At 35.2% G+C, this 70,909-nt stretch overlaps 1 protein-coding gene across 2 annotated transcripts; it reads right to left on the bottom strand.

The window, feature by feature from the left end:
- Positions 1-20,399: 20,399 nt before the first annotated feature.
- Positions 20,400-65,776, bottom strand: LOC101959495 (PZP alpha-2-macroglobulin like). Of its 2 annotated transcripts, none has more exons than XM_021720861.3 (36): positions 65,611-65,776; positions 62,758-62,941; positions 61,475-61,634; positions 61,254-61,306; positions 60,448-60,468; positions 60,091-60,259; positions 59,563-59,647; positions 57,767-57,878; positions 57,338-57,452; positions 57,078-57,187; positions 55,912-56,073; positions 53,793-54,020; positions 53,504-53,567; positions 45,293-45,435; positions 43,958-44,107; positions 40,136-40,300; positions 39,444-39,546; positions 34,764-34,911; positions 33,880-34,108; positions 32,860-32,986; positions 32,394-32,515; positions 31,868-31,919; positions 30,638-30,721; positions 30,224-30,400; positions 29,836-29,923; positions 28,839-28,995; positions 28,105-28,179; positions 27,532-27,712; positions 26,423-26,646; positions 24,797-25,015; positions 24,496-24,623; positions 23,417-23,507; positions 22,722-22,790; positions 21,931-22,033; positions 21,127-21,168; positions 20,400-20,549 (listed from the first exon to the last, which is right to left on the bottom strand). In XM_021720861.3, the coding sequence occupies exons 1-36, from the start codon at positions 65,691-65,693 to the stop codon at positions 20,527-20,529; spliced, it is 4,446 nt and encodes a 1,481-aa protein (XP_021576536.3). In that variant the 5' UTR covers positions 65,694-65,776; the 3' UTR covers positions 20,400-20,526. The 2 variants fall into 2 exon arrangements, with proteins under 2 accessions (XP_021576536.3, XP_077871397.1); XM_078015271.1 differs by having other exon boundaries at positions 34,764-34,908.
- Between the last annotated feature and the right edge of the window lie 5,133 nt (positions 65,777-70,909).

Here is a 70,909-nt window from a genome sequence, read left to right as displayed (position 1 = left end):
TTTGATGCCATCCTACTTACTGATTTTTGATTTTCATTTCTTGTGCTTTAGGAGGCTTGCAAAGGAAATCAACTCCTGAGCCAATGTGTTGGAATGTTGGGCCTACATTTTCTTCTAGCATTTTCAGGTTTCTGGTTTAATTCCTAGGTCTTTGATCCACTTTGAGTTGACTTTTGCGCAAGGTGAGAGGGCTTAAATTTCATTCTACATATGGATTTTCAGTTTTCTCAGCACCATTTGTTAAAAAGGGTATTATTTTCCTCCTCAAATGTATGTTTTTTGGTAGCTTTGTCTAGTGTCAGATAACTGTACTTATGTGGGTTTATCTTTGTGCTTCTATTCCATTGGTTTTCATGCAGTTTGGTGCAAGTACCATGCTGTTTTGTTACTATAGCTGTGTAGTATAATTTGAGGTCTAGTATTGTGATGCTTTCTGCTTCATGTTTCTCACTAAGGATTGCTTTGGCCATTCTGGGCCTCTTTTTTTTTTACAAACAAATTTGATACCTACTTTTTCTAGTTATGTGAAGAATGTCATTGGAATTTGGATGGGAACTGCATTCAATCTATATAGCACTTTTGGTAGTATGGCCATTTTGGCCATATTAATTCTGCCTATTTAAGAACATGGGGAGTCTTTCCATCTTCTAAGGTCTTCTTCAATTTCTTTCTTTATTGTTCTATAATTTTCATTGTAGAGGTCTTTCACCTCTTTTGTTAGAGTGATTCCCAAATATTTTCTGGGGCTATTGTGAATGGGATAATTTTCCTAATTTCTTGTTCAGCAGATTCATCATCGGAGTAAAGGAACACTATTGATTTATAAGTGTTGATCTTGTATCCTGCTTCTTTGCTGAATTCATTTGAGAGCTCTTCTGGTGGAGTTTTTTTGGGTCTCTGTATATAGAATCATGTCATCAATAAACAAAGATAATTTGAGCTCCTCTTCTTTTCCTATTCATATCTCTTTAATTTTCTTGTCTTGCCAGATTGCTCTTATTCGATTTTCAAGGACTGTGTTGAATAGGAGTGGTGAAAATGAGCAGCATTGTCTTATTCCTGTTTTTAGAGGGAATGCTTTCAGTTTTTCTCCATTCAGAATAATTTTGGCCTTGGATTTGTTACATATAACCTTTTTTACAATATTGAGATAAGTTCTTTCTATCCCTAGTTTTTCTAATATTTTAAATATGAGTGGGTGCTCTGCTTTGTCAAATGCTCTTTCTGCATCTATTGAGTGATTATAATCATGTGATTCTTGACCTTAAGTCTAGTTAAGTGGTGAATTACATTTATGGATTTTTATCATGTTGAACCAACCTTTCATCCTTGGGATTAAAATCTACTTGAACATGATGCACTATCTTTAATATATTTTTTATGCAGTTTGATAATGTTTTATTAAGAATTTTTGCATCTATGTTCATCAAGGATATTGTTCTGAAGTTTCCTTTTCTTGATGTGTCTTTGTCTAGTTTTAGTATCAGGGTAATACTGACTTCATACAGTGAGTTTGGCAGAGTTTGCTCCTTTTGTATTTTATGAAATAATTTGAGGAGGATTGGGATTATTTCTTCTTTAAAAGTCTGGTAGAGCTTGGCTAAAAATCCATCCAGTCCTGGGCTTGTCTTTATTGGAAGGCTTTTGATGCCTGCTTCAATTTCATTATTTGAAATTGATCTGTTGAAGTTTTCTATATCATCATGGTTCAATTTGGGCATATCGTATGTCTCTAGGAATTTGTCAGTATGACACCATTTTATAATGGATTTTAAATGGCCTTATTTAATCTGAGATACTATGTTTTTTTTCTAATGCACATCCTTAATACATTGAATATATTTCTAACTCCAGTTTCTCCCTTGCTTGTGAAGAATTGGAGTGAAGAATCTTCCTGGATTTACACTTTCCCTTAAAATTTATAGTTATTTCCTCTATGCCTAATTCAATGACATTTTAAAATTTTTGCAGAAAATGCAAGATTAGCATCTTATCATACCAAATAGAAAGAACACTATCAAAGACTACTAGAGTAATGTCAAAGGGACTCAGTTGCCAATTTTAAAAGTTTATATTGGCAAAAGATGGGGCACCTTGAGTTTAATAAAGAAATGCATTGTATTTATAAAAATTCCATATGTTTAAATTTATGAGTTCATAATGACATCTTTTTGAAAACTCTAATTGATCACTTTATTTTTAATTGACAAAATTGTATTATTTATTATGTATAACATGCCATTTTGAAATATATATACATTGTAGAATGGTTTCAATGACATTTTTAGGTGATTCTTTTCCATTAAGTCCTTCTATAATCTTTCAACTTAGTTTTTATATAAAAATTAATTTTTTGTTTATATTTTATCAGTTCATGTATCATTGTAATAATATAACTAGCATAATAGATTTGAGAATAAACCACAGTTTTCTGAATAAGCATATAATACAAATGTTAGTAAAAGTATGTAGGGATAGCAGAGATTATAATTAGCTACAAGCATTTGATATTTTACTGACTTTATTTTTTGGAATAGAGAAAATTATTTTATCTGTTGTATCTTTTTTAAATATTTATTTTTTGGTTTTAGATGGACATAATATCCCCATTTTACATTTATGTGGTGCTGAGGATGGAACCCAATGCCTTGTGCACGATAGGCGAGCGCTCTACCACTGAGCCACAACCCCAGCCCTAGGGTATCTTTTAAATGAAGATTAGTTAAGAAAAATTTACTGTAATTCATTTAAATTTTATATAAAATGGTATTCTACTGAAATTGTTTTAGAGAAGTAACAACTTTAGATTTCAAATTTAGGACAAAATGTATTCTGTCAAGCAATTTCTCACATGACACAAGGATTTTTTTGAGGAAAATTCAAGTTTTTCTGCTGTTTTTTCTATGGCTCATTTTTTTTAATAAACCAGGTGAGTCCTGGTGTAGACCCCTTAATTTTTTTTTTTGCAGAAGAATATATAACTTTCCAGCTGCCCATCTGATTTATGATTATGGATCTACCCCACATAGTGATTCAGAATACTGGAACTCCAGATCCTCCAACAGGTTAACTTCCATCAAAAGCTTAGACAAGGATTATGTCTGTGAAAGCATCAGACAGCTCCAAATGTGGAATTTTACCTTCACTATTAGATATGCTGCTTCCCTCTGTTCTTGTCTCTAACTTGGAATACAATGGTCTACAGTTTCTGCTGATCACTGCCTGAAGCTTCTGCCTGAGATTCTGTTTATCCTTTCATAGAAGCAGTCATAATTTCTTTTACTCCTCTCTTCATTTAGTCTGTATGTCATCAACACATAACCTTGTACAAACGCATTAGACTTTGCTAAAAATGTTAGAGTGATTAATTCAAGAGAGCATTATAATATGAAAGGAAAAATACAAAGCTACATAGTTAAGTATACCTTTTCCTACAGTCTATGAGTAGTAAATCTAGGATATCAAATTCTTTATAAAAGGCTTGTCGTGGGTATATTCAGCTGTTAACTTCACTTCCTTGTTCTCACCTTATTTTCTCTTCCTCTACTCTTCTAGAATTCATTTTATTTATTTCCCTGTTTGTATTTTTTTCCATTGGCACATTATAATTAAACATCAAAGTGGGGCTAGTTGCAGTATAACCACATATGCACATACCATAATTGGGTCTATTTTATTCCCCAATTTTCTACATTTCCTCCTTTCTTCCCTCTCCCTTGATCATCTACCTGTCCCCCTGCTTATCTCCCTTCTATTTTTATAAGATTTCCCTCCCTTTTTAAATTCATTTTTTCTCTCTAGCTTCCACCTATGAGGAAAAACTTTCAACCCCTGACTTTCTGAGTTGGGCTTATTTCACATAGCATGTTTTTCAGTTCCATTCATTTACCTACATATGACATCATTGCATTTTTCTTTATATCTGAACAGAACTAAATTGGGTAGATGTACCACATTTTTAAAATCCACTTGTCTATTGACCTATACCCAGGCTGGTTCCATAACTTGGATATTGTGAATTGCATTGCTGTAAACATTGAAATGCATATGTCACTATTGTATGCTGATTTCAGTTTTTTGTATAAATACCAAGGAATAAATAGCTGGGTCAGATGATGGCTCCATTCCTAGTTTTTTGAGGAAACTCTATCTAGATTTCCACAGGGATTACACTAATTTGTAGACCTACCAACAATGCTTAAGTATTCTGTTCTCTCCACATCTTCATCAGCACTTATTTTTATTTATAACTTGATAGTTGCCATTCAGACTGGTGTGAGATGAAATCTCAGTGTAGTTTTCAATTTGTTTTCCTGATTGCTAATGATGTTGAACATTATTTTCATATGTTTGTTGGCCATTTTTATTTTTCTTTGTCTGTTTAGTTGTGCCTGTTTAGTTTATTTGCCCATTTACTGATTGGACATTTTTTTTGTGTGATGAGAGTTTTCAGTTCTTTATATGTATTTTAGATATGAATCCTCTATCAGAAAAATAACTGGTAGATTTTCTCTCATTCTATAGGCCCTCTCTTCATACTCTTGTTTGTTTTGCAGAACCTTTTAATTTGTTGCCATCCCATTTATTGATTCTTTGTCTAACTTCTTGCATTTTAGTTGTCTTATTAAGGAAGTTGTGCCTGGACCTGTATGTTGGAGAATTCCCCTATTTTCTTCTATCAGTTACACAGTTTCCAGTCTAATTCCTAGGTCTTTTGTCCACTTTGAGTTAACTTTTGTGTAGAATGATAGATAGGGGCCTAGTTTCATTCTTCTACAAATGACTATCCATTCATCTGTTAAGAAGACTATCGTTTATCCATCTTATGTTTTCAGCATCTTGGTAAAAAATGAGATGAACATATCTGTATGGGTTTGTCTCTGTGAATTCTATTCTTTTGATTTTCATGCTAGTATCTTGTTGTTTTCATTACTAGAGCTCTGTAGTATACATTGAGGTCTGGTACCACGATGCTTCAACCCTTGTTCTTATTGCTCAGGATTGACTTTTATTCCTCCATATGAATTTACAATTATTTTTTCTAGTTCTATGAAGAAAGTTATTAGAATTTTGATGGATCATCCATTGAATCTGTAGATCAATAGGGTAATCTGGTTATTTTAACCATATTAATTTTGCATGTCCATGAACATGGGAAGTCTTTCTATCTTGTAATATCATATTCAATTCCTTTCATTAATGTTCTATAATTTTCATTGTAGAGGTATTACTCCTTCTTTGTTAGATTTATTCCCAGGTTTAATTTTTTTCTTTTGAGGCTACTGTGAATGTTTTCCTGATTTCTCTTTCATCACATTTGTTATTGTATAGGGAAGTTGTTGATTTTTTGATGTTGATCTTATGTCTTGCTACCATGATGAATTTGTTTATCATCTCTACAAGTCTTTTGGTAGATTTTTTTTGGTGGTCTTCTATTATATAAATTCATCACAAATATTGCTGAAATACAAAGCACTGTTAGAGACTGTTCACTGGAGATGGATGTGAGATGCTTTCCAAAGTAAGGCTACTGTGAAGATTCCAGGCTACTTATCTAAATGCAATATGTGAGGATTTTGAAATTTTTCAGTAGCTAGGATTTCCAGCACTGCATCTTCACTTGTCGCGACCCCTCGCCGGCAAGGGAAACACGACACAGGATTCTTCTTTCAGCAGTTTACTCAGGACCTTTGAATCATGATGAGAAAACAGGAACAAGAGAGCGAGCGGTCGGTCTGCCCTAGCTTAAGTACCCAGCCCCGCCAATGAACTAGCACCACGTGGAAAAGTCTAATAGGTATAGCGCAGCGGAAGCAGGCCAGAGCCCAGCCCCACAGCCTTACAAGGAGTTGTTTACTTCTAACAACTCTAACGGCTAACGAAGCGGAAGCAGAGACCAGCGCCATATTCAGGGTGCGGTCGCTGGCTCCCAACATTCACTGACACTTGTTATTTTAAATTTTAATTTTTATAGTGGCCATCCTGAAGAAAATGTGATATGTCATTGTGGTTTTGATTTTAATTTCTCAAATAAGTAGTAATGATAAATATCTTATCACATGCTTATTAGCTATTTGTACATCATCTTTGAGGAAATGTTTATTGAAGTCCTTTGCCCATTTATGAAATAAGCCTAACTGATTTGTTGTTGAGTTCTTTCATTGTATTATGCACTAGGTTCTATATTAATGTTCATGTAATGATGAGCAGGCTATATATCTATCTGTATCTATATATAGCTGAGTCTCAAGAAATGAGAAGACATTTGCCTAGCAGATTATGGCAAACAGAGATCAAACAGCATCCTTCTACCAAGCCACCTATAAACTAGGGGTGACTCTTTAATATATTATGGTCAATCAGATTCAAGTAGAAAACTGCTGCATGGGGTTCATGGGAAGGGGCTTTATGTTTGCTTAGTTAAAGATGAGAATTTCAGTGGGCATACCCCTGAGTATTCTTTCTTATTCTTCCTGCATGAGAAGTAGATATGCTGCTTGAAATTTCAATCACTGTGTTGCAATGCTGAAGCAACAAGCATGAGAATGAAGGTTTGCTTGCTAAGCAAATTCAAAAGATTGAAACTATCTAGGTCCTGACCATCACTGGGCTATTGCATCAACCTTGGACTATTAACCTATGGACTTTCCTATTTGTTCAAGCAACTCTTGGTTGCTTTTCTGTTATTTATTGCTCCCCGGATTACTAGCTAACTTCCAAACAGATGCAAAACATTCTAGAGGGATATCAGTGAGACTAAAACACATGATTTTAAAATAACATGAGGTGTTAGATAATCTGCAACTAAAGACAGGATTTCAGATACACTGGGGCTTAGGAATAAAACTAGAGAGAGAACTGGAGCCCTTATACCATGATGAAGAATCTGGATTTAGTTATGTAGACAGTTGTTTAGGCAATGTAGTAAATTTAGACATGGGAGAAACATAATCACTCTGGCAGGAATGTGGCACATACATTGGAGAAAGGCAACGCAGGAGGAAGGGAGATAATTCAGGGGACAATTTCAATGTTCATCTGAGAGAAAACAAGGGTCCAAAAGTAGTTAGAACTGTGGATAGAGGCAAGAAAGTATGAATTTGAAGCACATTTTCTATGAACATTGGCATTAGAGCAGATTATGCTAAGTGAAGCTAGCCAATCCCTAAAAAACAAATGCCAAATGTCATCTTTGATATAAGGAGAACAACTAAGAACAGAGGAGGGAGGAAGAGCATGAGAAGAAGATCATCATTAAACAGGGACGAGAGCAGGGAGGGAAAGAGAAAGAGAAGGGAAATTGCATGGTAAAGGAAGGAGACCCTCATTGTTATACAAAATTACATATAAGAGGAAGTGAAGGGAAAGGGGAAAAAACAAGAGAGAGAAATGAATTACAGTAGATGGGGTAGAGAGAGAAGATGGGAGGGGAGGGGGATAGTAGAGGATAGGAAAGGCAGCAGAATACAACATACACTAGTATGGCAGTATGTAAAAAAGTGGATGTGTAACCATTGTGATTCTGCAATATGTATATGGGGTAAAAATGGGAGTTCATAATCCGCTTGAATCAAATGTATGAAATATGATATGTCAAGAGCTTCGTAATGTTTTGAACAACTAATAATAAAAAAAAAGAATTATTTTATGAGCCAGGTATCACACTCCTGGGTATATATTCAAAGGAAATTAAATCAGCATACCAACGTGGTACTTAATAGCCCATATTTATTGTAGTACCTTTAACAATTGCTAAGATATGGAATCAGCCTAAGTGCCCATCAACAGATGATTAGATAAGGAAAAAAATATATATACATATATATTTTATATATATGTATACACACACACACACACACTGGAGTATTTCATAGCCTAAGGAATGAAATCCTTTAATTTGTAGCAAAATGAATGGGATTGGAGTATATCATGTTAAATACAATAACCCAGACAAAGAACTAGTATTGAATGTTCTCTCTCATATGTAGAAACTATGAAGACCAAAACAAAACAAAAAGCAGAATAAAACAAAATAAATACACGCACACGCGCGAGCGTGCACACACAGACACACACACACATTCACACACCCCAAAACAGAAGAAGAGGAGGAGGAAGAAGAAGAAAAAGATGACCTGAAGAGAAGAAAAGGGATTACTAAGGACTGGGAAAGGTTCCAGGGTAGGTGGGCTAAGGTAGAAGAAGGGTGGATGGGTAAGACCAATGCTGCTATATACACATATGAAAATATCACATTGAATCCTATTACATACAATATGTACAATTAATATGTAAACAAAGAAATGCAAGGAATTTTGTGTTTTGATTTATTGAATTTACTTATTCTAATAGTTTAGAAAATGGAGTTGTTGGAGGATATATACATACACATATGTATGTTATATATATAAAATTATATATAATGTATAGATAATTATGCCGTCTGCAAATAGAAAAAAATATACTTCTAACCTTCTGATGTGGATGCCTTTTATTTCTTTTTCTTGACTAATTGCTCTGGTTAGGACTGCCAATACTATGTTGGACAGAAGTGGTAAGAGTGGGCGTCTTTTCCTTGCTCCTGATCTTAGAGGGAAAGTTTTCAACTTTTCACCATTGGGTATGATATTAGTTATGGGTTTTTCATATACGGCCTTTATTATATTGAGGTGTACTTATCTTCTATCTCTACTTTTTAAGAATTTTTATAGCGAAAGAATGTTGAATTTTGTGAAGTGCTTTATCTGCATCTATAGATAAGATCATGTGATTTTCCTCACTTATACTTTTTATGAAGTTTTATCCTTCTTTTAGATTTGTGTTTGCAAAACAATTCATGTATCCCAGGGACAAATATAACCAGGTTATTGTTGTTGGATTCTATTTCCTAGCATTTTGTTACAGACTTTTTCACCTGTATAGATTAGGGATATTGGCCTGTAGTTTTCTTTTCTTGTGATGTCTTTGTTTGGCTTTGATTTCAGGGTGATGCTGGCATTATTAAAAAGTTTGAAGTTTCTTCCTCTTCATTTTTTAAAGGAAATACTTTAGAAAAATTAGCATTTATTCTTCTTTATATGTTTGGAAGAATCTATCTAGGAGACCACCTGATCCTGGACTTTTCTTTTTTTAGGTTGTTTTTGATTATTTACTTAATCTCCATATTACTTATAGGGCTATTCAGATTTTCTATTTCTTTACAATTACTCTTGGTAAGATCCAGGTGTTTTTACTCTGCTAACTTCATCCATCCTCCCAGGTGTTTTTAATTAGTCTCTCATTCTTTTATAGATCCAAGCTTTTTCTAATATGACCCAATTTTCTATCCTTCCATGTGTCTTGAAATTTAATTCTTTTAGACTTCAGAATCTATTAGTAGCAAAATACTCAACATCCTTCTCCACGTTGCCTTTAACTCTACATTTCAAACATGGTTTCCCACTAAGAATTTGACTCCCTTTATATCTCTATTAAGAGGTGATCATTTTAAAAATTAAAACATAGTAATTGTACATATTTATGGGCTATGATGTGATAATTGTATGCACATATAAATGTGTAATGATAGATACAGGCAATTAGTATTTCCCTTTCCTTAAACATTTTATCATTTCTTTGTGTTAGGAAATCAAATTTCCCTTTTGTAGTATTTTGTAAAATATATAATAAATTGTTATGAACTATAGCTTCCCTACTATGCTATGAAACATTGGAACTTATTATTCCTATCTGATTATTCGACTTCCTTGGAATTTTGATAGGGATTGCCCTGAATCTGTAAATTGCTTAGGGTGTGTGCTGAGGGCCATTACCAAGTAGGAATGACGCATCGAAATTTCCTTGCCAAGCGTACCCCATGCTGCTTAGAGGACATTCGATGGGACATTGCATGCATGCTTTAATAAGGTGACCTTGCTCAAGGACCAAGGCAGATCCGGGTTTAGAGCTGATCAGGTTTGAGGAAGTAACCGGCTCCTTGAGTTTAAGGCATTTCCAGTTTAAGACAATGGGTTTTAGGGAAGTTGGAGGTTGAAGATTATTGCTGGGATTAGGGTGTTCCTGCTGCTTGTTCCCATTGAGTTCTCGTGAGATAAAAATGGGATTTGGAGATAGCCTCGTGGAGTAGGTGAATTGTGCGGGCAGACGGCAGAACGCGATTGCCCCTGGACCTGTGTGGAGGCGGTGTGAGAGCGGGAATAAAGAATTGCTGTTTGAACCTACAAAGCTGTGTGGTGGCTCGTGATTCTGGTGCCAAGCCGAGACCTTGGCAGGTGTGAAAGCTTGTGATATTGAACATTTTTCTTATACTTATTGGTAATTTGTATTTTTCTTTTGAAAAATGTCTATTTAGACATATTCAAATATTATGAATTTGCAACTGTTGGTCTGTTCTCTTTTTTTGTCTGTTCTCAGTTTTTCAAATGTGATTCCAATGTCCACAGAGGAGTTGTCTTTTCTAGCATTGTGTTATTTGCAAACTGATAAGCAGTCTTTTTTGTGTGTTTAGTTACTGACAGACAAGTAGAACTAAAAAAAACTACTAAGAAACTGTAGTTTTCTAATGAAGAACATTTGCCATATTTAAATTTATTTATTGACATTATAGGTACAGTAATTCAATTGTGTATTAAACTACAAATTCACTAACAAATATATTATTTGAATTTTTATAATAAGTTTTGCATGATGATGTAATGAGTTCATTAGATTATTTGTCAACCTTGTGTAAGACAATTGCTATATCTTCATCCTAGGTGACTAGGAATTAATTCCTTTCATCTATACATCCACATTATTTATTGAGCACACATAATTATAACAATTATTGTTAACAATAATAACACACTAAGTTCAAGGCAAATAACTTCCTCAAAATGAAATGAGATTTTTTTTCTTTCTGAATTTATGTGGTTGCAAAATACTGGCAATACACAAAGCACTGATATCAACTTGAACAAATATAACATTCAGGGAGGGAGGGAGGGAGCAATGAAGGGAGCAATTTCTCACAGCAAACTAAACAATTTCAATTGCAAGGTATATTGAACTTTTTTTCAAAATATAGAAACTTAACATTTTTTTATGAACTGAGTATAATATTGATGCCCAAACTTGGTAAAGATAATATGAAAAAGACTATTCTTATGAATGTTGATAAATACTTAAAATGAAAAGTTAGTACACATTAAAGAATTAATCATTTTTACAACATGACCAAGATGTTACAAAATAACTAGTAATATAATAATAATCGATGGATATAGTTCTATAATTATATACAGTATTTAATATATATAATTGTACATATGTGTATATTATCTTCTCCTATAAGTAAATAACAATAGTTAATAAGAAAACATTCTTCATAAGTCAGAAGTAATACATATATCTATCTTCATTAGTCTTTAAAATTGTACTGGAAGTTTGAAATAAAGATATAATATTGAAATAAAGATATAATAACTATCATGCTAAGTGAAATAGATAGTAGCTAATATGCTGTCATGAAATAAATAGTAACCATCATGCTAAGTGAAATAAGCCAGTCCCCGCAAAACAAAGGCTGAATGTTCTCTTTGATATGTGGATGCTAACACACAATAAGTGGGGAAAGGAAGAACAGAAGGTCATTGGATTAGACAAAGAGGAATGAAGGGAAGGGAGGCAGGATGGGAATAGGAAAGACAGTACGATGAATTGAACATAACTTTCCTATGTTTATATATGAATACACGACCATTGAAACTCCACATCATATATAATCACAAGAATGGGATCCTAATTAGAATAAGTTATACTCTATGAATATATAATATGTCAAAATACACTCTACTGTCATGTATATCTAAAAATAACAAATAAAAAGAAGAAGAAAAAGGAAAGGCAGAATTATCATATGCAAATTATCATCAGAAAACAAAAATTATAATAATTTGCATATTATTTTATTTAAAAATAAAATACAAGAAAATCAACAAAGAAATGCCTAAGGACAATGGGAGAATTCAGTATGCTATCTGGACATAAAATTAATATGCAACAGTATTTATCAATACATCAAAATATCATTAAGATTACTATTGCAAAAGTCATTTGACTCAGCAATTATATTTCTAGGAAGGCAATCTTTACACATGCTCGCACATTGATGAAATGGTGCAAGCATTCAAGGTTATTCTTTGCAATGTTGTTTATAGTGGTAAAATATTGGAAGCAGCCCAAATTTACATCAATAGGGAACTAGTTAATGAATTATGGAATATCTACAATGTAATGTTGTGAAGCTGTGTCATTAAAAAAATAAAAATTTCTATGTACTAATAAGGAAATATGTATAAGATGTATTATGAAGTACAAATAAGAAGAGTGTATTTATGTTACTTTTTATGCTAAGGGGAGGATAAGAATCAATAACCATGTCTGCATGGGTGTAAATTAAGAAAAATTGAATGATTACCTAAAACACTAAACATAAGTTATGTAAAAGGGAAGGAAATGGGAATTGGGCAAATAAGAAACAAAAATGAGAGGATGACATCAGTATAATTTTTTACATCCTAGTTTTTGAACCATATGGATTCTACATTGGTTGAGTCCTGAAAATTATTGTTAACAATGTATCTGAAAGTTTTCTTTAACTGGAAAAATTATAAATCTGCAATGAAAACAGAACCATCTGTGCAGAAACAATCCAATGCCACTTTATATAAACAATTTGCTCATTTCACAATTTATATATTACCTGCATATGAGGTGCTCTGTGATTTCTGAGAAAAGAAAGCCCTATGAGAACTTAAAATCTGTTAAGAGGCAGATGCGTAAATAAATGCTAGCACCACTCTGTAGTAAGTGCCTTGAAAGAGTTAAATGTGGAGTATTAGGGGAGGGGACAGGGGACACCTAAATCGAACAGGATAGGAAGTTCCTGGGGGATAATATCTGTGGGTCTGAATCAAAAGGAAAAATGTGGTTCAGAGTATGGTATGGGAAGAAGAGAAAACACATGGAAATGTGATAAAGTCTGGTTTTATTGATGCATGACACACAATTAAGAACAGATGTGAGGGGCAAGTAAGCGGAAATAGTAACAGAGAAGGAGACAGTGGCCAGAACACAAGGGCTTGGGGCAAAGCTAAATGCCATCAGTAAAAGATCCTAAAACAGGGAGGTGAGGTGGTCAGTTTTGTGCTTCGGTACTGTTATGTAGGCAGCAATGTGGAATACAGATTAGTGGTTATCCAGAAAAGAGGCAGACATGGTCACTAAAAAGATATTGGCATAATATAAAAACAAAACAAAACAAAGCCTCCATTAATAAGTCTCTATTAATGAGAAGATGAATGAGAGATAGGTTAAAGAATCTGAGTGACAGGATTTGTAAGTATTAGGTGAGGTGTAGAACATTATTATCACTAATTATTTCTGTATATGTTCATGGAGAACACACTATTGAAGACTGAGTGTAGAACAAAACGAGAGAAGGGGTAGCAGGTCACTTGCAGCCTGCATTTTAGTGGAAGGAGACTGATAACAAACGTTCATGTATATAGACAAAAAATATTCATAAATACCATTGAAGATTAGAGTACATGAAAGCAAATGACTGACTTTGTTAGTGATTTCTGAGAGAATTGTATTTAGGATGAGATCTGAATGACAAGAGGAAACTTAAAATAATGGGGAATATGATTCAAGCAAACATAAGAGCTAGTAAATATAGGATGAAGAACTAGCCTGGCATATTCTAAAAATGGTAAGCAGGCTAACATTTTAGAAATCTAAGAACAATACAAGGAGTTACAAAGAATTTGGAATTTCTTTTGACATTCAATATGAAGCTAAGTTTTTTTTTTTTTTAGAGAGAGAGAGAATTTATATATATAGTTTTAGGTGGACACAACATCTTTATTTTATTTTTATGTGGTGCTGAGGATCAAACCCAGCGCCCTGCACATGTCAGGTGAGCGGGCTACCGCTTGAGCCACATCCCCAGCGGGAAGCTAAGATTTTAAGCAGAAGGCTGATATGATCAGATTTGTTTTAAAAATATTATTTTAATTATTGAAAAAATTAATTTCAGGGGGAAATAACAGAAGCATGAAGATTTATTAGATGGCTATTATAATATTACAGGGAATATATCAGTGGTAAAGACAAAAATGGAGGTAAACGAATTTAGACTATGTTTTGTAGGTATAACACACAAAGCATACTGGTAGACTGCATTTTGGTATGAAAGATAGGACTCAAAGATTTGATTTTGAGCAATTTGAATAAAATGTGTATGTATTAGGATGGCCTTAGGACTGAGCCTAAGCAACTCCATTTTAAAAACTTCAGTTTGAAACCTGCAGTTTCACCAGGCATACTCATAGAGCCCTCCAGTATGGCCACAAACAAGTTACTTCCCCTCACCCTGATAAACAGAGTGAAGCCCCTGTCTGGCTGTCCTCACCTGATAAGAAGAAAGATCAGGGTGGAGACCATCAGACCAGATGTTTCTGACCCCAGAGTAAATTATGTCACTGAGAAATCCGGTGGTAGCTGATAAGGATTGAAAGGGGGATCAAAAGCCCCCAAATTTAGTATAAATAATAGAGCAAATGAACAGGGATTCAGCCAGCCGAAACAAGGATGCACTTGGAGAGCCTGATGAGGACCTGACATCCCATCACTTGTCATCATTTCCAGAGCCTCTGCATGATCGTCACGGCTCTTAATCTCTACAGCCTCGTCTAGACCTTGGTGAGAGCCGCACTTCTCCCTATGACCCTCTCCTCAACCGGTCATCCACTCCACACCAGGAAAAGCCTGCCTTGGTTCCGACCTGGTCATCGAAGTCTGAGTGAGTGTGCATCTGCTGGACATAAGGCCTAAGGCTTAAGACTTTTGAACTTAGCCTGCAGAGGGAATGTCTGTCATTAGCCTATCATGATTAACTGTGTTTTGCAGTGCTTAGAATTAATCTAGAATTGTTTGCTGTGAATTAATTAATCTAGAATTGTTTTCTGTAAATTGATTATGTCTATTGCAGTGCCAAGCATTAAGGACTGTCATTTTTTTGATTAAGAGCCTTTAGAGTGAAACTGTATTAATTAATTTGAGTAAATAAAGCATTGAAAGGGGCAGAAGCGCGTAGACATTCTTTATTTCTCCCCTCGACTGCATACATTGCAATTTTGCCCTCTTGGACAATGTGTTAATAAAAATTCATGTGAGGAAGAGTTAGAGGAGGAGAGTTTAGTGGGGTTGGATTCCAGAGTTAGAGCTCTGTTTGGGACATGTTAAATGTAGGCTGCCTACTGGATATCCAAATGGAGATATCAAAAAGGTATGGGATATTGTATGTAAATCTGGAGTTCTATAGCCCTAGAGTGTGGTGATACTGAAGTAGAGATGAGACTGTTCCAGGGAGGGAATGAGCAACTTCGATGACAATTACTAGGAAGTTGGATAAGAAAGATTAAAAATATTTAATGGAGGTTCCTTTTTGGTAATAAACCAAATAATCTCTAACTCAGTCTTTACTGATCTACTACAGGATTAAATCTAGTGAGAGAATCAGGTGTAAAGGAAATTCCTCAATAAACAGATAAATCATTACAAATGTTATGATGGAAAGGACTGCATGTTAGAAGCAGGGGAGTTGAGGCTACTTCAATTGGAGATCAGAAAAAGACCTTCTTAGGAACTGATTTTTGAGTTGATTTCTGAAATAAAAGTGCTAGTCAAGACAAAATTAAAAAAAAGATTTCCAAATAGATGGGTTGTTACCTGTAAAAGATAAAAGGGCAAAAAAAATCTTGGTGCATTTAAGGATGTGAAAGAAAACCAGTGTGAATGGAGAAGAGTGAACAAGGAAGATGGGATATGAGTTTGAAGAGGTAGGAAGATCTGAGTCATGCAAGGACACTGGATATGATTCCAAGTATGAAGAGAAGCAGCAGAAAAGCTGTGAAGCAAAAGGGAGATGTAATCTTATAGACATTAAAGAAAACATAATTTCATTATGTTGAATGCTATGTAGTGAATGGATTTAGGAGATAATGTGTTTTAGTTATCTGTTTTTTTTTTCCACTGTGTCCAAAACTTGACAAGAATAAAGTAGAGAAGGAAAAGTTTATTTGGGGCTCACAGTTTCAGAGGTCTCAGTCCATGGTTGGCTGATTCCACAGTTGTAGAACGTCATGGTAGAAGGACAAGCATAGGAAAGCAGCTCAGAACGTGGTAACAAGGAAGCAGAGAGAGAACTCAGCTCACCCGGGACAAAATATATACCCCAAAGGCAATATTCCCAGTGACCTATTTCCTCCAGCCACACCTTATCTGCCTATAGTTACCACCCAGTTAATTCATATCAGTGGGTTAATTCACTGATAAGGTTACAACTCTCATAATCTAATTATTTCATCTTTAAATGTTTTTGCATGACTCACACATGAGCTTTTGGAGGATACCACATATCCAAGTTATTAACAGAATGAAAAGAAGCAAGAAAGTCAGAAAGAAGGTTCTTGCATTGGTAGAAGATAATGGATTAGGATTTAGAATGAACATGAAGAGAGCGAATTAAGCTGATAAGATAGAACTATTGGGACTGGGGCTGTAGCTCAGTGGTAGAGCACTTGCCTAGCACATGTGAGGCACTAGGTTTTATCCTCAGCACCATATAAAAATACACAAATAAAATAAAGGTATTATGTCCACCTACAACTAAAAAAAATTTAAAAAATAGATAACACTATTACCAAGATAGTTCATATAGGAAAGAAAAAGTCAGAAAGTTTGAGCAAGAGTTTGATGTGTTTATAAAACATAAAACTGTAATGTCCAGAAGGCATTTGTATCTTTAGAAGAACATCCTGGAGGTGATGCTGTGTTCTTATCATATCTTATATGCATTTTATTGGCCTAGTTTGCAGGTGGGGTTGCACAACCAGTTGGCATGCAGCTCCCTTAGGTGAGGCAAGTTTTCTGGCAAGTCTGGGTATGGGGTCCCTGGCTGTGGGTGTGGGGTGCTTGTCGGTTTCTGAGATTATACATGGGTGGAGCCACCTGGAAGACCCAGGTGAGTTCTATCAGTGTCAGAGGGACCCAGGGGACTGCACTGTGCCAGTGTGCTCAGTTTGGAGCACCTGTCAGTGTGTGACACTTGCACTGGTGACTTCATGGGGGCATATAGGGACCAACATGGATGGGCTGCCTAGCTGCTTTGTGGGACTGAGGGTAAATGGGCAGGGCAAAGTGTTGGCTTCTCAGGACTCAATAGGTTGAACTTCTGAAAAGCAGCTTCCCAACTGCTTCTGGGGGCCACACTCCTGTAGTAGGTAAGACCTTTCTGGGGGATCTTTGTTGACTACTACTTAGGAAAGTCTGTTTGTTTTCTGGGGTCATGGATAAGTGAATATAGGGCTATTCCTCTGTTTCCCTGGACCTCTGTGGACTGAGCTGTCTGGGAATGGCTGCCTGGCTATGTTCTGCAGATGTGTGTGAATCATGCCACCTGGCTGCTTCCCATGAGACTTGTCAGGCTGAGTTACTTAGAATTGGTTACCTGGTTGTTTCCCAGGGTCAAAGGAGCAAGGGTAGAGCCACTCAGGTGCATCTGGGCAGTAAGAGGGTGTGCAAAACTGCTTGATTGATTTCTAGAGGCCTCTGCAGGCCAAGCTGCTCAGGGGTGAGTAGCACAATTTCTTGCTTGGCAGTGGGAAGGCAAGTAAAAACTCCTGGCTGGTTTACCAGCCGGGTTGGTAGAGCTGCTGGAGGGAGCTGCCTGATTGTTTCTCAGTACCCTGGGTGGGCCGGGTTTCAAGACTGACTGTGCAGTGAGAGCCTGGGTGGGGAAGGGACACAGGGGCTGGACTTTTTCTTTGGGGCAATAGTAGTGTAGTAACCCCCCAGCTCCTCAGCTCAGCAAGGAGCTCCGTGTCTTGTGAAGGCCATAGGGTTCTCCATGAGTAGATGCCTCAGAGGTTTGTGGCATGAGTGGGGAAACTAGGGCCTTCAGGATTATCCTTTCTCTGTCAAGTGAAGTATGTATTAATTCAGCATTGATCTTTTTTTTTAATTGATTGTTCAAAACATTACAGAGCTCATGATATATCATCTTTCATACATTTGAGTCAATTGGGTTTTGAACTCCCATTTTTACTCCAAATACAGATTGCATAATCACATCTGTTACACACTCACATTTTTACATAATGGTATATAGTAGGGGATAGGAATGTTAGCAGAATACAACAGTCAGCATTGATCTTGAAAGACAGAATGGCAGGTGAGGTGTGCTTAGTTTCTATCTTTATAAATTCATCCTATCTCTCTGAGTTTTACAACACCTAGTCCTGTGCGCACTTTCCTGCCCCATTCCCAGGTGAGAGAAGTTTTCTTCTTTGCTCTGCTGCCTGAGGTTGAGAAAGGGGTATGGGAGTCAGTTTCTTGGCCACCTGGCTAGCAAGGTTCCAGAGGTTCAGTATGGGTACTGGCCTAGGGTCCGGGACCATGCAGTTCTGATCAGCTCAGGGTTTCCTTGTGTTTGGCTTGGTTCTAGGTTTGAAATCTAGAATCTGAGTTATCTCCCTGTACTCCACTGCTTGGGAGTTGGGAGTGGGGTGATTTGGGCAACTCCTTCCTTCTTGCCTTCTTCAATGCATCATTTTTTATTATTACACTAAAAACATACAAAAAGTCTCTCACCTGGCCTCCTCAGCTAGAGTAAAGGTAAACTGGTGTGCAAAGATCTATTCCCACTGTGTCTCTAAGGGGGAGATGATGATAGAAGTTCTTACTCAGCTGCCATCTTGCCCCACCTTCCTGTGATCCCATTTTAAAATCTTTCATTTTGAATACATTTAGTTTAGTTTTATAAAATACAATTCTAAGGTTCATTTTAAATATTCCAGGTATTTGATAAATAGTGTTTTTGTTGTTCAATTCTGTATAGTTGTAACTTTCATTGTTATTTACTCATAATTTTCTGTCTATAGTGGAGTTTCAAAATTAGAGAGAAATAAGATTATAAAAATAGAATAATGTATCCAGATGGACCTATAATACTATAACAGTAAAATGAACCTACAATACCAGCCCCAATATCTGTTAACCATGTACAATTTTGCCTGCCCGTATCCCCACTTATGTGTTCCTATCCCTTTATCTCTACTATTGCCATTTTTGAAATAAGATTCACAAATATTTCAGTACATACCTCTAAAAGATAAAGATCTTTAAACAAAAATAATATAATCAAACATAAACGTGGCTTGGTCATATAACTTGCTTTAGCAAAATAGACACAAAACTGAAATACACCTCATTTAAGCAGAGCTTTATGAGGTATTGTTTGATTCAGCTATTTCTCTTTTCAAGACAGTAATACGTCCTCATAAACAATATTTTTTTGAGAAAGTCTGATGTTATCCTCATTTCTTAATGAGAAAATGGAGAGGTTAAAATGAGAGGTTAAATAACTGTTCTAGTGACTTAGTTAGGGAGGCAGGCTAGAGTCAGAATTCAGTCCCAGGAAGTCTGGCTCCTGTGTCTATAGACTCTGACAGCTGTACATTATTGCCTCTTTCCAAAATGTTCTCTGATTACTCCAATCATTTTTGTGTCTCTTTAAGCCTATTTTTGATGCTTTTGCTTAGGAATTCCCCCTCAAGAAAAAAATTATGTAACCCGAATTTATGTATTTATTATTATTATTATTTTAAATATTTTTTAGTTGTTGATAGACCTTTATTTTATTTATTTGTATGTGATGCTGAGAATTGAACCCAGTGCCTCACGCATGCTAGGCAAGCGCTCTACCACTGAGCCACAACCCCAGCCCCCCTAATTTATTTTTTATTTATTTATTTTTAATTGATTTTATTTTTTAAATACATGACGGTGGAATGCATTACAATTCTTATTACACACATAGAGTACAATTTTTCATATCTGTGTATCTAAAGTATGTTCACACCAATTCATGTCTTCATACATGTACTTTCCATAATGATGTCCATCGCATTCCACCATCATTACTAACCCCATGCCCCCTCTCTTCCCATCCCTCTGCCCTATCTAGAGTTCCTCCCATGCTCCCCCTCCCTAGCCCACTTTTCCCTTTATTTCCCAAGTGAAGGCTTCCTAGATTAATGAACAACTTTTCTGGTGTTTCTGGTGCTGGGATTGAACTTGGGGCCTTGCATATACTGAACTATATGCACACTCCCTTAATGAATAATTTTTTCTCAGAACATAAGATATTTTAAATTGTTCTTGATTTGACTTTATGTCCACACTTGTGATATAATTGGATATGTTATGAATCTGTGTCCATATTACTTAAAAATATACAAAAAATCCCTGTGAACATGCAATTAGTATTTGATGAATGAAAGATGAATACATGATTGACCAGAAATGCATATTTATTCAGTACACATTTGGGGCATTTGTTTTATAGAGACAAACTCCATTCCTTCTAAATAAAAGTATATGACAGGGAATCCAGTAAGATATGCAGCCTGAATCTGGTCCTCAAACATTTTCATGCTTTGTATCTATGGAGAGGAAACAGCAAGAAAACCCATCAGAACATTGCAGGGTTTCCTGAGGAGCATTCTCTCAGATAGTATAACAGCAGAGTAACTACAGTAGGGGACAATAAAACTTTTTCTGTGATAAGCCAGGTGGTAAATATTTTTATTTTTAGGCTTTGTGGGCCATATGGCCGCGTGGTTTTGTCATTACTAATCAACGCATTAAGGCAGTCATAACGATAGTAAGAGAATGTGTGTGGCTATGTACTGATCAAACATCATTTACAAAAATAGGTGTTGGACTAGATTTGCCTTGAGAGTTGTAATTTATCAACCCTTGTAAAGAAGGAAACCCAAGTAGCTATGATACAAAATTGCCTATTAGGGATAGTTGTCATATAAATAACAAAGCTTATTGATTTTTTTCTCAGAAACTGGAGAATCCACTACAGAACAAGTGCTTTACTTCAAAGATTTCTCTTTGTATAAGAACTTGCCATATAAATTATCTCAGATTCTACAGAATTTAAAATTTAAGGGAATATTAGCAAGCAAGGTTTACAGAATATAAAAATGGTCATAAAATGTGACTTCTTACCTGTACTACAGGGACTGATATACTCAGCAACAGAAAACTCATCTGAAAGAAATGGAGAAACAAAAAAATCTAAAAATAGGGACCATGTTAAGTTTATTCACCTTTCTATTGGAGTGAAGTGAATGCTTTAAGAATTATCAAACCTCTCCAGGTAAATCGACCAAAATTGAACAGAATAATTAAAATATCTATATTTTCTTTCTCTGGAGAGGAGAAGGGATTGAAACCTGTTTAGACAGCAGCTGTTCAAATTTTAAATTTTTAGGAAAATGACCATCATTGCATTAGTTTGAAGTTCTCTCTTCTCTGAATCCTCTACTTCTGTTTACTTTGTTGAGCTTGTTTCTTTAATTCCTTTTCTAAAAATGATGTGTCTAGTTTAAAACACTCTTTTTACTCCTGTCTACTCTAAAATTTGTACTCTCTCTTCAGGATCCAGCTTGGATCTTTCTTTCTCTGTTCTTATTGAGCATCAACCTTCAACATGATTTTAGCTTTTCAGTCTTACTAGCTGGTTAACACTCATGTGTCATTAACTTATCTTTCCAAGTGTATTATGTTCTCTATGTCTAAACTACTTGAAAACAGTGACCTATATTATCCTTCTTTTAAAATTTTTATGTTTCTTACTCAATTTAACTGATAAATTAGTTTTATAGGTAGTTTCTTCAGTGTACATGTCTTGGAGGAAAGAAACAAAGATAAAATATTGACCAAGTGGATTAAAAATAGGATGACTTGTCACAATAGGATCAATTTCTTGGTTTTGGTTGAGAGAGTTTAATTGTCTCAGTTCTCTCTCACCTGTTTCATAGTAGTCATAGACTTTAACAATCGCTGGCTTCAGGTCTCTTACTGGGATGTCTTGCAAAACCGTGAAGGAAAAACTTAGTGTCTGATTTGTCACCTAAAACGAAAATGGGAATAATTAAGGACACAGAATACCTTCTACTTTCTTCCTTGAACAAAACATATTCTTCACTAAATATTCTTTGACTCTGATTCACCTGTATCTTTTATATGAGCAAACATTGATGAATGACAGGATGGGTTTTATACCATAACAAAGACCACTGAGACAACCTATATCCTCTTGTAGTCCTGTGTGTAAGATTAATTTTCTGGACCAATGTGAATATTTGCCAAGATATAGAGACATGGCTTTCTACAATATGAGATTATAATATAACCCTATTCTTTTTGTGTGACTGAATAAAACATTTCCTTTGCTTCACAGTCAGATTTGAAGATATTCATGCAGTCCACATTTTGTTTTACATAATGACATATTCAAATATTAACATTATCATTGATCAACCAATGTGATCATATTTATTCCTTTGGGGGGGCCTGTAAAATAATAGGAATACATTATAAACTTTTCTATTAATTTCACACATGAAATTTAACATAATTACAAAGAGTAGAACATGCCTTGGCGATAAAATATTTCTTTTATTTTCTTTAGAATAGTAAAACTTTCTGGAAGGGCATTCCTAATTATTGCTTTCTTCATATTATTGGCTTCCTTGTAAAGGGACCCACTTACAAAGCCCACTGATATGAAATCCTAGCCAGAATGTCAGAGCTCTCACCTGATCCACATAAATGAGGACATGATTGTTGCTCACTTCTGTCCTGCTCACGTAGCTAGATCTTTCAAGCTAAAGAAAATTAGAGAACTTGAAAAGTTAGTCTTACACTGTTAGCACATTTGATTTCTAAGAGTAGAAAACTATTATCTGAATGATGTAAGAACTAGGATTCTTTAAATCATAGAACTAGAAAACTTTAAATCATTTTCTAGATTAAATAACCAGGTACAGATATAAAAAGATGGGAAATATCAAGTTTTGGAGGCAGGATTCAACAACATCATGTCCTGACTGTGACAAAAATCATCAAACTTATGAAGAGAAGGAAACTATATAGTCCTCAATATCCAAGTAGCAGATTATTTTAGTTCACATCAAATTTTTTATAACTAAAAATACAATTTTTTTAGTTCCTATCAGTCAATTTTGGACTTGAATTATACTCTATCTTTCTTGGGTTGTTTTTTTATAGTTTTGCTCTTGTGTGGTTTAAATTCCCAGCTAGATCATGAGGGCCTAAGAATGGGAACCATTCCATTATCATAGAGCCAAATAAATAGTTTGATTTCCTGGATTTGGGGAAAATACTTTATGAGGCAGGATGATATAGATGTGGTTTGATGTTAATATGATTTTAGTTTGGGGTTACATAGCATCATTTTGGCTGAGCTCTAAAGGACTTAAAATATACCTACCATTTTTACTGTTGGTTTCAGGGGAATGAAACCCGATATCATTTTTATATCAGCAATCACCATATTGGAAACAGGACGGCTCCCTGTGTAACTATAGTATCAAAGCAAAAAGGAGTTAGGATGTAATATGTGAAAGAAAGTCAGATTTCTCCTTCAGGCCTCACCATAAACCTGTCCATCTCCATGAAGTTTTCTCTCAATATCCACAAAAATTTGTGCACGTTGGACATGCATGATATTGATGTTGAAAACCTGAGTGTACATCAGATCTACAGCTTGCTAAAATTTCACATCCCAGACAATCAAACCAGAATCTTTAAAAGTGGATCTTGATAATCTGCATTTTAAACATATCTACAGTTTTTAGAAACTCCATCTATAATACTATTCATTTTTTATGCATTACTTTTATATTTTTAGTCAACCAAAATTTATCATATTTCTCCAAAGAGGCTTCAGAATTTCAGAGATCAGACACACTCTCTTACACAGTATACTTTTTTTCATAGCTGAGTTGGGTGTCTGAAATATGATTTATTTTATAATATTAACACCATTAGTATTTCATGCATGGGAATACCATTTGCTTTTGTTTTCTTGGGATTCCTGTAGTTTTTGATGGGTGATCTCTATATTTTATAATGTAATTTATCTTTGCATTTAGTATTAGTATTTATTACTTATTCATTTGATTACAGAGATAATTAAATAAGATTTAATTATTCAGTAGAGGCAAGGAAGACTTAATTTAAAACACAAATCCTCAAGGAAAATAATTTATTTGTTAGCGGTGAGTTGAACAAAACTGTATGTGAAAGGTAGGAATTGATTAGAATATTGGACTAATTCACATTTTTAATTTGAAAGATAATACCAGATTTATTTTTAAAGTATTACTGAAACTTCAAGATAAAAAGACTTATTAGAAAAAGGAATACTTCATAATGTTAAAGTAATAGGTGTATTAATTCTCTATTATTCTCATTTAACAACACAGCTTACCAAATAGGCTATTAATTACTGATAGTACTAGGTAGTTTTTGGAGTCAGGATTGAGTAATTTAGTCAAAAGGTCCTACCTAATATTCAGTGAGATCTGGAAGCTGGTGTGGGCTTTGGGTCCATCACAAATTTCAGGCAGAGTCTGGACCTTCAGAGAAAATGGGGAATCCTCCTTCTTTGGATGAATATTGTATTTCATGGATGTCTGTGAAATACCAAAATCATCAGTTTCTTTCTTTTTTCCTGGGTTCTCTCAATATTTCATCACTTAATGTCTCCAGATTTTCCCTTTGCTTTCCCAGGAAAGAAAGAGCAGAGCTTCCATTTAAACTAGAGTTTAAAGTAACTTTCTCCAACATAGCAAACCCAGAGTCTCACCTGAAGATATACACATCTTTCCCCAGTTATTGTTATGGTATAGTCCCCAGGAAGCTCTGGCAATGAGATCTGCTGTAGTAGCAGGAGGTTGTTGTTGTCCACTTGGAAATTTGTGGAAAAGGCCCTGGAGTTCTGAATGGTAACCTGTGCAGTTTTCTCAGTTTTGGTGAAAGTAGCTGCTCCATATCTGGATAGGGCATGCAGAGCCACCACTGTGTCCTGGAAGAGATGAGTGGAGAATTGCCCCAGAGCCAATTTTTGGTAGCTGAAATTTCCCCCCAAAGTCTGTGTTAGCCACCATAAGGGGCAAGGAATTTTTCCCCTACAAAGCATACCTCGGATAGTTGTTTTTCCTTTCCGCTGCCTTTCAGGCATTATCAAAATCATGCCACACTTTCTCAAAATACTACTAATTTTAATTATCTCATAATTTATTTTCATCTAAATTGGTATTATCCTGGACTATTCTCTATATTCAGAAATTGAGATCTGTCCCCCACTCCTTTTTTTGTTCAGGTCTTTCTTATTAACAGTTCTCTTGGTATTGGTCATGTACTTCAAAAAATAATTCTAAAATTGAGAAGTAAAACAGAAATAGTGACCACTATTAACCAGATGCATAATGACCATTTAGATTGAAGAGTGATAGAAATTGGTTGTGAATAAAAAGAATGGCACAATACAAGCCCTACTTTTCCAAGATTCATTTCCTCTTTTTCTAGCTTGTTTTATTTACCCCATCTTATCTCTTTGAAAAACAAGTTTCATTATGTTTATCCTAAATATTGAAAGAAGATAGGTAACAGACTCTCTGGAGTTTTATACCTTTCATAAGCTATTTCCAGAATTGAGATAGGAAAAAAAAAAAAAAAGACCGAAAAGGAAATTTTCAAGAACTTCTGCCTAAAAATCCCACTTACCTGGGAAATAAGAAAGGAGTTCCCAGGAAAAAAAGGCTGAGTTCCTTGGAATAGTTTAAGTGGAATTTCTCAGTCATTCTATAAAGTTCAACATGAGCCTCAATTTAATCACTTTCCTTTTAAACACAATTTTTTTGGGGGGAGGGTTCACCTTAGAAGAGTTCCTGGAGAAGTGTGAAGATATAGTCTGTATTCTAAAACATTGATTCTCCACAGGGGGAGGTTTTGCTTTGTCTCAGCTAGGAGTTGGCTGCTACTAGCATTTAGTGGAGTACTACTAAACATGGTGCAATGCCAAGACAGCTCCTACAGCAATAATTATGTGGCTTCAAATGTCAGTAATGCTGCTTCTGAGAAACCTCAGTATATCTAAATTGGTATCATCCTGGACTATTCTCTATATTCAGAAATTGAGATCTGCCTGCTCCACCCCCCAACCCCACGTTGGTATAGAAGTATTCACAGAGCATAGTGTAGCTTTAGAGAGAAATGTTCTTTATTCTAAGTTGCCACCTTGGTAGCACTTAGGATTTAGCAAAAACATTGTTTTGGAGAAACATCTAAAGTCTTTCCTGTGTATTCTCACTGTCCACAAATATCCCTAAATATTTCTTCTTTGATTTACTTATTTTCCTTGTAACTGTTGCATTTTCAACATATCTAATTTCCATATGTACCCAGAGAACACTTTTTGTGAACCACAGACCTGGGTGGAGGAGAAGCCACCATGAGAATTCTGTTGCTTTGTGATCCACTTTACAATGGGCACTGCAGAAGTCAGGTCCTCTGAGGTCGGGGCTGGCTGGACTGTGAGGAGAGTGAGGAGCACATAGGCCGTCATCTCCACCTCAGCAGAAGGAGCCTGGGGTTGGTACAGAAGTCCCTGTGGTGCCTTGGGTTTCTGAGGCCGTTCCCAATGGACTGAATTGTCTTAAGGGTGACAAAAGAAAGGGAGGGGGGAATCATAATTGTTTACTTGTTAAATAATAAGTGAATGCACATTTGTATCATATGGAGTTGAAATTAATACTGGAGAGCAAACATTTCTCTTTTACATAAGCCCCTACAGCTCATACTTCCATGCTGTTTGAGTTATTCTGTAGAAAATATTGGTGGAGGAAGAAGCATATAGCATCTTTACCATTCTCTCAAATATTATTTTAGTTGGATTTCTAGAACAGTGGTAGAGAGATTCTTATCATTTGTGACATTTCCTTAGAATTAGAGCATAAATTGAAATATAAAACCAACCTTTTTGGGGCTGGGGCTGTAGCTGTAACTCAGTGGTAGAGCATTTGCCTAGCATGTGTGAGACACTGGTTTCGATCCTCAGCACCACATAAAAATAAATAAATGAAATAAAGGTCCATCTACAACTAAAAAAATATTTTAAAAAACTCCTACCTTTTGATGTCAGAAGACTTTTGTAAGGATCTTGCTGGCAAAATTTTAGAGTAAAAAATACACTGAAAATGTTATTATGCTACCTTTACTTTTTTGTTTTGTTGTTGTTTTTCCTCTTATCATCCAATTGTGTAGAATGTAGACATCAAAAGAAAATATGTAAATTTGTGTAATATGGTGGATGGGAATAGAATTCTATAATTCATCTGTGTCATTGTCTATTATGTTATATTTTATACAACATATAATCCTAGAAAAGATATTATAATAAGAGTTGCTCTGTTTCATAGCATATGACCCAAGAAAAGAATGAACAGATGAAGCTTCTTGATTTCAGCAGGAGCACAACATATTTTTCCCCCCCTGAATCAGTGTAAGTGGACAGGGAAAACTTTTGTCATTTACTCTTACCTTCTTTAACAGCTTCCTCATTGAGTGAGCGCAATATTTCTCTACTCCTGTTTTGGTTTCCCACTAGGGCAAAAGCATAGGCCAACAAAGCCCGGGTGTAGACGTGGCTGCCATGGGCTCCCTCTTTTGCTGTGTTCCAGGCTGACTCTAGGCAGAACAGGGCATTGCGGACAACAGGATGCTATAAAAATCAAAAGAAGTGGTTAAACAGAGGACAAAGTAATCCCTAAGTTGGATATTGTCAGATGTCATTGATGGCATTCAGCCAATCCAGTAGATAGCCAGATACCTATCACATTTAAATAGAAAGATAGCTTTTAGATCTCTTAACTTTATAGTTAATTCTAATGAAGAAAACAAGATGCTTTGTCTTAGTTTTAGTACAGAGTCCAAGGACACCACTGGCCAAAAACAGTATAAATCTCTCCTAAAAGCATTTACCAAAGAGCTCATTGATCTGAAAATGCCTCGTTATTGAGCAAAGGAAGTTTGAGGCTTGGCTTTTCTTAGGAAGCCATTCCAGATAGCAGGCTTCAGCTTTCACAGAAAGGAATGGATTGAGGTGGTACCTACAGTGGCTGGGAGCGGAATCTCCAGAAGGGCAATAGTAACATAGGCAGAGAGAGTGACTTCATCTTCTACTCCTCCCTGTAAATATGAGAGTGAGTTTGTGAGGGAGACTGAGAGAGTAATTGAAGTTGATTTTGATTGGTTCCCACTCCACTACAAGTTTTGTATATTATTTTCTGTTGCTCAATAGAAACCCTCCTTAGTATTTGCTGCTATTATAAAAAGAAATATCACCATGATAAAGTACATTTCTTCCTCCGTAGAAAGATTAAAATAATCATCCTTTGCATCTAAAGGTTCTGCATGGACAGATTCAACTAATTGTGGATTAATTTTTTTTTTGTAAAAAATTGCATCTATATTTAAAATGTACAGATATTTTAAAATCATTATTCCTTAAACAATACAGTATAATATCTATCTGCACAGAACTTACATTGTATTAGGTATTATAAATAATCTAGAGATAGTTAAAGCATACAGGATGATGAGCATAGGTTATGAGCAAATGACACACCATTTTATATAAGGGACTTGAGCTTTTATTTTAGTATCTGCATAGTGTCCTGGAACCAATCCTTGTGGATACCAAGGGACAACTGTTCTCTTTCTCTGATGCCTTCACACTTTACCTAGGACTTTATCTTTGGCAATTTCTCTATGCTTCTTCTTATCCTCCCCTAAGAGAATATTACACTGATCCATTATAGGGTTCAGAAGTTCTGGGAAGAATTCACCTTTATGGCATTGTTGAGCAGTGACCCAGAGCTCCTGAAACAGCCGTTGTCCTTCTGCTTTTGAGACAACCAGGTGAGAGCTTGGATAATATGTGCTTCATCGATGAAGATGTATGCTCGAGCCTGGGCAAATGTCTTCAGTACAAAGGCTGTGAGCCTGCGGGGGAGAAAGCATGAGTGTGGAGGCTGTTCTCATGAAGCACCATAATGCTCTGTTTGGGACACATAGGGCCCCCCTACTCCCGGTGCACCCCTATAGAATTTATGAGCTATAACTGAGAGTTTAGAGGCTTTTTAATGTGGAATCTTCCATGTTCTTTTGGGTTCACTGCCATATGTGGTTAAGTCCATCACCAACTTGTCCTTGCTTCCCAAAGAATTTCTTTGCTAACTTTAGGGAGTCAGATTCCTTCTAGTTTTTTGGGAGGTTAGGTAAGACCATTTTTTTTTCACATTCTGGGTATTCTATATTTATTTCTTTTCACAGACTTCTTCACCTTCTTTTCTGCTCTAGTTACCCTGATGTCCTGCTGCAGAAATACTTCCCACCATTTTGTCCTGCTCTTTGACCACATTCCTTCCCCTTGTTTGCCTATGTAGTCAAATGAGAATGAGAGCAAATCATCTAGAAGGGAGTTAAGTTATGCTCTATGAGTGACAGCTGTTGCTTTTCTAGCCTATTTAGAACACTCTCAAATGCTAAACAACAACTAAAAGGGGCAAATCACAAACTTATGTTCCTTTAGCAGTATGACAAGAAAAAGGGTCTTGATATTTTGCATATCAAAAGAATAAACCTTAAAGTGTTTTCAGTTCTTTGAGTAATTAGAATTTGGCCTGAGACATTTAGTTATCCAAATTGAATATTAATTTCCTCCTCCATAAAAATGAAGCTAATAACTCTCATTCATAGGATTGCTATAATTAAATAGGATAATAATATATGTGTGTTCTTTGAACTCATAATTGGAATTCAGAATTGATTTTCTTTTCTTACCAAGTGTTGCCCTGGTTTCTGCCATATTGTTCCCCAAAGGTGCTATAAGAGCCATCTTGGTGTTTGTAGTTCAGCTGTCTCTGATAACCTGGAATGGAGGAGGTTCAGATAGTTCAGGAAGCCTAGGGGATGAGGCAAGCCACCCATAAGTGTAGGCTGATCCATCCAGAAACAGCTAGGAGCCACTTATAGTCTGATCACCTATGTACTATGGATCTGCCATAGTTCAGTGGATATTATAGACACTAAAACAACATCCTATTGCAGAGTGGGAAGATTGTTATTTCCATAAATATCACCAACATGGGTTAATATTTAATGATATAGCTTAAGCCTAATTGGGAAAAGTCTCATTGGAATAATAAGTTTTTTTTTCTTTTTCACTTACCACTGATAAGATAACCAATTGCCCTGGACTTGATCTCTTGAGTTAGCTGTTGGGTTTCATTCAGATAATTCAAGATATAGATGTTAGGAGCAAATAGGACCATGTTTTGTTCTCCACAGCCATAGGGCATCTGGAGGAGATTTTGTATATTTTGCATAGTGGAACCCAGTATGTCACCTGGGGAATGAAAAGATTCAAAGTCAGGGCACTTTCACTTCAAAAGTAGCCAATGCTATAAACAGTAAATGACTTTTATATTCAGAGTCACATACCCTATCATTTAGATAAGGGAAAATTACATTTACAGATAATGAACCTTCTAGGACCCTAATAGAAATTGAAACAATCACAAACTTGACAATTATGCACAGGCAACTCTTTTGGACCAAGTTTCCTAAGCTTAAAGTGACTCACCTACAACTGAGACAGAGGCTCTGGCAGATTCTTTGACCACATTTGGTGGAAGCTTCAGGGATAGCAGCTCAGACACTTTAGTACCTTTAGAAATAGACAACTCATATCAAAGAAGGTCCTCTGTGATTACAATATAAGGTCATGGTTAGAGTGGGAGCTTCAGAGATAAACAGCCTTCATACGCTACTGGCCCTGCTATATGACCCAGGATAAACTGTGATGAGTCAGTGAAATAATAAATGTAAAACATCAGAACAGTGTCTGCAACATATTAAACTTCAATGACTGTAAACAATTATTAATATTGCTTTTCCTTTATTATTATAGTTAGCAGTAGTATTATTTTTACCTCCTTGAGGAATTCTGGATCTAAGGAATAAGAATTTGACTCAAAGATGAGATTACTTTGAATAGTTCAGTTCCTCTAGACACTGTGTGACTTTCAGACTCCTTTCCCTTCTTATTTAACCATGTCTTGCATTGCTGTGCTTAGTAGATTTCTAAAAGAAGGCTAGGAGATGGTGGGGAACCACATATCTCTGATTTATTATTGTGTTAGTAAAACATACCCATAAGAAGAGAGTTATTTCACTTCCTTATTCTATAAAATTTTCAATGGATTCTGATGTTTGTAAATAGGTAACATGAATATATATTAAATTACCCCTTCTCAATTGACAAATACAATATTGTATGTATTCTGGACATGGAATTAACACTAAGGTGGCAATACTGTATAAAAGCTACAACTGTTTCTTAATAATATAGTGAAAACCAAATGTAACTTTTTTTTGCCTTGAAATGAAAAAAAAATTTTTAGGTGGGATTAGTACAAAATGCCATGTTTTCATCAGCAGCAATTTTAGGGACTATTACTTGATTCAAACTCATCATAATTTGGCTCTCTACCTTGTCCTGGGACACTTTGAGCTTCAATAGCCAGGCTTCTTAATGCATAACCACTGGTCTATTGAGGTAAGAGAGCTAAATATGAACCATGAAGTCCCCAGAATTAGTCCTGCCTGTACCTCCTGAGCCATATTAACTTGCTATTTTGGGCTTGGTGTTCTTATCTGTTAAATGTGTATAAAGAAATAATTAGTATGATGCTAATTTTAATAAACAATTCCAAAATTAAGGGAGAGAATATGTATGGATACACATAGTAATTTGAAGTTTCTACCTGTGTGTAGCTTTGTTCTCACAGTAATTTTAAGGGTGGAGTCTCACCTGAAGCACAGGTCATAGAGTTGAAGGTCTCCTCTTGTTCAATACCTTCAGGCTTGAATGAAGAGAAAAGGGATAAGTAAAAGTATAAACATATCCCCAGGTCATAGAAAGACAACAAAGTTCCTTCCTTTGAAAGGTAGTATTTATAAGAAATGATTTTTAATATCCTACTTATTATGAAATTATTATAAATCCATAAAACACTGAAAAACCAGGTTTGCTGGTAGAGGAAAAAATGAAAAATGAGGATAAGACTAGTGAATCAATAATAGTTACAAGAAATTTGCAAATCCTAGGAGCGAGGTAGAAATTTTTTAAAAAGGGAATAATTCTCAAATGATTTATGGAAAACTCTACTTATAATAGCTGGCAATGTCTCCTGTATTTCTTTTAAGGTGAGAAATTCCATTAGTCTTATAGAATGGATTGGGTGAGCATGATATTGTCCTTTGTTGTCCCAAGAGTGGTCACATTGTAAATTGTTAGGGGCTCAGAAAAATATGTCAAGTGGGTCAGGCTGACTTACCTCCACCAACAGGGTTTTGATGATCGTGTCTTTCCTTCCAATCTCTGGAACCTCAGTAACTTCATTTCCACACAGTTCTAGAGACTGTATTACCTCTGTGCTCACAGAGAAGTTCACATTCCCTAAAAAAAAAAAGAATAATAGAAAAATTGAGTATCCATCTTGTAATTCAAATACCCTTACGGGATACACTCTATTCTTACAGTTGGCAAGAGAAGGAAATATTACCAAAAATTCCCAGACTAATGGGCAGAGTAAACGTTACCCAAGGGCAGTGATTGTGGGGACCAAGTTAGATGAGAATGGTGAGAAGTGGTCTTTGTGGGGAGAAATAAAAAGAGAAGAAATTAATTTTATAGAATTGTATCCCTGGACAACAACAAAAAATTTTAATACAGTGAAAGGAGTGCTTGGATAGCCACCATCCTTGGTGACTGGTGAGCCTTCTGGGGAGACTGTCACTCACCCAGAGTTTTAGGAGTCACTGTCCAAGACAAGATTTGCCTTTCATTCCCACAAATGCAATAGGATTCTTCTGCTTTTTCATTTGGGGAAGCTAAGAATGTTGGCGAAGCTTCCAGCTGCACACTAACCTATATCCACAAGTGAGGCAAAGAGATAAAAATGAACAGGATATGAAAAGACAATGAACACATGGAATCAGGGCCAAGTGTGGGATGTTGCTTTACATTTGGATTTTTAAAAGAAAAGTATGATACTTAAGTTGGTTTATGCTTTAAGATGCATGAAAATGGCACCGACACAAATCACAGTTGCTTATCTAGTTGGAAGATCTGGCATTTACATTAGGGTGAATTAGAGAAATTTGCTGATACAGCACCAGTGCAGGAGGGGAGCAACAGAGATTATATACTGTCCTTGGGGAAACAACCTAAGGTTCCTATCTGCCATGATGATATTCTTCCTGACTCTGCCTTTCTTCTTTCCTTCCCCCACTTCCTCTAAATTATACATGTCTCCTCTGTTCAAGGCATGGAACACAAGAGCAATACATAAGAGGTTCCTGAACTTGAGGATATTGTATTGCAAAGGAAATAATATACTATAAAATGATGGCATAATTTATAAGGAAGTAAGGTTATAAGATAAATTATAACTATATACAGTATTGTGGAGATCTCAAGATGAGGGCCCAGGGAATGACATTTGTGGAATTGATAAAACTGAATTTTGAATCAATATTAGGAAACTTTCTGGAACAAAACCTAATTTGTGGCAAAGAATTCTTATCATAAGCTCTAGAAAAGTTTTAAAAGTTTTTAAAAATTGTAGTTTGATGATCCATGGTTTAAACACCTGTAACATACGTGTCATATTTTCTCAGTGATCATGTCCTGCCCTTCCACATACAATTTATTTGTAGTGTCAACACATAATTACCTGAAAGAATACTTAGTGCTGGGAACTTTGGACAAAGGAGTCTTTTATTCTGTCCACCCTTCCAATTCACACTTATTTTCCTTACCCGGATGCATTTGGGAAGGTAGTTCAACACAGTGGCCTTGAGCATGAAGGCCTCTCCACGGACCACAGAGTAGGGCATTGTGAGCTCCACAAAGAAGGGCTGGAAGACTCGGAGAGAGGCGGTGGGAGAGAGACCAAGCCCAGTGTCATTGGACAGGCAGAGGGCCCCTGCCTTCCACTCAGTGATGGTGTCAGGGACAGTTTTTTCTACTTCAGCTACACCCGATGAGCTGGGAGGACATAATGTGAAGAACAGAAAGTAAGCAGATGAAACATTTTCTCAAGTAAGAATCAATAAGTGTAAAACTACAGTGGAGGAAGAAATCACTTAAGGGTGCACAAGTGTGTGCCATGTGTGTGTGTACCAGATTCCATATTGGGGACTGAGTTGGAAAAATGAAAGGCACAAAAAGGCACCTCTTTCTGTTATCAACCTGTGGCCATATCACACATGGCTGTACTTTAGATAAATATATTTGAATGTGATCCAATTTGGTTCTAAAACTTCCTTACTTGTATCATTTCTTATGTAAGAAAATTCTTAAAAACATGGTCCAACAAATAGACCATTGTATTGTAGCTTGGTTTATTTATGTACTTGTTCTAATCATACTGTTTATGGAAAGCTTCCTGAATACAACTTTTGTCTCCCATGGTTATTTTCTGTCAGACTCAGGCATAATTATTTTAGAATTGCTCAATTCTTGAGACAATTATATTAATAAACCCACCTAAATAAAGCATCTGAATTTAGGTCTATCCTAAAATGGTTAGAGGTTAAGATAGTTATTTAGAAATTTCCAGAATGATTATTTTAGGATTGAAAATGCTGGAGGTCCCACAATCCCTCCCCTACGGCAAATGGAGAAATGTGAAATTACATACTCTACCACTGCTAACTCCCAGATCCAGGTCTCAGGGAAATAGCTTCGCACAGTTTCAAGGACTGGCTCTGGATTTTGCATATTATTTGAAGTTATCATATCAAACGGAGCTGCTTGAGGAATATATGGCATGGCTAATGATCCTGCTGCTAATAAAATGAGAGAAAATAATAGTTCAATTAAAGAAAACATCCATGCATTTCATGGTGCATGTGTGAGATGTAGGAGAGAAAATTTTCAGTTTTCCTGAATTTTCTCCTAGGTGCTGTAGAACTTTGGAGATAATTTGTTGATCTTTCATTCACTGAGAAGAGAGACATATTTGTTAAAGGTTTTAATTCTGTTTATCCTATATATGACATGATTTTATATGAATTGTAACTGGAATGACAAGATAACTCAGATGGTTTTATGGGTCTTATGCAGGAAAAGGCTGGTTTTTAAGGTGAGAGTATTGCTTCATCCTCAGAGAGACTGAGCAAAAGTTGTAAAATGCTATTTAGGTGATGTAAGGGTGGCTATATTGGAAAATTTTTGATTTACCAATGGAGTGAACAGAATTCAACAATAAACTCGTGTGTCAATGTTGAAGCTTGAAAATTCATTGATCTCTGGATAATAAGACTAGAACATTAGGTGTTTCTTCTGCTTTGTTTATAGAAAAATGATGTGAAGAATTCAAGATACTAACCATAGCTATTTCCAACCATAACTAATTAGTTTTAGCCCTATAGTTCATATAAAGAAATCACTTAAAAAAGCAAGAGAGCAGAAAAACAGATATGAAAGCTGCCTGGCTCATACTGCAACTGAAATCATGCTCACAAATAAATTTGAGTTAGGATCTCTATTCAGGTATCCAATCTGATATTTCAGAAACACCTTGTGAAGGAATACTTAGAAATTATGAAAAACTGATTTCCAGTAATTTCTCCTTAATCATTGCTCCTGAGGAAAGCATCAGTAATAATTTCTTTAATGGATATCATACAGCTTTTCTCTGTGTCCTTTTGAAGTGGTAGCCTTTTCTATCTCTGACTTTGCTTTCTCGTGGATATTTTATTTTTCCTCTCTTTAGTCTCATCTTTAATTCTTAAATATATAAAGAACAATGTGCCCAAGTGAATTCATTTTCATTTCCTACCCCAGGTTTCAAAGACCTACTAATTCCTCCATCTATTGCAGCTGACAAACCATACCATTACGTGTTATTTTTAGCTCCATTTTTTAAGTGATGGGTATATTATTTCTTTTTGTATTGTCAACTTGACTCTGTCTTTTCAGTTTCTGTAACAAAGTTCTATACTTCCTCCATGCCACAATTAATAAACTACTGTTAAGGTGATATGATTTTTTTTTTCTTGGGATGTGACTGGTCTCAAACGTATTATCTTTCCCTGCCCCGGCTTGTTTTTCCCATATGACGTCATGAAAAGGTGCTGATCTCTGGACTAACCCACTTATGTTCTGTTTCATTCCTGATTGCAAAACATTTCCAATCGAATATTCCATTCATGGCTTAAAATGAACTGCTCAATCTAACTTTTTAACACTTCTTTGACATTCAGTAACTCTCAAGCAAAAAATTACAAAAACTTGAAACTTTATTTTCTTAGTTTAGTATCACTAGATATTTAGTATTTAGTATTTCTTTGGAGAAGCATATTAAGTGGTATCACTCTTCATCTGAAAGTCCCCACATTTCAGTCAAAAAGTCAAATACTCACCCTGACCTAAAAGCCCTACACAGTGTGGCCTTGCTTATTGATCTGATCTCTGTCTCCAATTGCTTACACTTAATTAACTTTGTTTCAACCGTGGAAGTTTCCTTACTCTGCTTAGATTTTTCAGGAAAATACTAACCTGAAAGTCTTTGATAGGCAGAATAGTGTAGAGGTTCAGACCAGGAGATTTGGAGTGAGACTCACTGACGTGAATCCCCATTCCATATCTTACTAGTTGGGATATAGTGACTGAATTATTTTACTTTTATGGGCCTCAGGTTTTTTTTTCCCATCTGAAGAATGGTAAAAAGAATGCCTACCATAGGAGGTTTCTACAAGAATTAAGGAAATCTACTCAATAAAGGACTCCATAGCTACTTTTTATTATTAATATTTCCTGTGGCTGTAATAATCTTCTTCCAGATAGTTATGTGGTTTGCTTTTTTCAGATTTTCATTAAATTTCACTCTTGGTAAGACCTCCACTGCCCTCCCTATGTAATTTGCAACACCCTATAATTCAAATCCCTTTCCTTATTTGAATTTTGCTTATATAATTTATCATCTTCTAATGAGCCATATAATATTCTCACTAATATGTTTATGATCTTGCTTGCCTATTACAAACATAACCTTCATAAAGCAAAGGTTTTTGTTTCTGATATTTGTAAATATAATCAGAAAGTAGGTCAGTTATTGAAATAAAGAATAAATAACTTTTATATTTTTAAATTTTACTGTTTTAGGAACTAGTTATTTCTATTATTGTCTAACATAATTTTTGTCCATGGTTTGGTTCAATTATTGATTTTCTCCCTTCCTCTTTCTCTTAGGTCCTAGGGATACTATTAAGGGCTTCTCTATCTATACCAGTCCATATCATCAAACACCTTGAGATGGTAGGATGGCTTCCCAAAAGTTATGGGAATGATTTCATGTTCTTTAACTAATTATCCAAGAGCATTCACGAATGGATAATTATGAATGTAATACACTCCACTATTGTCATCTATGTAAGAAATAAATAAAAGAAAGAAAGAAAAAAGAGCATTCACAAGATATTCCATTTATCTTAGTTCCTTCATTTGCTTATATACTTGACTTATTTATAGCTACACATTTCAATCCCTTTTTGGTACCTATCACACATTTTAGGTGTTCTTTTTTCTGATATCTCAGATACTTGAAATTCTCTCTTTAAAAAATTCCAGATCATTTCCTTTTCCCCAAACTTCCAAGGTTTCAACTTGAAATTCTTTCTATGTAGTTCTTATGATTATTTTCCTTTCCTTTAAATTCTCATTTATAAAATACCTTACATGACAAAAATCTTATTTACCTTTAATGAAAAGCTGAAATTTGTGCTACTACTGAATCTTAGAGAAAGACAGCCTATTGCCTGTTATGGTTTGGATGATGAGGTGTCCCCCAAAAGCTCACATGTGAGACAATGCAAGAGGTTCAGAGGAGAAATGATTGGGTTGTGAGAGTCTTAACCCAATCAGTAATTAATCCCCTGACAGGGATTAACTGAGTGGTAATGAAGTGGTAGGCTGTGGCTGAAGGAGGTGGGAATTGGAGGTGTGTCTTTGGGGTATATATTTGTATCTGGCAAGTGGAGCCCTCTCTCTCTCTCTCTGCTACCTGATCAACATGTGAGCTGCTTCTCTCTGCCACACTCTTCCACCATGATGTTCTGCCTCACCAGGAGTCCCAGAGGAATGGAGTCGGCATTCTATGGACAAAGTCCTCTGGAACTGAGCCCTCAAATAAACTTTTCCTTCTCTACAATTGTTCTGGTCAGGTCCTTTTAATCACAGCAGTGAAAAGGCCAACTAAAACATGGCCCTTTCCAATAGAGCTGATAGTGTGATTTTTATCATGGTAAGCCTTGTTATAGATGGATATAAACCTTAATGTCAAGGAACACAGAAAATACTATTTAAATAAATTCTTAATTTGTATTGATAAATTGTATGTAATTATGTTACTGGGTATTTTGAAAGGCTATGAGAAGTTTTAGTCAAATTTCTTATTAATGAAGGATCTGAGCCTTAGAAAATAGACATTACTTACTCACTCTACACAAAGTACCTCTGATTCCTAATTTGAGCTTAAAAAATATAAGTATTTGTTAGCAGATAAACATCAAGATACTTTGGAGAAAAGATAGTTCAAATCATGTGAAAGAAGAATGAGAAAGGGTAGATAATGGGCTTTGCATGTAGGTAGACCTGAGGATAGGACAGTAGTTTTAATGTGAAGTTGAGATCTAGAAAAATGTTGCTTTATTTAAGTACTTCTTTTTAGGTCATGAATTACGAGTATTTCTGTCATGTTTACAATGTCTTTTCATTGGTAGGCCTTTGTCCTTTCTTCTATTTTAAAAGATGGAGCATCTTTTAATATTTTCCTGATTCCATAATGATAATTACTCTCACTTTCCACTCTACCTGTCTTTCCAATCTTACAGTACATTGGAATATTCTATTTCATCTGATTTTGTCCCCTGAAGCATCTTACTAATCTATAGCAAACCTCGGATATGTTCTGAATAGGCTGATTACCAGCTAAGTGATCTTTTTTTTTTTGTTTTTTTTTTGTTTATTTTTTTATTTTTATTTATTTATTTAATTAATTTATTTATTTATTTTTTTTTTGGTTGTTCACAACATTACAAAGCTCTTGATATATCATATTTCATACATTAGATTGAAGTGGGTTATGAACTCCCAATTTTACCCAAATGCAGATTGCAGAATCACGTCGGTTATACATCCACAATTTTACATAATACCCAATCAGCTAAGTGATCTTAACAAAAAACAACGAATCTAAATCATGGTTCTCTATGTGTATGGAAAGGAGATAGGGCTACATTATTGATCTCATTTTACCTTTGCAGAAAAGTAGTATTGTTGTATATGCTACAAAATTAAAAGCAACTTGTTATTTTACCTCCATGAAATCCTAGTCCAGCTTCTCTTGGACGTGTGTGGGTAACTGAGCAAGATGATATTTTCCGAATTTTTGAGTTGGTGAACATCTTTAATCCCATACCCTGGAAAAAAATGATCACTCCCTTTGTAAACTTGTTTAGAATTTATAAAATATTATCTTTAAATTTTCTACATAATTCCAATAGTTTTAATTCCATGGAGATATGCACAACTCAGGAAATACACTGTAGTAAAATTACTATAATTTATGAATTGTTAATATTTTACTCTTTATTACTTATTTTTGGTTAGTTGGGGAAAAAACTAAATATAGGGCTGGGACTTTGGCTCAGTGGTAGCGCACTTGCCTTGCATGTGTGAGGCACTGGGTTTGATTCTCAGCACCACATATAAATAAATAAAATTGAAAAAGATCTATCAACAACTAAGGAAAAATATTTTTTAAAAACCCTAAATATAATAAAAAAGTATCTAATGAAGAGCCAGAGGTTGGGTCGAGCCATAGCTGACTTACTAACAGAAATATTGTGTGATCTTGAAAGACATTTTAATTTTGTCACTGAATTCATTTTCTCAGCTGAAAAATGAAGTGGTGAGCTGAAATAAAAAATTACTAAAATCATTTATAAATTCAAAGTTTTAATAGCATAAAAAATCCCAACACAGCATGTGAATTAGTAGGAACTTTACCTTGAGGAAACTATAAACATCTTCTTCATCATAACTTGATAAGGGAACATAGACCGATCCTCCACGAATGATGAAAGAATGCACACAGCTTGTTTGCTTTTCCTCCTGCTGGTCTAAATGGTTGGGAAAATCCGTGGGATCCCTCAGGGTTAGAAGACTGTAGACCTGTAACAGTAGGAGGAAATCAAAGGCAGAACTCTTACCTGCTGTTGTTGGGTGTTTTTTTTTTTTTTTGACATATTCAATAAACTGATAGAAATTAGATAATTAATCATCAAGCTTATCTTAAGTACATTCAGGTAATTGGTACCTTAGAACAAAATTAAAGATTTTCTTGATTTTTAACAGTAAAACTTGCTTGGGGAATTGCTTTCAAAGAGTAATAAAATCTTAAATTATGAAGTATTAATCAAAAATTCAGTGTGGAGTTTAGATCAAATATTGGAAGAAGATCTAACTTACCTCTGTGTTGGATGATGTTAATGCCCCATGGAATTCAGGTATGAATTGTTATTGCCCCCCGTTAAACTTTTATGTTTACTCATTTTTGTTTTTGTACTGAAGAACCACATAGGCACATAAATGAACATATATAATCCATATTGGGTAGATGGGCTTTTATGCAGTTGCAAATGGAGATTACTTTTTTATGGAAAAAGAAGGATGACTTAGAACCAAATCCTCATAGCACAGAGCTTGAGGCCTGGATATTTATTCTAGGACTGGAGTAAGATAGTCTTAATTGAAGACCTTCCAGCATCTGCCTGGCTTGATTTTTGAACTACTGTAGACCACCAACTCCTGAGTGCCTCCTGTTTCCCCACTTTTCCAAGGCATCATCAGTGATCATTCCATGACAATCATTGCACCATTGTATGGTGGGTGTGTGGAGGCAAATGACTTGCTTTCACTTTAGTTCAAGGTATTCATAGCTAGATACCTGAGGAGTTATACCTGGGAAGAATACTCTATACTTGGATCTGGTTTAAATTGTGAAATTCAGTTTTTGAGCTGTTATCATTTTAGAATGAGAATTTTAGGGACCACAGACAGAAGGCTGAGTGTCTTTTACATGTGAGAGGATCATGAGTCACTGGGGGTTGGCAGGCAGCCTATGAAGACCATCTCCAAAATCTCTCTGAATCATAATCTCTGCCTGTTGTGATTCCTGCCTTTGTAGTGTTTCTCTCATGAAGTATAGGGCTGACCTGCATTAGATATTATGGAAATGATAGTATACAACTTCCAAGGCTAGGCCAAGAGCTTTTTAGCTCTCTTGGATCACTTGCCCTGCTGGAAATCTCTGGCAATATGAAGTCTTTGAGGTGAGAAACTGAGCCCTCCTGACAGTAACATGAAAAACCAGTCTTGGAAGCAGATCTCCCAAATTCAGTCAATCTTCGCAAGAATGCAGCTCTGATCAACATGTTAATCATAATCGTATGACAGATCACAAGCCAGAGCCACTTAGATAAGCTGCTCTAAATTCCTGACTCTCAGAAACTGCATGAGATAGTAGAAGTTTACTGTGTTCATTCACTAAGTTTTGGGAAAAGTGTTATGCAACAGTAGATAGCTAGTAGCTTATATTTCTTTGCCTGTTTATCTTTACTTTCCAGTAGAAGAATTAAATAGGCACTTAAGTAAGCATGCATTATCTATATTGGACAGACCAATGTTTTCTAAGTTATTATTCAAAGAAAGTAAGCTTCAATATTTCTATAACTTAAAAAGCTGAAATCTCCATTTATGTTTATGATACCTTCTCACCTCCATAACACTCAAAACTTTGTATGCAACCAAAACAACCACTAAATTTAAATGACTAAACAGGGTAAATATAAATATTGAGAAGAGACTAAATTCCCTTAATACATGCTGAAAATAATAGCTTAGAATAGACTACCATAAATAGGAAGTGTAAAAAAATTAGGTGTGTTTCCAAAGAAAACACTCAGAGAAAAAATTCCCTTTTCCAGATTAACTCTTATAATTAAGTAGAGAAATATAACTGCTCTTCAGTGTGATAGTTATTTTTTTTAATGAGGAAGTATTTTGAACTATTAAAATACTAAGGTAGAGAAGAACTTTGGTTATGTGCTTCATGCTGAAGGACATTAATTTGGATGAATAAAAATAGGACAAGTATATTTGGTATAGTTACTTCACAGGTTTAAAATTCATATATATTAGGGACTAGGATTGTGGCTCAGTCGTAGAACGTTTGCCTAGCATGAGCTGGGCCCTGGGTTTGATCCTCAGTACCACAAAAAATAAATAAAATAAAGGTATTGTGTCCAAATACAACTAAAAAAATAAATATTTTTTAAAAATTCATATATATGAAGCAGAAACTAGAACAGACACAAAATAAACTTTAATATTACTGATTTACCTCCCAACATAGAAAAATAGCAATAATTTCCCTCCAGGCTTATTAATCAGTCCTTTTAAATGTTGATTCATGAGGTAGTTAAAGCCATAAAATTTAGTATAACTTTAAAAAATTTGGTTTTTTAAGATATACATGACAGTAGAATGTATTTTGACATATTATACATACATAGAGTATAAATTATTCTAATTAGAATCCCATTCTTGTGCCTGAACATAATGTGGAGTTACACTGGTCTACCATAACTTTTTGATAATGATGAACTCACAAATTTTTTTCACATTATGCTGAAAATTTTCAAAATATAAATAACCTAGTTTTATATTTAAAACTTGGGAGATATAGTTTCTAAAAATGTCCCTTCCTTTGGTAATCGTTCTTTGAAAAACTATTTATTTGTCAGTATTTCTTCCAAATGGTATTAACCATTTTTCTGAGTCATATATAGTCTTTTAGGTATTACCCTTCAATAATGACAGTTCTATAAGGACAAGGACTGTGATACATTGATTTCTTTTTCCTCTGCTCCTGCAAGAGATCCAGCACATAGTGGGCTTGAAACAATACCAACAACAATGATAAGATAATAAATAAATAAGCATGACATGTCAGGAGTTAATACCATGAATCATTATAATTACAGAAAAAAGCAGAAAATCAAAATTTTAGTGAATCAGTGTTGTTAACAAAGATGCAGTAGGACATTTTTTAAAAATTGAAAATAATTGTGAATTACTTATTAGCATTTTCACAGATCCCAAGGAACATGGAGACATGAATGGATCTGTTAGAAGGTACATGACTTCCCTAATGCTTTCAAATATTAATTTTGTAGCAAGCTTATTTATTCCTGAGACCAAAATCATTTTATTTAGACAGAAGTCATATTATCTAATACTTTTAGCAACTCATTAATCCATTCTCCTTTTTGAGCATGACTGTCTCATAAGTGAGGAATCTTAACAAAATGTAGCTTTCATGAAGATTATTGAAGACATTAAAATGAAGACATTAGATTTGATTCCTTACAGAAATAGAAGAATAGAAATATTGAGAAGAGACTAAATTCCTTTAATACATGTTGAAAGTACTAGCTTAGAATAGACTACCATAGGAAGAATCAAAACTTGCAGGCAGAGTTTCAGAATCACATCTCAGTTACGCCACTTACTTCTGGGTAATCTTGCACAAATATCACAACTGCTCCAACTCTTAAGTCTTGTCATCTTAAAATGGGGCTATTACTTATTTTCTGGGATTTGGAAAAGTAAGTGAGAACAACTCCTGTGTGGGACAGGGAGAGACTGTCAAGGACTACTCAAGTGGGAGGTACCTTTATTATCACATTTTACTTTCAATAGAGGCTTCTCTTGCTCTGAGCCCTTTTCAGGGTCCTTGCTGATCCCTGAACTCTGACTGGAACTCACCGAGGATGCAGAGAGCTCAGCTTCAGGCCTCATGAGCAGCACACTTTGGTCCACAGCACGGAGGGCGCAGAGGGACTGAGGAGAAGCTGTGATTCTCAGGTGGGCATGTGAGGCTGGAAGAGTCTGTGCTGGGCTGAAGCTCAAATCCACCTGTGAAATTGAAAGAAAGGTCAAAAAAGCCAGTTTCTTGATTTAATCATGTCTTTACATGCATTTCAGCTTTATATGACCTCGTCAGGACTGTCAGTTGAGGACCTCTTTTCACATCTTTTCCTCATTGTTTATTGAAAAAGTTTATTATTTTTTCCCTTACTGTCAATTACATTTATTTAATTCAGGTAGGCTCTAGAATGTTCAGGGAACAGGAGTCCTTGGAGAAAAGCCAACCCTTTGAAATGTAACCACATCAGTTAAATTTGACCAAAGGTTTGGTTTTGTTGTTGTTGTTGTTATTTTTAGATGTACATGACAGTAGAGTGGATTTTGACAAATTTTACATTCATAGAGTATAATTTGTTCTAATTAGGATCCCATTCTTGTGATTGTATATGATGTGGAGTTTCACTGGTTGTGTATTCATATATGAACGTAGGAAAGTTATGTCCAATTCATTCCTCTGTCTTTCCTATTCCCATCTACCTTTCCTTTTCTTCATTCCCCTTTGTCTAATCCAGAGAACTTCTATCACCCTCCCGCATTGTGTGTTCATTTTCATATCGGAGAGAACATTCAGCCTTTGAGATTGGCTTACTTCACTTAGCCTAATAGTCTCCAGTTTTATTCATTTACTGGCAAATGACATAATTTCATTCTTTTTTATGGATAAGTAATATTCTATTGTGTGTGTTTACACACATATATATGTAAATACATACACATCACATTTTCTTTATCGATATATCTGTTGAAGGACAAGCTTAGCTATTGTGAAGAAAATGTTTATTCAATATATCAGTCTTGTCCCAAGATATTAAATTCGACTTCACAAAGATAGATAGCTTGTTTGAATTTTAGAAGCCCATCAATGCTTCTGGTATATGAAAGGTGTCTCTAGTTATTTTTATTTGTCCTAAAGCTGTTTGGAACTTCTGAGTCTTAACCTTATATATGCATTTAATGGAGTCAGCATAGAGCTGATACAAAAATGAATTATATTGTATGTGGTAGTAATTTAAAAAGTGCTATAGTTGAAGCCTGAAGTTTTGACTCTGCCATTAACTTATTGGGAACCACTGAACAACTCACTTTACTCTTCTGGGCCCAGTTTTCTTTGGGGTAAAATTAATGGTAGTATCATTTATTTGTGTTCTTATCATTTTATATTGAATCACTTACCTTGTTGGCTAAGCAATTTTCAATCTCAAAATTCTCAGAATCTCCAATAACTTCTCCATCTGGTAAAATGGTAAAGAGGAACACTTGTGCAATGGGAGCGATATCCAATTCCACAGAGAGGGACAGGAAAAAACTGCCTTTCACTGGAGCATGGAGAGAGTGGGAAACATGGTGGTGGTTTAGACCAACTGTTGCTTGGTTTCACCCAGTTCAGAACTGTGTCTATGCATTCAGTGGCTTAATCTCTGTGAATATTGTTGTAGTTATTTGGTGATATTAATAGGCTGATGTCTCCCTCATGACTTCAATTGTAGACTAAATTAACAAAATTTCTTTCACTTACATCTTTCTTCATCTGATTTTCCACCTGATGCCTAAATCAACTTAAATATTAATAGTTTCAAGTTGCTCCATATATACATAATAAATGATGACCATTTTATTTAGACTTCAGACTAGAGGTGATTTTCAACTTAAATATAGTACTAAAATTGATAACATGTATTTTTCAAATATGTGACTTTTAAAATCTCAGAATATGAAGAAATTCATGGCCATTAGACTTCCTAAGAGAAAATGTAGATATTTGACTTTTCATTGCAGTTTTAAGCTTTTACAAGTCGTATTAATGTTTGTCTACCAGAAGTGTTAAATGATACTCAGTTACACTTTGAAAAGCACATTAAAATTTAAGACTAGCTAAGAGGAAAAAAAGGCCAGATGTAATATTTCTAGTTTCTGAATGGTTCAATGCTGATTTGAGTTTATGACCCACATTTATCTGAATAAAAGAAATAAAAAAGCCAAGGAATTTGTTTAATGATAACAAAGAGTTTGGAATATTGGTTCACAAAGGAAGAACAGAAGGGGCTGCGGTTGTGGCTCAGTGTATTGTGCTCGCCTAGCACACATGAGGCACTGGGTTCGATCCTCAGCACCACATAAAAATGAAATAAAGATTGTGTGTCCACCTTCAACCAAATAATAAATATTTTAAAAAGGGCAGAAAACAATCTGTCATTTGTTCCATATCTTCCCACCCCTTTTCCACATCCTGTACCCAGATACCTAGCTATAAGTCTTCAAAGTCCTGTGCTTCCAAGTTCTCCAGTTACATATTTTTGGTACAATTAGACTACACATAGAACAACAGAGTCTCTAGCCATTGTTGAAATTCAAAATATCATAGGACAAGAATGTCATAATTGTTGAGAAATTACAACTGATTTTCCCTTTTGACTATAAGAGTTTAAAAATATCCTTCAGGAAATTTTATAAAGTATTATATTAGGATGAAAAGTCTAATGTACAACATGAGTATTATAGTCAATAAAATTATACTGTATTTGGGATTTCTGCTGAGTAGGTTGTAGCTGCCCTTGGTACATACACAATAAAATGGGCAACCAGGTGAGATAATGTAATATATTAATTTGCATCATTATACTCACCATTTTTTACCTACATTATTCCATAACATTATGTTGCATACCTTAATTTATATACAGATAAAGTTTATCGTTTTAAAAAGTGTCTTAAAGCCCTGCTATTGGTGATGCTCAGTTAAAAACTGTTTAACTCTGTATATAATAGGGATTTTTCCCCAACCCTATGTAAACTTTACTTTAACTTAACATTGTTTACTGTGAAGTTCTTATACAGCAAAACTCTAAATTTGGGAGGAAATGGAGTTTCTGATGTCTCTTAGGCAGGGCTGTGCCATTCATATCACTGTCCAATTGGACAGATAAAATTTTAGTTCTGTTCTTGAAAAAGAAATAAATTACATGTCTAAAAGGAGTGAAATTTCAGCCCTTCCATCACTTGAGCTAAACATAGAAAGCAGAGTAGACTGATATGCCATAAGGTCAGAAAGAGAAGTTAGAACAGACATCTTTTTTGCAAAGAATAATTTAAAGAAATTAACCCCATCATTACTGACATTTGTGAAGGTTTTGTTATTTAAAATTCGTATTCTGAATTTTAAACAGACTAAAAAATAGTTCTGAAATTTGAGGAATTTGGATGCTGTACAGAATAGTGTTAAATAGAAGAAAAAGTAGGCCCTAATCTTCATCATGTGGGATTAGGCCCCAACTTCCTTCATAAGACTCCTATAGCACAAGAATTAAAACCAAGAATCAATAAATGAAATGGACTAAAACTAAAAAGTTTCTTCTCAGCAAAAGAAACAATCTGTGAAGTGAATAGGGAGCCTACATCTTGGGAGCAAATCTTTACCCCTCACACTTCAGATAGAGCACTAATTTCTAGGGTATGTAAAAAACTCAAAAAGCTAAGCACCAAAAAAACAAATAAACCAATCAATAAATGGGCCAAGGATATGAACAGATACTTCTCAGAAGAGGATATACAATCAATTAACAAATATATGAAGAAATGTTCATCATCTCTAGCAAAATAAAAAATAAAATCAATAAAATTAGAGAAATGCAAATCAAAACTACTCTAAGATATCATCTCACTCCAGTAAGAATGGCAAATATTATGAAGACAAACAAGGATACATGTTGGCAAGGATGTGGGGGGGGAAAAGGCACACTCATACATTGCTGGTGGAACTGCAAATTGGTGCAGCCAATATGGAAGGCAGTATGGAGATTCCTTGGAAAACTTGGAATAGAACCCCTATTTGACCCAGCTATCCCTCTCTTCCATCTGTACCCAAAGGACTTAAAAACAGCATACTACAGGGACACAGCCACATCAATGTTTATAGCAGCATAATTCACAATAGCTAAACTGTGGAACCAACCTAGATGCCCTTCAGTAGATGAATGGATTAAAAAAATGTGGCATATATACACAATGGAATATTACTCTGCAATAAAAGAGAATAAAATCATGGCATTTGCAGGTAAATGGATGGTGTTGGAGAAAATAATACTAAATGAAGTTAGCCAATCCCAAGAAAACAAATGTTGAATGTTTTCTCTAATATAAGGTGACTGACCCATAATGGGGTAAGGAGGGAGAGCATGGGAGGAATAGATGAACTCTAGATAGGGCAAAGGGGTGGGAGGAGAAGGGAGGGGGCAGGGGGTTAGCAATGATGGTGGAATGTGATAGACATCATTATCCAAAGTACATGTATGAAGACATGAATTGGTATGAACATACTTTATATACAGAGATATGAAAAATTATGCTATATATGTTTAATAAGAATTGTAATGCACTCCACTGCCATGTATTTAAAAAAATAAAATCAATAAAAAAGAAAAAGAAGAATAGTGCTAGAAAATATAGGGAAAACTCATAATAATATATATTATTGATAATATATATTAAATAGTTCTGCAAATTATTATCTTAACAAGAGGACAACAAATGTTGCTGCTAACACATAAGACAGGCTCCATCTTCAGATGTGCAGAATTGTTTCTTTTTCCTATTGTAATCCCTTATTCCCACCTGGATCTATTTTTTATTCTTATCTTTATTTTATTTTGCTTTAAGTTTCTACAATTTTTCTCCTACATATATTACAATAAACCCCTGAACTAGATTTGCTTTTTGCCCTCATATTTCCTGTTAAAGCAGAAACTTTTGGAACTATTATTGTGGAATGGGAAAATGATTGCATATATTGAGTACTGATTTATAACTGTTTTCATAGATACCTGATCATAATAGCTAATTAATTGAACATGTTTTCTAAAGTTCTTTGAATGACATTTCTGCAATAAAAACATCCAGATTTTATTTAAAAAAATAACAATGGCTAGCTTCACTTAGCATAATCTGCTCTAATGCCATCCATTTCCCTCCAAATTCTATGATTTTGTCATTTTTTAATGCAAAGTAATACTCCATTGTGTATAAATGCCACATTTTTTTTTATCCATTCATCTATTGAAGGGCATCTAGGTTGGTTCCACAGTCTTGCTATTGTGAATTATGCTGCTATGAACATCGATGTAGCAGTGTCCCTGTAGCATGCTCTTTTTAGGTCTTTAGGGAATAGACAGAGAAACAAATGCCAAATGTCTTCTTTGATATAAGGAGAGTAACTAAGAACAGACTAGGGAAGAAGAGCACAAGAAGACCAACATTAAACAAGGATGAGAGGTGGGAGGGAAAGGGAGAGAGAAGGGAAATTGCATGGAAATGGAAGGAGACCCTCAGGGTTATACAAAATTACATACAAGAGGAAGTGAGGGGAAAGGGAAAAATAATACAAGGGGGAGGAATGAATTACAGTAGTGGGGGTAGAGAGAGAAGAGGTGAGGGGAGGGGAGGGGAGGGGGGATAGTAGAGGATAGGAAAGGCAGCAGAATACAACAGACATGAGTATATCAATATGTAAATCAATGGAAGTGTAACTGATGTGATTCTGCAAGCTGTATACGGGGTAAAATGGGAGTTCATAACCCACTTGAATCAAAATGTGAAATATGATATATCAAGAACTATGTAATGTTTTGAACAACCAACAATAAAAAAAATAACAATGGGAGCCAATCCAAGTTGATCAATTAAAAGAGTGAAAGTTAAACAAGTCGTGAACAAATTTGTTCTTTAATTACAGAAAGGGTTTTCAATGATTCTTTATGGAGAGCAATTGCATAAGTAATAACAATTAAAACATACAATTATAATTGTTTTCTAATAAATAATTGATTTGATAATAATTGATTTTATTTTCCAAATTGGTAGGGAGAAGAATCATAAAAATGAAAGAAAATGTTAGACACAGAACAAATTCAAATAGTCATTAAATTTAGCTAAGCGGCGAGGTGTAGGTTGGCAAAATGTTTGCCTTAGGTTAAAATTTAATTACTACAATGTTCATGGGTTCTCTCTTCAGTGGTCTAATCCTTCACATGGATTAAATTAGAATAGAAAACAACCATGGTTCCCTTCTCCCAACTTATTCATGATGTACTTAGACTTTAAAAGGTTTTTATTTTACTGTCAAATAGAAGAGATGAACTAAAGTGAAAAAACTAGTTACCTTAAAAGAGTATCTGAGGGGTTTTCAAGATGGTGGAATAGAGGCAGTCATTTTCCTGGCTGCTGCATGGATCGAAACCAAGAAAGCAGACAGGCAGTTTTCTCAGCAAGTTCGGCAAACAAAAAATGTGGGGGACTTTTCTGGAATTTAAAACTGGGCATTCAAAGCAGATCAGGACTCAGGAGGTCAGATGTAATAAAATAAGGACGAAATCCCCAGCAGTACAGTCTGAAGCACCAGTGGCCAGACATGAAACACCAGCCAGAGTGGTCCCTCCTGAGCATGGTGGAGGGATAAAGGAGTTAAAGGAACCCACATTTTTAGGGAGGCCTGAGGTGTATCTGGGTATGGGGCATTTAGAGATCAAGGACGTTGCCCAGCAAATCTGAAGGACTTGTTGCACAATATCCATGTGTGGGAAAAGAAGCCTCCATCTCTCCAGGCAGCGTGCAGAGGACAAAGAAAGGATTCATTTTGCAGCCCCTGTGTGGGGACCAGCAGCTGAAGGGGGCTGATTCCTGGCAAATCTGAGTTTGGCCCCAAATATAGACCTGGAAACACACACTGCATGGCACAGAGTGTGCTTAAGTGACCAGAAAAAAAATCAAATGTGGAGAAAGATTTATACCAGGGGCAATTGGTTGTGAAAACCCACCCACCTCTACCTTTCCCCCTCCAATGGCTGGAAACTATGAAGGCAGGGGCACAAGTGTTTGAAAACTGAACCCAAGACCAGGAAATGTGGTATCTGAAGGTGACAACCACCAATGCAAGAATTGGGTCCCCCAACCACATGGGTGGAACCCAGGAGAGAACCCTGGGATACAGTCTTCCAATATGGACCAGCAAGTAGTGGGCACTAGAAGTGCACTGATTTAAAATCTCCAGACCAGTTGGCATTCAGCAAAGAGCCTAGATCCCACCTAAACCTAAACTATGCCTCTAGGAATTCTACCTGTGGGATTATCACTGTCATTCCAGCAATCTAAAGGGTGGAACATGACACTCTGGGTGCCCCTACCTAAAACTGCTGAGAAGAGAAACTGAGAATCTTCTTGAACTCCAACGGAAAGAATTCTTTAACTTTTCACATGATTTTTAAAAAATTCTTTTTCTCTGTTTAATTGTGACCTTGATGATAAATGGACATTCCCATTTCTAGCATTTTTGAAGCTAGTCATTTTTCATGGATTAGTTTTTTTGTGAACTAGAGTGTTTGATTGGTATAGTTTTGTTTTGTATTCTTCTATTTTTTATTTTTAAAAAATTTTAATTTATGTTTTTTCTTCTGTTTTTTAATTTATGTTTTTTTTCTCCTTGATTCTCTCCTTTCTTCTGCTAACAGCCAATCTCTATATTGTCTCTTTCATTCTTCCTTTAATTTTTTACTTCTTCCTCTCTCTTTCTCCCTCATAATCATCCCATCCTATATCATTTCTGTTCTCTGTCCATCATTTGAAATTATAAATCCTTTTGCAAACTTGCTGTTTTTATGGTAGGAAGTAACTGATCATATCATTTATGTTTATTATGATAATTAACATTGTAGATGTCACAGTAGGAACTATTTGGTTTAATGTTGTAAATTGTTTGCATTGGTGGTTCTTAGTATTTGTCTTCCCCTAAACAGTGAGGTATGGGAAACCTTCAAGGACACCATTTAAGCCCACAGGATACAAACTCTACCCATCTAACAGTATAAATCTGAGGCAGTAAACACACAAATAATGTGAAAAAGCAAGGGAACAAATCACCCCAAACAAACGTAGATACTCCAGTAACAGAATCCATCAATATCACAGTGGATGAAATGTCAAAGAAGGAGATTAGAATGTACATAGTTAAACTGATTTGCTAAGTAAAGGACAGTATAAGAAATGAAATGAGAGAGAAAATACATGAATTGTACCTCCTCAATAAAGAGGTGGAAATAGAAAAGACTGAAGGTGAAAGGATGGGAAAAAAACATATCACTCACTTGGAGCACCTAAACAAGCAGGGTTTCTATCCTCATATCAGACAAAGTGGACTTTAAGCCAAAGTTAATAAGGGACAAAGAAAGCCATTTCATACTGTGTTAAGGGAATTATAAATCAACAAGACATAATAATCATAATGTTTATGTCCCAAACAATGGAGCATCTACGTACATCAAATAAACTCTTCCCAATTTCAAGAATCAAATAGACCACAACACAATAATATTGGGTAATTTTAACATGCCTCTGTTACTGAATAGGTATTCCAAACAAAACTAAATAAAGAATCTATAGAAGTAAAACATACAATTGATAATTTAGACTTAACAGACATTATATTTTATCCATCAATGACAGAATATACTTTATTCTCAGCAGCACACAGATCCTTCTTTAATATAGACCATGTTATATGTAAGCTATCACATACGTTGGCACACAATTGTAATATTATATTAATATATTTCTAACATCCATAGGGTTATTTTGATAGCTCCCTTTCCATTGATATTAATTTTTGTGCTTTTTATTGATTAGATTTTTATCAAATTTTATTTGTATTATTTCTTTTCTATTTCATATATTTTTGTTCTTACTCTTTATTTTTTCCTTCCTACTATATAATTTGAAAGTAATTTTATTGTTATTCTGGCTTCTTTCTGATATGAGTACTTTGTTATAAATGTTCATCTGAGTACTCTTTCATCACAAAGATCTTTAATTATCACTTAGTTCAAAGCACTTTTTATTTACTTTTCTTGTGCTTTCTTACTTGACCTCTAGATATTTATAAATGCCATTTAATTTTGAAATAGTTGACACGTGGGGGTGGGTTTCTACATATCTTAAGGTGATTAATTTCTAATGTAATAAATCATGAAGGGTACATGCTGCATGATTTCAAATTAAAAAGAAGTAATGGAAATGCTTTTTTATATTGATTGTATTGGTCACATACATGTCAAAATTGATCAAATTGCATACTTCAAATATGTGCATTTATTGTACCTCATTTTTACCTCAATAAAGCTATGGGGGAAAAGAGTGTCTGATCTATGGTAGGCAGTCAAACGTGTCTATTGACCATTTAAAAAGATGCCAAAGAATCATAAGGAATTTCTATATTTTTCTTATTGTCTTTCTTCTTGTTATGAGGGAATAATAAAAATAATTTCTCCATTTGTGAACTGTCACTGAGGGGTAAGAATAAATGTGTTAATGAACAAATGGGGAGATGGGTTTGAGGGTACTCACTGTCTCCTGACTCCACAGACAGAGCATGGGTCCCTGATCTGACTATGCTTCCCTTAGCCATGATCTGAAATGAAAAATCAACAGAAAAGAGACTTGACATCTTTGACCTTGACCCACTTTGGTTTGTTGAGTCTGCTGGAGGGAATCAACCTCATAAAAAGTAAGAGTCAAGGGAGCATGGATGAGAATTACTTGTGGTGCACAAGTAATTTATTGTGACATTCTTGGACCCATTGACCACTTCTGTCTACTGATAAGACCCGAAAACATTCCACTGCCTTATTCTTACCAGGTAATAGAAAATGAGTTCTTTGAGCTTTCCCATGGCTTGTCCATCCAGTATATAGTGTGCCTTGATATTCTGTGTTTGGCCACAGGGCAGGGTACCAGCCACAGGCTCCAGGTAAAGGTAACTCCCACTTAAGGAGAAAACATGACTTGCAATATGCTGAGCTCCCTGGTGTTCTTCTTGGATCCATATATAGTTAAAACATGTGTTAGGTTGCTGGTGGATGACCTGATACAACAGAAAAGCAAAGAGACAAAATTATCTTGAAATTCTTTAGTTAGTTTCTTATCAAAATGAATAGTTAAAACTATGTGTCTTCTTTTCTGTGTCTCCCTCATCCCTGCTGACTACTAAATACCGGAGCTGTCAGTATCCCTATGTTGAAGATATTAAAAAGAAGTCATCCACAGACTTGTCTCCTTTGTCCTGATTCTGCTGACTTATCACTTCTTTGACATTTCGTTTTTCTTTTTTTTTTTCTACTTTTCAGAGCTAGAGGAATGATATTCAAATGGAAAGTATAAATCATCCAAACATAAAAGAGAATCATCACATAACTGAAACCTTTTGTAAATTGCTTTATTGAAATTATATATAAATGTAATATATTATCTTACTGACCTAAAAATTGCTTATAAATAATCCTCAAAAGATTTGCATTCAGAGCAGCTGCCGCTGCATCCCCATCCCGAGCAGCAACCTCCCGCCGCCAGTCTTCAAGTTCACCGAACCCTAGCACGGACTCCTCGCGCCTTCCGCACCCTGGGGGCTTGGTGCGCAGCCCGCCACCCAGCCCGGCTGGTGGGGTGCCCTGGCGCACGCGGCTTAGGAGCCCAACGCCCGCACCTCGCTGCGTGCTCCCTTCTCCCTCTCCAGGTCTGGCGCGCGCACGACCAGCTAGGGGCCACTAAGTCTCTTCCTCTACGGAGTGGTTCCTGGTCCACCCAGCCCTGCCTGGCAAGGTCAGAAAATGTTCATGCACAGGCTGTCCCCAAACACGTGCGACTGAAAAATTGCCTCTTCAAAGAACAGTGTGTTACTGCTGTCAGAATATTCCATAAAGTCTAGGCCATTCTTTTTTTTTTTTCTTACATACATGACAATAGTGGAATGCATTACAATCACAATTATCCATTCACAGCACAATTTTTGGTAACTCTGTATATAAAGTATGTTCATGCAAATTTATGCCATTAAAAAAAAAGATTTGCATTCATGCTTCTTTTCATTATTATGATTTCCAACTTTTAAGGCCTATGTAGTTCCTGGAACTTTAAACCTTTACAGATGTTTAGCACATAATTCCATATTCCCTAAAAAGTCACTGCTCCTTAGGTCTTTTCTTGGTGCATAATTTTTTTTCCTAAATTTATTTGACATATTTTACAGACTAATCTATTTGATCCCATAATAAAATTTCTGTTTGTTTAAAAACTATTATACTTAGATACATTATACTAATAATTTACAGGTCTGTTAACTTTAAGGATATTTCAACTATTTTAAGTGTAGGGACTCTGCTTATTTATCTTTTTGGTCCTAGGGAGGAGCAAGTATCCATTACATGGAAAACATTTAACATCATCACATACTTTTAAACTTAATTAGCAGGAATATTGGCAATTAGAAATAATTTAAATACTCTTTATCTAAGCTAGAATCAACAAATTATAGTCTTTTACCACTTTTTGTTTATGATAACAAGAAAACTTTTAGCTATAGAAATCTTTTGATCATCATCATTAGATAATATATACTAGGTGTGTGTGTATTCATGATCACTTTACAAAATACCTAAGTAGATGTGAAAATATATAATATAAATTTCATTAATAAGTGAAGCAGCTGATATTATTCAGGACCCAAATCAAATAAGATTTATATTTACACAGTATATAAAATTTTACAAATAATCTAATGAAATTATCAGTCACTTCTATAATATACTTTTCTAATGTCTTAATTATTTTTCATGAAATTCAATTATCCTCAAATATCTAACCTTGAAGTCTGGATTTCTTATTTCTTTCAATTGCAATGTTTGCTCTGAATATTTCATTGTTACTAATGTTATTTCTCTCTCTTTGTCCTCAGAGGGTTTATTTATTGTGGTACTTACCGTAATAAAAAGTTTGTTGGTTAAGATGTTAGTGGTATTGATTGAAAACTGTACAAGACCCTGTTCATTGGTAGTTGCATTGTAAAGATAATTGGCTTCACTTGCAGAGATGAAGATCAATTTATTGGGAATGGGAATACCTTTCCCATCCACCAGAAGCACCTAAAGAAGAAAAAATATTCGATAATTTATAGGGAAAACAAAGAGAACAGAACTCATGTGCACATATGCCTTTAATGCTGTAACTAAGTTTACTACGAGGCTTTTCTTCCATTTGGGCTCCTCGGGTGCTTCCATAACTGGTTTATTTTTGAAACTCCTTGGTATTCCTTTAAGATCAGGGAGGTTTTATTATTTTTTAAATTATGTTGCTAGTCAGAGGTTTTTTAGTAATTACATTTGATATTTAATAATTTAGTAATTACATCTAGTGCCAAAATTATAGGAATCAACTTAAAAGGGCTGCTTTCCCCTTTTCATTTAGCAGGAGGCTAGAGTGTTTGGCTGTGCTCACTCTCCTCCTCCCTGAACAAAACATTTCTCTGTGCTTCAGCTTCCCACTGGGGCTAGCAGTAGTGCCTCCTTCATATGTAGCAGTGAAGATTAAGTAATCCACATAAAATATATTAGAAGATATCTGACACATTTATTCCACAAATATTGGTCAGTAACATTACTATTATCTCCTGAAATAATCAGCTATGGAAACCCACATGAAAATATTTCTTTTTGAGGAAAATTATATAATTATAAAACCAATGAAATCAATTCTTAATATAAATAAAATAAGTATCTGCCTTTCTTTATTATTCTTAAATTATATATCTTACATATTAAAACAATACAATAATAACTACGAAATGCATGATATAATAATACCTATACCTAAAATTTGAACTGTTTATTCACCTATTTCTAAGTAGAACAGTTACAAAGAAAGCACTGGGAGTCACTTGTGAGAAACTGAAAGTTCCAGCTAGCTGGGTGAGTACTTTACTCTAGATTTGTACATTTCATCAGTGATATTTACAAAGGGAAGTTCTAGTTTTTGGTTTCATGACTTTGGTCATATTGACTAATTAATAACTAATCAAGTATGGGTTACATCACTGGGCCCTGGACTTATATCAACAGGAAATTTTGCCTACTTGTGAGTTACACTGTACCTGTCCAGAAAAGGGGATTCCTCGTCTAAAGTGTGAGTCCACTTTCACAAACTTGAGTTTGGTGGCAATGTTTGTGATTTCACTGGTCCCATTTCCAGTGAATATCAGGTCTGAAAAATATACAGAAAAGAGTAAATACTCTTGAAATTTACTTTAGTCCTAAAATTTCCTTCCTATGTCAACTTTTCTTAACCTCATTTTGTTATGAGAAATAAATCAATGTTTAGTATTTTATCTCCCATATTCATTTAGTACTCAACCTGTTCCCTCTTCTCTGATCTTGGCTTCCACTCTAAGTTTCATTTCGTAGCCCGAACTTTTAATCTGAATCAAGTTGGTTTTTACTTGTTGGGTGATGCAGCCATCACTGTTGAGCTGAGAACACAAAGACAATAAATGTCAAGCTGATTAAGATGCATAGTCACTAAATTTATTTTCTTTCTAATGCCAAGGAAACTTTTTTGGGTTAAATTGTTAATTGACCTTCAGGAACTTCATATTCATTTCTGCTTTGTAATCTCTAAGGTTAATTTTTCAATGACTCTTATTGACTAAGAATAGAAAGTTCTGTTTTGGATAAGGGATATTTTGGGACAAGTTTGTCCTATTATTCTCCTTCTAGCTTGTAAAATAGAGCGCCCTCCTGGCTGAAATGGTGATAGTACCAAGAAAGAACACTGAATACTAACCGGCTGACTGAATTCCTCACAGAACTCTTTCTTGTAACAATTACCATGATGAAATAGTTTTCTGCACATGCTCACAGTTGCAAGTCCTGGGACTGGTTTCCCATAGGTGTATCTATCACGTGAGAAACAAATCAGGAATTGAGAAAGGCCACCTGCATTTCCCACTACCAACCCTCCACAAGCCTTATAATAGTTAGGCTGTCACATTTCTTTATCCAGCCTGCTCCCTCTGCTATTGCTTATTTGCCGGAATGAGTTTTATTCTCAAGGCTAAAAGAAACTCGAGTTATCTGATTTCACAAAAGATAAAAGTGAAAGGGATCTTTATAGGTCATGTTCACTCCCTCAATTTGCTACTTAAAAATTGAGGCTCAGCTGGTCCTGATGGGGCATGCCTGTAATCCCAGCAACAAGGAAGGCTGAGGCAGGAGGATTGCAAGTTCAAAGCCAGTCTCAGCAATTTAGTAAGGCCCTAAGTAACCTAATGACAACTTGTGTTTAAATAAATAGATAGGCCTGGGGCTGTGGCTCATTGGTTAAATGTCCTTAGGTCCAATTTCTAAGAAAAAGGACGAAAGAATTGAGGTTAAAAAAAAAAAAAAGAAAAAAGAAAGAATGGAGGTTCAGAAAAATAGCATACCTCTATAAAATAGTGTCACTGGTAGTGTTCTTATGACTGCTTATTTCAACCTGTTATCCTTATAGTCATAGTATCAGTCACTAGATCATTTATTTTATGTGTAAGTCACTTTGTTAGAATTCTAATTATTGGCTTCTGCTCAGTAGTTTTGACCTATGATCTTTTCTATTATGTTTTCAGTCAGTCTCATTAGAGCCTCCTCCTTCTTGATTCATGTCAGGATTAGTAATTATGGTATATACATGAAGAAAAGGAGAAAGTAAAATATCCTAGAGTAGAAAATTCTTAGAGAATTATTATTTGAGGCTATTAAATAATTAGTTCCATCACTGTACCAAAGAATCTATGTTAATCATTAAAGTATTTTCTTAATATTGCCCAGTGGAGAGATTAAACATAATTAATTCAGTGTTCCATGAGAAGCAAGAAGGCAGTTCTAGCCAGTGAAATGTTTAGGATCTAACAGGCCTTTTCTCTTCAATAAATTAGTGCCATAGGGAGAAACAAGGCTACAAATTTTAAGATATTTATAGGTTTCTATGGTTTGCTTTAAATTCTTAAAGCAAAATAAAAGTACTACAGAGAGAGAGAATGGAGTTAAAATATGGAGAATTTCATAGTTTTTTTTAATAGGTACCAGACACATGAGATTTCATTTTACATTTCTGTTAACTTTTGTACTTGGTTGAAAATTTCCATCATAGAGAGTTGAAACAAAGAGTGCTTATGAGTTAAAATTGCCAAAAACAATGTGTAATCACCTCTAGACACATTCAGAAAAATTTGAGGATTTGAGTATAAGTTTATAACTAATATTGAAAATACTTTAAATTTTGCTGGTGTAATAATGGTATGTTGTAAGTGGGAAAATACCTCTATTTTTTTAGAGGTATGTATTTGGGGAAAATTTTGTGACCTCTAATTTAATCTAAAATATTAAAGCAAAAAAATATGATACAAATATGGAAAGCTAAATAATGATTAAGGGTGTCTTTTTTCTTTTCTATATTTGTGATTTTATTAATAAGTACTCAAAGGGAAGTCAGTGGAATACTATTATAAAAGTGCTGAGGGAAACTAAATTTATTATCTATACTTAGATAAATAATTATTCAGAATTGAGGCCAATTATGACAATGTAGATAAAACAACTCACATTCCACATACTGTTATTTCCACTTTTTCATCCAAGATACTGATTATCTTTGGCACTTGAACTTTCACCTCAAATTTGGGAAGCACTGTCAATAGAGATAATGATAAAAAGAGAGGCTGGTGAACATTTACTGGAAATGCAAACATTTTTGACATATCTATAATTTTCCCTCAAATGGTACTCTGAAATGTTATATGAATTTTTCAACACACTAACTTTAAGATGGCAAGACTTAACAATCCATGCAGAACCAGTTAAAACAGACTCTAACCACAGTAAATTTTAATGACACTAACAGATGATGATAGTGGTATTTAAGTAAGAATTTTCATATTTTTCAAAGAATACTGAAATGATTTTACAAACCCTTTTGACTTTGTTTACATAATCATGATGGCTTTCTTTAGAGATAGGTTTAACTGTCTTTAATTCAATTTCAACATACCTATGGAAAATTTAAATGATTTAAGTGAATGCATATTTTATGTACCAGAAAAGTCCTGCCCTTCCCACTTATATCATCCATACCAAATTCCTCCACAGTGAAGGAGTGCTCTGCTGTTCCACCTGATTCCTTCTGTACCACCACTTTGTAGGAGCCCTGAATGGGCTCTGAGGAGAGGGGAAAGGAGAGTTGACTCAGGCCACTTTCTAACTTGAGACTCTGCCACTGTGCAATTCTATTTCTTTTGGGGTTCTAAAGAAAAGCAAGAAGCACAGGGAGTGATCATTAAGTTATGATGGTCCTTGAACATTACCAATAATTTTGAGGGTGGTAATTAGTGTTGTAGAAGGAAGATAAAATACAATAAATTGGGCTTCAGGGAGGAGGAATATTTGAACTTTCTAACACATCAAAATACTAACTTCCTTTGAGATGCTTACCTCAAGGTATATCAGTGGAATCTATAGGAAAACAGGAAAGAAGTAATGTGGTTATTACTATGTGTTGCTATTTCCCTGAAAAATATTATTTAATAATATCATTTGAATACTTACATCCTCCTAATGAAGATATGACTACAGTATTTACTTTCACAAGAGAAGTATATTCATAGATTTATATGTCATTTTGACTTAGACCCAGTAGGAAGAGAATTTCCAGAATTATTTGATTAAAAGCAAACCAAGACTATTACTTCTACTAGAAGAGAAGCATTCAAAGAAATAATAAATGCTGAATAAGATGGAAATGCTAATTTCTATGATTTGGTGATTACATATTGTATACATGTATCAAATTATTATCCTGTGCTTCCTATATATGTACGATTACTGTGTCAATTAAAAAATGTAAAAAAAATAGCTTTGTTATTTTGTCATATGTTGAAGGCCAGTTGGAGCAAGTGATGTTCAGTAAGCACATCCAACTCTATATTGTACATATTTTCTAATATATGTATTAAATATATTATTAATAATTCATTATCCTTATTGCAGTATATTCAGAGCAATTAAATGTAGCTATTATCAAATTGATTAATTCCTATTAAAGAGAAAAGACTTCTTCATCTCCTGCCCCTCAACTTTGTCCTATATGAGACTCTAGAATTATGGTGAGGCTGGAGTCAGGTCACAAAGGGAATATCTTTCATCATCTTGCTCTTCTTGGACCTTCCTGCCTGGTTTTGGAATAGTAGTCCCATCTGCCCCTCCCCCACACTCCCATTTCATAGACATAGGATGCTTACCAGTTCATTTTGGGGGTGAAAATTTTCATCCAGGGAGACAATACGAAATCTCACTAAAAAACAAATTATCTTGTAAGATTCATACCCAGAAAAGTAGATGATTTGGGTTATTAGTCAAGAAGATAAAGGATTAGATGATGATGACTTTGGCTGGAAAACCTGCAGGGGAGGTGGCCCTTCCTTCTCAGTGTTGCCCTGGCTGAGGAAATTTCTTTACATACCTGTCTGGCCCGGTTTGTAGATGGGTTTGTCTGTCTGGACAAAGACCAGACTTTGAGCGTTCTTCACCAGCACTGTGTTCTTCTTCCTGAAATCTTGTGTAGGTCCCTTTATTTGGATAGTGAGGAATCCTACCTCTGAAGAAGATAAAATCCTTGGGAGCTAAAAAACAAATATTTTATAATTGAGGAACTCTACACCTATTCCTTCTGAGTTCTTCATTATTATTTCTATCTGTTCTTTAGCTTAAAAGCAGCTTGGTAGAAAAGACTGTTTCTCTGGATATAGGAACAAAGACATTAACATAAGAAATAGGGGAAATTAATAAGAACAGCCATCAGCAGAACTCAAATAGATTAGATTATGAGAACTGTAATCTCATAACTGGATTAATCCACTTGATGAATTAATAATTTGAATGAACTACTGAGTGGGCATGGCTAGAGAATATAGGTCCTTGGAGGTGTACCCTTGGTGACTATTTCTTGTCCCTGACTCCTCTGCCTCTCTCTCTCTTTCTGTCTCTGTCTTTCTCTGCTTCCCAGATGCTACAAGGAGAGTAGCTTTGTTCTGCCACACTCTTTTGCCATGATGTCCTGTCTCACCTCATGCCCAGAACAATGGTGTCAGCCAACTATGGTCGCTATGTCTGAAACCATGAGTCGAAATAAACTTTTCCTTCTCTAAATTGTCATCTGGCATTTTGGTCACAGAACAAGAAGTTGACGGATATAGACTTCTAGGTATTAAAACACATTTCTTTTAACTGAGTCTATGAATATTCCTTGTCCTGAAAAAAAATATGGGAGAATATAAGAACTGAGCATGACTCATTAGTCAACCTCAAAGAGGTACTGGATGTTTGCTTGGAGAATTTTGCAGGATTGAAACATTCAGATGACATCTAACATGCATCACAAGAAAAAAATGCACTGAATGCAGAATTATCTTTGTATAATCTGCTCCTAGGCAATGTCCAATCCTGACTCTTTCAGAGAAAATTATATGTCAAAACTGGAAAACTCCTCCATGTTATACTATTTTTGTGGGCAACAGGATTTTTGTTTAGGAATTAAACTAAACTTTGGCATTTAGAAAATATTTTCCCCCTACTCTAGTGGAAGATGCATGTTTTGTAGCTGAGAAGTTACAGTCTATGGTCTTTGTGGAAGACCTAACAACATTCTTAAAGTGATTACTTGGGACTGAACACCAGGTTCCTATCACCAGGACTAGCAGAATTCATTGAGACAGGCATTGTAGCCAGTACTCTAGTAGTACTCACAGTGAAGGAGATGCAATGGAATAAGTCCTTCTCCACCACCAGGTCAGTAAAGAGGCTTCTGTTTTCCCTTAGAGACTCCAGAGAAGCACTTATAGTTACTGTCTCATTCAAGTGGCTAAGAAGGAGGCAGGCCTTCTCAGGGGTCACAGTGTGGAGAAGGGAGGGGACCAGCACCATATAATGTCTGGGAAGGTAAGAGGTTAAGTCAGAGAAAAACCTATAATAATAAGCATTGTCTTCTGTGTTTTCCAGAACAATAGTATTTATAGCTGTAATTGGTTCTGTACCAAGAGTCAATAAATCAAGAGCAATAAGATGGTGATTCTGTAGCTAATTTGCAATTAAGAACTATTATTTTCGTATATCTTGTACTACTTTTGCCCATACATCATCAACATGAACTCATATCTTAATTTTTTTTTTAAATAGGAAACTTGGTACAAGAATCCTAATATTACTTTGTTATGTAAAGAGCAGAGAGTTGGAGGGGAGAATACCAAAGGTATTTGATCTGTGGAATACAGAAGTGAAGTTTGTTTCCTCATTCTCCAGGTGGTCTACTCCTACACATCAATCTTTCTTTATGTGTTTTGAAGAATTTCTTGGCAAAAAAAATGTCATGAATTTTTAGGGTCACTCTTAAATAATGTAAATCTCATATTTTTTTTGCATGACTACTAAGTTTTTATTATAAAAAAGAGAAGGTCATGGTAATTACATAACTTACCCATGGTCATTCGACTTGTACTTCTCATCTAACTCTTCCCTGGCACCTGAATTTTCTGAGATCTTGTGTACTGTTCTTTCAAGGATCTGATACATGATAAACATTATTTTTTGCCTTCCCATCCAGCTTTTTCCTCTAGTTCTTTGATCTCAGTAAGAAAGGAGACATAAGTGTATAATTGACTCAATATACTATTTTTTTTTAAATTTTAAGCCTACTTGATAAAAACTTAAAATTTAATTATATACATAGTTGATATTCTAAACAACTATTTCATAAGGGTTTGGTTAATATTCAATCTAATAGATACTGAAGTTGGGACCCACTGAGGTTGAGTAATTTGCCCAAGATTTCACCTGCAGTTAGTAACCGCAATGTTTCAATATATTACTCAACCATGAATGTTTGCATTTTAAATATTTGCCTTTGGAGTAGGAGCTAAATTTTATAAATATTAAACTGATAACTTTTAATTTAACTATTTTCACCTGTTCCTTTGAAACTTTAGTCTCCTGGAATCTTACTGTCCCTAGAAGAGGGAAACAGATACTTTGTCTCTTTGTCACTCTCTCAATTCTCACATCAAAGTCTAACTCTGGAGAGATAAGATAAGGATTTCTTCACTGTGTAGAGAAAAATCCCCTTCTGTTTATGATAACTAGATTTACTGCTATTTGCTAAAAGGTGGGCATAATGATTTTCAGTGGATGGGATAATCCTGTGTAGTGTAGACTGCATTTGAGGATACAAACTGCTTTGTATTTCTGAACCCAATAAATGCCTCTTGCTTTATTCATTCAACCTGCACTCAGAACACCAAGTAACCTCTACCTATAATCAAATACTATCTGGAAGGGGAGCAGTGGGAGTTGATTTATCTGCAGTTGCAGATGAAGTAGAGGAATGTTGGGAGAGAAATTCACCTGTATTGGTTGATGAAAAATTGTGCAAAAAAGAAGCCTAAGGAAGACAGAAAAGTTAGTTGATCAGAGTACTAATTCCTGCTTCCCATACTTTGGCCTGAACAGGGCCAACTGTGGCAGATGAATAAGGTAACAACAGATGGAGGGTCCTCTTACCTCTCTACCAATTTTGAACTCTGGAGGTTGCCCTCTATAGGTCTGAAATGTAGCTTCACCAAAGTCATCTGGCAGTACAGTGCGTGTAGGCAAAGGAGGGTTAGAAGTTTAACCTCCCTAGGACACCTCAGTGTGTATGTCTTCTTATCAGATCTAAGAATTCCCACCATTCTCTGAAGAATGTAAATGTAGCTTGGTTTAGGCCAGGGACCCTAGATGAGCCTCAACTGCAAAGGAGCACACTGACTGTGCAGCCTAAGCTATGTTGGAATCATAGTGACTTTACTGAATGTAGAATGCAGTAGAACGTTGGGGTTCAATGGGAGGTGAAAGAGCTGAAGTGAGACAGAGTCAACCAGAGGACTTTTACATCTTGATCAAAGAGAGAAACCAGCTGTCTAGTGACTCCAACAGTACATGCTGGCAGGTAAAAAGAAATCAGATTAACAGTGCAAAAAGAGACAGAGAACTCTGAGGCCAAGCACTCTGTCCCTCTTCTCCTCCAGAAGGTTATAGAGACTATAACCCTCTAGACACTATCTTGGAGAAGGAACTAGGGAGACAGCAAAATGCAATTATTGTATTTCATCAAATTTAAAATTGGATAGGACTAAATTTATTTTTTTCCCATTGACCAATAATTGGGGACTTTTCATGAAGCCTTGATAAATGATTAAATAATAAAGGAGCTGTCCTTTCTGTACAAATCTGACCTACAGTGTGAGTTAAGTTGCACCCCACTATACACCCTGATATTTTTATGTTCAATGCCCTCTGTCCAAAAGAACCTTCATGAGAAAGTAGAGTATGAGGTTTCAAATTGTGCTTCCTAGTGACTACTTCTTGTATTTATGATGATTGGTCCACTGGAAAGAAGTGATTTCAAGAGTTGAGAATATGTGAAAGAAAAAAAATGGGTTTACCAAGATAATCTTCTCTGACTTAAAGGTACCTTAATCAGTGGAAAGGTAGCATTTAATAGGAAAGGCAAAGTAAAGATAAAAGGGAAAGACTGATATAAAGTCTTGAGACTTCAGTGAGACTTACGGTTCTGCAGAGTCTGAGTCATTAGCAGAAAACAAGACAAGAAGTAACACCAAACATAAATGAAGAAGCTTGTCTTTGCCCATAGTGAGAGACAAATCTCAGGTGTGGTGTTGTTCCCAACACCTTGCCCTCAGCTTGATCTCTGAGACTCTCTACATTGACCAGGCTTTATGTGGAAGCTATTTTTAAACAAGCCCCACCCAAGTCTTTTGATGAGAGGTCAGAATGGGGCACAGGTTCCCAAAAAGGGTCATTGCTCTTATATTGCCTCATTCTTTTTAAGGCTAAATTCTAACAGGCTCTGAGGTATTCCTGAAGGATAAAATTCATATTCTAGTTAGAATAAACTTTAACTTCCATTGCAAACTTCTGATGAAGGATCTTCAATGAAACTTTCTCCTAAAAATTCTCACATGCAAATAACAAAGGAAACTGTATTTGAAGGTGATGGGATGTATCACTGTGATGTCATTTAATATACAGATTTCTTTCCAGGATTGAGGGAAGTCAAGTTCAGGAGGATTTATTTTTGACAGTGGATTCCTGGTCCTGGAAGAAAATGATTACAGTGACGTACTTTGGGTATAGATCAAGGAGTGGGCTAGCTGGGTCAAACAGTGGTTCAGTTCCAAGTTTTCTAAAGTATCTCCACACTACCCCAAAGTGGTTGTGCCAGTTTGCAATGTGCCATTTTGCAATCCTGCCAGCATTGAATCAGTGTATCTTTTCCCTACATCCTCACCAGCAATGATTATTGTTTGGTTTTTTAATAATTTCCATTCTGACTGGAGAGAGATGAAATCTTAGAGTAGTTTTGATTTACATTTCTCTAATTGCTACAGATGTTGACCATTTTTTCATAAATCTGTTGACCAATTATGTATCTTCTTCTGTGAAGTATTTGCTCATATCCTTAGCCTATTTATTACTGTTTTTTTTTGGTGTTAAGTTTTTTGAGTTCTTTATATATCAGAGATAAATGCTCTATCTGATGAGCATGTGGTAAAAATTTGCTCCCATTGTGTAGACTGTCTCTTCACTTCATTAATTGCTTATTTTGCTGAGAAGAAGCTTTTTAGTTTGAATCCATCCCATATATTTATTCTTGATTTTACTTTTTGTGCTTTAGGAGTCTTGTTAAAGAAGTCAGGGCCTAATCCAACATGATGAAGATTTGGGCCTGTTTTTTTTTTCTATTAGTTGCAGAGTCTCTGGCCTAATTCCTAGGTCTTTGATTCACTTTGAGTTGAGTTTTGGTGAAAGACAGAGGTTTAATTTCATTTTGTTGCATATGGATTTCCAGTTTCCCCAGCACCATTTGTTGAAGAGTTTATCTTTTCTCCAGTGCATGTTTTGGGCACCTTTGTCTAGTATGAGATAACTGTATTTTATTTGTGTTTGTCTCTGTGTCCTCTATTCTGTACATGTCTGTTTTGGTGCCAGTAACTATATCATGTATAACAAGAGAAATGAAAAGTTGTGCTCCATTTGTGTAAAGAAAAAAAAGTAAAAATTATCTTAAAAAGAAGGAAGTTTTTTTTAAAAAAGAAGTACTTGCCATGAAAGGAAGGACAGATAAAAGAGATATCAGAAAGGGGTTATCAAAGATCCCATTTGCCAATTTCATTAATAGCATCAATCCCATCCGACTTTACTTGCTCCTATCTTTCCTTGTTGCTGACTGGGTGTGTGCTCACGCACACAAAGTGTTAAGTTTTGCTGTGCTTAGCAAAACAAGGAGTTCTGTGAGAAAGCATGAACTCTTTGAACTGTGTCCTTGTTGCTGTCTTAAGAAGATAGGAGAAAAGAATGTTCTGCCAAGTGTAAAATTTATATATATATATATATATATATATATATATATATATATATATATATATATGTATGTGTGTGTGTGTGTGTGTGTGTGTGTGTGTGTGTGTGTGTGTGTGTGTGTTTGCCTGGGAATAACTAACCACAAGTTAATTGATAAGATACAGAGCACTGTGACCATAAACAAAGATTTCCTGAGAATGTTTATCCATGCTTGTAAGGATTAAGCTGCCGAAAGCATGTTTTTTCTTTCCCCTTGTTTTAATTAACAATGAAGTATAAAAGAAGGAGAGAAAAAAGTAAAGACGCTGCTCATTTACTACTGAATGCGTGTGTGTGCGTGTGTCTTTCTTAAGCATCTCTGCTGTACCAGGAATTACAGATTGTCAGCGGGTCTGACAACTGGGCACTAAAGTTTACATTATTTTTTGAGACTTCCTGTGTATTAAGTGCTATTTTGGTGGTGGAAATACAATATGGAACAGAGTATTTAGTGTCCATGCTCTCAAAGAATGTGAAGCCCAGGACTGATCATAGATAAACCAACAGCAGATTCAGTGTCACCCTGAGGATGCACACATGCTGTCTGCTCCCATATTGATCTGCTTGCAACATTTTTGAAAAACCAGCTTTCTATCTACTTCTCCATATTTCAACCTAATGTCTTTTCTTTGGAGGGCCCATTCCTGTCAACTCTGCATATAAAGTCAGTGCATTCCTCTTAGTCTTTATCAGACCTTCTTTCTTTCATCAAATTACCATCAAATAAAACATTAATTTTTAATTATGAAATGTTCCATATATATACTCATAAATATAGAGAACAAGATAGAATATGTTTGTACTTAGTACACACCCAAATTTAACAAAATTAAATATTGGCCACTTTTGTCTAAGGCCATTTCTTAAGAAATGGAAGGATTATGCTTTGTAATCTTTTCTAATTTCATTTCCCTGTTAGTGTTGTGGGATTGGAAGGTTGATATGTATCCTTCTAATAATGTTTTAACAGTTTCATTGCACATAGATGTAAATAATATATAGTATCATTTTTATTTTGTGTTTCATAAATTTAAATAGTATGCATGTATAATTGTAAAATTTATTTTTGCCTCTTACTATGTTTTTAAGACTTATTCACAGTATACTAAAGATGTAATACTGAAGATGTAATTTACTGATTTTTTAAATTAAATTATTTCTTTATTATAATTTGTTATACATGATGGCAGAATGCAATTCATTTTATATTGCATATATAGAACACAATTTTTCAAGTCACTGATTGTACACTAATTTACTGATTTTTAATAAACATCTATATGAATTCCACCATATACATATAGTAAAATGTGTTACTCCGTTCCCTTATAGCTGAATGTTATAATCTTCAATTTTTCAGTTATAAATACTTTGAATACTATCTATTTATGAACATTTAAAAAAAATTTTCTAGGGTAAATAGCAGAAAATGGGTTATAGGCTATATATGCATAAACCTCATGAAATTTGTCAGATATTAATAAATTTCCCTTCTTAAGTGTTACACGGATTTTAATACCTATCAGCAATGTAAGGTATTTCCAAGTTTGTTATATCTTTACCATCATTTTGCTTCACTAGGCATTTTACCTTTTGTCATCTGATGAGTGAAATAGTATCTTGTTTTAATGCATATTATTAATAAGGTTACATGTATTTTTATTTGTTTATTGGCAATTTTAGATTGTATCTTCAGTTTGATATCTCAATATATTATATGTAGGATCTATAAAAACCTCTCTCTGCCCCTAATTAGTAGGCCTTTAACTCTATTGTTGCACTTTTGTTTACTAAAGGCTTCAGAAATTATTCTCAGCCAGACATTCTGGAGTCATCAAATACTCTAAGGAAAAAGTTCTCTAACACAGGATTAACAACATGGGTGCTATTTTACCCCTGAATTTTGGATTCATAATAATTCTGTTTTAGTTTTTTGATACCTTTTGCAAAAAAGTATATATACACCAATCATTTCAAGTTTTTATAGTTATTTCCACTGTGAAGTTTTTTTTTCTATTTCCTTGTATGTCAATAATGGAGATGAAAGTACTACAAGTGTATTATTATTATTCTTTCAGGTACTGGGAATTGAACCTGGAGATGCTCCACCACTGAGCTACAACTCTAGCCTTTTTTATTTTTTATTTCTCTCTCTCTCTCTCTCTCTATATATATATATATATATATATATATATATATTTATTTATTTATTTATTTATTTATTTATTTATTTATTTTTATGTGGTGCTGAGAATCGAACCCAGGTCCCCGCGCTAGGTGAGTGCTCTACCACTGAGCCAAAATCCCAGCCAAGTATTTTTTTAAATACATTTTCTGCCCATCTCTTTCTTCTTCTGGAACTCCCATAATTTGCATTTTGGTACACCTTATGATGTCATGTAGTCCTTTATTGTTTCTCCACTCTTTTTTAATTCTTTTGTTTTATACCTCTCATTACATTATATCCAAAGACTTGCCTTCGAGTTGCTAATTCTTTTTTATTCATGATGAAGTATGCTATTGAAGCTCTTCATTGATAAGTTTTTGGGCAATTTTTCTTCCATTTTTAGAATAACAGAATAATGATCAGTTATAGTGATAGCTAGGACATGTGGTTTTACTAGGTCCACAGTGAGGCCTCTGGTTATTGGTCTTTTTACCAGGGTGTATGGTAGGCTTGGGGTTTTTCTATTCTTTGGGTAAGAAAGAAATTGGACTGCCCCCATGACCTCAGTCAATAGGACTTTTCCGGATGATGGTCTGCTTCAGGGTTTGCAAATGGTGGGCCTCTTACCTGGTATGTGGATGGGTATGGCTTTCTCTGGGCTGCTGGGAAGGCTCCTACTGAGTCATTGGGTGCGTCTCTAGGCAAGCAGTACTGGCCTCTGACTACAGTTGTGAGGGGTGAGAACCAACATCCATGGCGGCTTCAGGGCTTACAAGCTGAGACCATTCTGCAGGACTGCTTTGGAGTTAATGCATAAGTTTGTCTCCTGGAAGGTCCCCAAGTGGGCAGACCTGTTCTTAGATCACAAATGGGAGGGATTGGAGTTAATTTATCGGCAGTGTCAAAATATACAATATGATCCAACTCAGCAGACCTGCTTGCAAGGGTACTTGTGGACATGTCTCCTCAGAGGGACCTGTAAAGACAGGAATGGTCTTAGACTGCAGTTTAGAAGGGATGGAACTAAATCTCAGGACCATTTCAGGGTTTGTTTTTCCAAAACATGGAACAGTGAAAGAGAAAACCAAAATAAATGTAGAATAAGGATTGCAAGAAGGGAAGTTTTTCACTTTATTTGTAACATTGAATCTGAAAAAGTAAATATTTTTCATAGCTGGATAAATTTTTGGACAACCTTTTTTATTGAGATAAAATTAATCTAAAATAAAATTCATTATATTAAGCTGCATAATTTAATGGTTGCTAGTGTGCTTGTGG

This window comes from Ictidomys tridecemlineatus, chromosome 6, assembly GCF_052094955.1.
Source record: "Ictidomys tridecemlineatus isolate mIctTri1 chromosome 6, mIctTri1.hap1, whole genome shotgun sequence".
In the NCBI taxonomy this organism is placed as follows: domain Eukaryota; kingdom Metazoa; phylum Chordata; class Mammalia; order Rodentia; family Sciuridae; genus Ictidomys; species Ictidomys tridecemlineatus.
This window is presented reverse-complemented; position numbering and strand designations above follow the sequence as displayed.

Coding starts and splice junctions, on each gene's coding strand:
- LOC101959495 (XM_021720861.3), bottom strand. CDS start 65,693: ATGGGCAAAGACAAGCTTCTTCATTTATGTTTGGTGTTACTTCTTGTC. Junction 32,516..32,859: donor AGTGACTCCTAAAACTCTGG/GTGAGTGACAGT, acceptor TTTTTTTTTTAG/GGAATGTGAACTTCTCTGTG. Junction 28,180..28,838: donor TGCTCAACAATGCCATAAAG/GTGAATTCTTCC, acceptor TCATATTTACAG/GGAGGAGTAGAAGATGAAGT.